The sequence below is a fragment of the Vigna umbellata genome, chromosome 4 (genome assembly GCF_029865625.1).
Source record: "Vigna umbellata cultivar VRB3 chromosome 4, Vumbellata_1.0, whole genome shotgun sequence".
Lineage (NCBI taxonomy): Eukaryota > Viridiplantae > Streptophyta > Magnoliopsida > Fabales > Fabaceae > Vigna > Vigna umbellata.
Genome location: NC_142168.1, coordinates 20,932,488 through 21,004,576, shown reverse-complemented (window position 1 = coordinate 21,004,576; position 72,089 = coordinate 20,932,488). Strand labels below are relative to the sequence as shown.

The 72,089-nt window shown below is 36.7% G+C and overlaps 3 protein-coding genes and 1 pseudogene across 5 annotated transcripts; 2 read left to right on the top strand and 2 right to left on the bottom strand.

Moving 5' to 3' along the window:
* Window positions 1-1,531: 1,531 nt before the first annotated feature.
* On the top strand, window positions 1,532-5,356 carry LOC124820036 (S-type anion channel SLAH2-like). 2 transcript variants are annotated; one of them, XM_088113577.1, is made up of 6 exons: window positions 1,532-1,696; window positions 2,586-2,727; window positions 2,813-3,286; window positions 3,457-4,227; window positions 4,529-4,560; window positions 4,656-5,356. In XM_088113577.1, the coding sequence occupies exons 2-6, from the start codon at window positions 2,593-2,595 to the stop codon at window positions 5,035-5,037; spliced, it is 1,794 nt and encodes a 597-aa protein (XP_087969703.1). In that variant the 5' UTR covers window positions 1,532-1,696; window positions 2,586-2,592; the 3' UTR covers window positions 5,038-5,356. The 2 variants fall into 2 exon arrangements, with proteins under 2 accessions (XP_087969703.1, XP_087969702.1); XM_088113576.1 differs by having other exon boundaries at window positions 1,561-1,702.
* A 6,757-nt stretch (window positions 5,357-12,113) lies between these two features.
* LOC148199517 (peroxisomal and mitochondrial division factor 2-like) lies at window positions 12,114-14,373 on the top strand. Of its 2 annotated transcripts, XM_088113578.1 has the most exons (5): window positions 12,117-12,347; window positions 12,557-12,958; window positions 13,204-13,342; window positions 13,510-13,871; window positions 14,023-14,373. In XM_088113578.1, exon 2 carries the CDS (start codon window positions 12,593-12,595, stop codon window positions 12,956-12,958), a length of 366 nt encoding a protein of 121 aa, XP_087969704.1. In that variant the 5' UTR covers window positions 12,117-12,347; window positions 12,557-12,592; the 3' UTR covers window positions 13,204-13,342; window positions 13,510-13,871; window positions 14,023-14,373. The 2 variants fall into 2 exon arrangements, with proteins under 2 accessions (XP_087969705.1, XP_087969704.1); XM_088113579.1 differs by lacking the exon at window positions 13,204-13,342 and having other exon boundaries at window positions 12,114-12,958.
* A 24,692-nt stretch (window positions 14,374-39,065) lies between these two features.
* Window positions 39,066-41,478, bottom strand: LOC148199516 (uncharacterized; annotated as a pseudogene).
* A 13,706-nt stretch (window positions 41,479-55,184) lies between these two features.
* LOC148199515 (uncharacterized) lies at window positions 55,185-62,025 on the bottom strand. The gene is made up of 4 exons (XM_088112684.1): window positions 61,969-62,025; window positions 61,056-61,896; window positions 58,884-60,879; window positions 55,185-58,629 (listed from the first exon to the last, which is right to left on the bottom strand). Exons 1-4 carry the CDS (start codon window positions 62,023-62,025, stop codon window positions 55,185-55,187), a joined length of 6,339 nt encoding a protein of 2,112 aa, XP_087968810.1.
* Window positions 62,026-72,089: the final 10,064 nt, after the last annotated feature.

Genomic DNA, 72,089 nt, shown 5'->3' with positions numbered 1-72,089 from the left:
TAAATTTAAAAAGAGATTAAAATTTTATACTTTTGTAAGAGTAATTAAATTAATAAAACAACTTTGATTTGATCGATATTTGATATTAGAATCTTTATATTGTTTTTTGATATATGTCGAGAAATATTTTATTTAAACTAAAAGTCGATTGTAATTATTTCATTGTCGATATAAGGTCAAAGTTGTTTATTTAAGCATTGTTACTTATAATTATTTTTGTTAATATTAATGATGTTTTCTTTTATTGATATCAAACACTTTTTCTTTTAATCCACGTTAAGTGAATTTATCTTCATCTGATAACAGTTACGATTTTCTTTTTCCTAACCATATATTAGATTTTTTATTTTAGGAAAATTGAAGGTTGATATTATTTCTCAATGAACTTTAGCTAAACTTTTTCTTTTATTTGACATTTTTCATGGTTATATTTTTGTGGCTGTCGACAATGTTTTTTTTTTTAATTGACACTAATATTATTCTTTGTTAATAGTTTGTTAGGTTTTGTTGATTGGAAAACACTCATAGAATTGTTATTTAGTGTTTCTAATAATATCAACACTTATACAAGATAACTATCCCCTTCAAAAATTTCATTTAAACCGTATAACTCCAAGTAAATAGAACACTTATAAAGTTTTAAGATGAACTAAAAACAAATATGGATCTAACTTCTATTTATAAACTTTCACTTTCTATTCATTTTAAAATCTATTATTAAAATATTTCCAAGTCCTACACAAATCTAATGTCAAAATATAAGCTAAATTCGTTACATTTATACATATATACATGACTCAAACCTGAGATTACTAATTAAAGAAGAACAACTTAGTCTTTTTTAGACACAATATCTTTACGATAAACTAACTAAAATTTATTGAAAACACATGAAATGGTGTAAGGTTCTCTCATGTTTATGAGTAACAAGTATAATTTTGGGAAAATGATACTTGAACAACCATTTTTGACAACATTTAGACACGCGCACACGTGTCTAAATTTGAGTGGTCCAGTTGGAAAAATTAAATGAAAATGGACCACTCAAATTTAGACACATGTGCGCGTGTCTAAATGTTGTCAAAAATAGTTATTCAAGCGTCATTTTCCATAATTTTGTTGGTTCAAGTAAGTTTACAGAGACACATTATAGAAATTGTATTACACTGTTTGGGACAATCTCTTTTCATAATTTCATCATCGTTCATCTTCCAGGAAAGCACCAATGTATTCAATTGTAGACCAACTACGTACGTACTCAATAGTTCCTTTTTTTCTTTTTATATATCTTGTCAAACACAGTTGTTCATCACTTCATCCACAAAAAAGTTGGTATTTCAAAGTTTGTACCTTCTAACCTGTCCTACAATATTTTATGATGTTTTGTCCTCTTCCTCGGAAGCGTCTTTTTCAAACAAATAAGCAGCTGTGATTATAAAAAATGAGGACCTTTCAAGATTACGGATGCAAATTACACTTGGCCTACCCTGGCCTTGGACCATATATAATCATCTTTTCTAATTCTATGACTTCTTGCCACATCTTTTTCCATCGCCATTTTTTTAAGCTTATGGTGCATTTTCTCTTGTGAATTCCAATTTTGTTCATATTCAAAATCTATCTTTTTCATCATCAACTCACTAGAACTTTTTCCAAGCTTTCTAAACATCAGTCCTGTGGCAGAGAAGAGAAAAGGGTAAAGGTTATGATTCGTATTCCTTTTACTTTTGATCTTGTTTCCTTCCCTTGAATGAACTTCTCCATTATTCTGCTATGTATTATGTGAATATAGTTTCACTGGTTCAAATTTCAAGTCTGCCTTGTGTTTGAGGTTGCATTAGCCGTTGATTTCTTTTCTACATAGATTTATCTGATTTTGATGTCACCATTATATGGGATATGGATCCATGGCCAATAGGGATTGAATTAATAGTTAAGGATTGCTGCATTTATGGCTTCACCAAACAAAATCAATGTAAACAGTGTATTGGAGAAGACTGAAGGGACTGAGATTTGACACTCTGCAGTCATTATCCAATAATGCTTATTGATCTTCATTCACTCACTTTGTTTTGTCTATTTTTTGTGGGGAGGGAAAAAGGACCTTTCCCTGTTGTATTAATTTAGCAGACAAGAACCACTCAAAAGAGGGAAGAGTTTCAAATTAGAAAAAAAGATGCATATTCACTGATTTTGAATGCATAAATGCTTAGAAATTCCCTTTGGATCTGAAGTGGCTGGCAGGAACGTAGTTTCTACGAAAAGAATAAGTAATCTATGATCTAGGTGGATGAATGTGATCATCTTATTGAATGTAGAGGATTGTCTTTGTCTCAGTAATTAGAGCAAGATATAAGTGATGATAAATTCCTAGTTCTTTGTTAACCAATACCATCTACTCGTTTTGCTCATCTAATTCAGATCTGAATTTGACCTGCTCCACTTGTTTCATTATGTATGGTTCTGTGCTCACCAATGAGATTCTATTAATTGGTGGCAAAGCTTTATGTGAAATTTTATTGAATCTTTTCTGCTGTAACTTTTCTGAATTAGTGCAAAGGGAGTCTAACACATATTTTTCTCAGGTCTAGTATGGAAAACAACATAAACATTGAAATTGTAGAACAAGGCTCTCCAGAAGTTCCATCACTTATCAAGTATATATCATCAAGTGAAGTTGCTGGCTTTGATACTTCTGACTTTCAGTTTCCCAGCCCATCATCCAAAGTAAGACTCTTTTTGAATATTTCACCAGCAAAATTGAATATTATAAACCCAATTTCTCAAATTTGTGTTTCCACGTTTGCATCAGGGAAGTGAAGCAACCTCACAAGGAATACAACATGATGCACCTGTAGTCATCAATCATCAAAGGAAGTATTCTGTCAGCATGCCACTTTCTTCTGAAGAAGTGGAGCTTCCACCACTGGATGCAAAAACAGATGGTATTCACATTTCCTCTTCTCAATCAGCAACTGCTACCTCTAACCATCCCCAGCAATCAAAATGTTACTCTCAACCAATGCCAAAAGGCCATGTGCTCCAAGAAGCAGCCAATGGAGCCAAGGTAAACAACAATCCTGGCATCAAAGCATTCAAGGACAAGAGGTTTGACTCTTTCAAAACATGGTCTGGAACACTTGAGAGACAATTATCAATTCTACGAGGAAAGTCACCCAAAGCAACTGCACAAGATGGTAACAACACCCCCAGGAACATTGAAAGGCCTTTACCTGTCGATCGGTATTTCGATGCCTTGGAAGGTCCAGAGTTAGAAACTCTCAGGGTATGTGATTACTTTCTTCCATCAATCTCATGTTGAATGGTATGAGATGTTCAATGAAGTACTTAATTGAGTGACTTTATTATCCTCCTAAACAATTTCTTACATGGTTGCTTTTGCTTATTAGTTCTTGAAGATTATAACATATTTTGTTTTCCTACTTCAACAAACAGGCTTCAGAAGAGACAGTGCTACCTCAGGATAAGAAATGGCCATTTCTTCTTCGGTTTCCTATTTCATGCTTTGGTGTCTGCCTTGGAGTTAGCAGCCAAGCAATTCTTTGGAAAGCACTTGCCACATCTCCATCCACTCAATTTCTTCACATAAGCCTCAAAGTCAACTTAGTCTTATGGATCATATCCATTGTTCTTGTTACCATAATTTTCACCACCTATCTTCTCAAAATAATTCTCTACTTTGAAGCGGTTCGTCGTGAGTACTACCATCCAATCCGTGTTAACTTCTTCTTTGCACCATGGATAGCCCTCTTGTTCTTAGCTCTTGGGGTTCCCCCATCAGTGACCAAAAACTTGCACCATGCCCTTTGGTACATTCTAATGATACCAATATTCTGTCTTGAAATTAAGATCTATGGACAGTGGATGTCAGGGGGTCAAAGGAGGCTCTCAAAGGTGGCCAATCCTTCAAATCATTTATCAATTGTTGGAAACTTTGTAGGGGCTTTGCTAGGAGCATCTATGGGTCTTAAAGAAGGGCCTATTTTCTTTTTTGCTATTGGACTAGCTCACTACATTGTCCTGTTTGTAACTCTCTATCAGAGACTTCCAACAAATGAGACCCTCCCAAAAGAGCTGCATCCTGTGTTCTTTCTGTTTGTTGCAGCACCAAGTGTAGCTTCCATGGCATGGGCCAACATTCAGGGTTCTTTTGACTATGGATCACGGATTGCCTATTTCATTGCCCTCTTCCTTTATTTCTCTCTGGTAAGCCTTTTTCCCTTTCAAAGTAAGCATTAATTATACTTACTCCCTTTCTTATTTTAATTATAAAAACTCTACATGCATAAACTAGTTTCTCATTTCTAAACAAGCAGGATTTAAGCATAATTTTCTCAAATTTCAAGAAAACTGAATGTAATTAGCCCTTTTGAAATAAGCACACTCAATGTTGGGTAGTTTTCATATGTATTCCTAAACAGGGCATTCTATAATTTTCATGTACAACACTTACAGATTGTTTATATCAAAGTTACTTAGTACTAAGTAGTTTCATATGCTTTTGCAGGCTGTCAGGATCAATTTCTTCAGAGGATTCGTGTATGTTACATATCTTGTTGCTCTTATTTGTTTACTTTATAAAGTTACACTACTGAATTTTCATATAAACTCTTTTGGGTGTTATTATTCTGCAGATTTTCGCTTGCATGGTGGGCCTACACTTTTCCAATGACAGGTGCAGCAATTGCAACAATCAGATACTCAAACAAGGTCACAAATGGGGTTACAAAGACAATGTGTGTGGTACTGAGTCTCATCTCCACACTGATAGTAGTAGCACTGCTTGTATCAACTATATTGCATGCCTTTGTCTTCAAAAACCTCTTTCCCAATGACCTTGCCATTGCCATCAGTGACAGAAAGAGAAAGCCACAAAGGAAGTGGCTAGGTCTCAGATACAGAAGCCATGAGTCCAAAGAGATTGAAAATTACTTGAAGTTTGTGAACCCTGATACCATTGATTTAGAAGCTTCTACCACACTACCAAATGGCACAGAGGAGTCACCTTCTATCTGAGGATATTTGTTTTGTTACATAGTAATGTGTGTCTTTAAAAAAGAAAAAATATCATCTTACGAGTTTATTGCTTTATAATCTTCATTAGCCAAACATGTGAGGAACAGAAGTAGGAGTTTTGACTGTTCCAGTGACCATGTATAGCTGAATATGAAGATCTGTGTTAGGAAGAGCAGTTTACTGTAAAATCATTTCCCACCTTTAAGTGAGTTGTTTTACTGTATGAGTAGATAGTCAATATCATTACCACAAAAGAAATTAATAGTGGTGTTTTTGTGTGATGTTTGGATGTCATTACGAAACAATTTTACATTCTAAATAAAAACATATATATTACGTACAAATTTTTTACATCCATTTAATTTTTTTTACTCTTTTTTTTCAAAAAATATAAAACGTATAATTATTTTATTTTTATAATATGTATTAAATAAATCTAAATGTATCTCATCCTACTATTACTTCTTTTTATATTAACATTTTGAAATTTATTTGAATATTCTAAATGCATTTTCTTCGTATTTGATATGAACAAAAATTAATTTTAATATAGTTGTTTAGATTTAAAAATAATGTTTTTTTTCATTCATAATTTTTTTTTCACTTTTTTATATAGATTTCATTACACGTATTTTCTTTATTTACATTTATAAATCTCCTTACATTTATTTAGTTCACAGAGTCCATTTCCTTTATTCATATTTATTTTTTCATTCACACATATATTTCTTTCATTTACATTTTTTTCAAATTTTTTTCATCTACATTTTTTTCCTTAATTCTTCCTCACTTTCATTTTATTCATATTTTCTTCTTTTTTCTATTCATATCCTTAGTCTAAATTATTTATTTATTCTTTTATTTATATTACTTGAACATGTATTTTTTAAGTCACATAAATGACAAAAATATTTGTGTCTATAAATATTTGTCGATAAAATTTATAATGAGTAGTTTGTATTTGTGGATATTTATTATCCGTGGATAATATGTATTTTAATACATTGCATCTATCATATTATACCACAAATATCCATTACTTGTAAAATATTAAAATTAAAATTTAATTTATATTTTATTAATTTAAATTTAATTAAAATTTATTTTATATTTAAATTAATTTCTATTCTGTTTATATTTTTTAATTTTATTTTAAAAATTTACAAACTATTTTGTTAGATATTTGCGGATATATTTGAATATCTACATATTTTGAAAAATTCATAAATATTTTTTAAATGAATATATGATATAAATAATATATTTGATTTTTTTTACTGGTTGAACAGTAGATAAACGCTATCTGTATTAATCTATTATAATTCCTTATTATCATTAATGTATAGCTAATTTAAATTGAATTAATATTAAAAAAAAAATTTATTTTTTTCTAAACCAATACTAAATTTGTTTCGGTGGGGTTTGTGAGACCGAGACACTAACCTTCGATTTGTGTGCTCCGCTTGTACGTTTTCAGTTTAGATCGATCGGTTGAATTGGTCCAAGGGTCGGTCATTCTTCCTTACTCTGCTCTCTTTTGATCTTCAATCCTCTCCGAGAATGCAATCCACTTTGATGAGTTGTTGACCTGCAGAAGACACTCCGACGCTTAAGTCAGATATGTTTCATCAAGAAGTCTATATTTTATTAGGATAGAAAAGAAGCTCTTTACCTGGGCCTTAACCCTATATTTATAGGGCTTATGGCAATCAAGCTCATTAATTCATATTTGATATTACAATAAATCCAATAATACTTGCTAATATACCTACTAATTGTCTATTAATACCATATTCTTGTGCAATACGACCTGTCAATCACTCATAAATAACGTATATTCGCATTTAATATGGCCATTAAACGTATTAATTGGTCACTAATGATATTTACCTTTCCTGATTAGTTTGTCTGACAGCCAGTCGGTTGCCAGGTATTGTACATTAAGCCCCCCAAGCCCTGAGCAGTTGTTTGCAGGTGCGAAGGGGTTTAAATTCGCCGGACGAATTTAAAGAGGTAGGAAAGAGTGATTACCCTTTTGAATCATCGGGCGATGTGCTGTGGTTTGAGACCGAATGGCCGAATACTTGTGACTGCTCGGTTTAGGACCAGGAGCTCTCGGAGAATGTTCCTTGGGTTTTGTGGACGAGAGTGAGAGTTCACGAGCACTCTTCACCGCTCGGTTGAGAGGGATTTTCCTCTCAGTCTTTGACTTCAGCTTTGACGAGAGGGATTTACCTCTTGGCCAAGAGGGATTTATCTCTTGGTCTTTAATTTCAACGAGAAGAGTTTACCTCTCGGCCGAGTGGGATTTACCACTCGGTCTTTGTCTTCAATCTTGACGAGAGGGATTTACCTCACGGCCAAGAGGGATTTAGCTCTTGGTCTTTAATTTCAACGAGAGGAGTTTACCTCTCAGCCGAGTGGGATTTACCGCTTGGTCTTTGTCTTCAATCTTGACGAGAGGGATTTACCTCTCGGCCAAGAGAGATTAACCTCTTGGTCTTTAATTTCAACGAGAGGAGTTTACCTCTCAACCGAGTATGATTTACTGCTAGGTCTTTGTCTTCAATCTTGACGAGAGGGATTTACCTCTAGGCCAAGAGGGATTTACCTCTTGGTCTTTAATTTCAACAAGAGGAGTTTTCCTCTCGGTCGAGTGGGATTTACCGCTCGGTCTTTGTCTTCAAACTCTTCCTGAAAGACTTCGTCGTTGAATATGAACTTTAACAAAGTTAGCAACCAGTGACTGAACATGAATTGCTAGGCTTAATTTATTCCATAATGAAAGCATAAGACAAGAACAAGAATCTAATTCAAATGAAATTGAATTTAAACATGACATTAATAAAGTTTTGGATGTTGTTCCTCAGTTTATAAATCCACGGACTGATCGTTCACGAGGATGACTTGGACTGCGGCTATAGCTCCGCCTCCGATCGTCCTTACGACACGTCCGCTCGGGACTTCTTCGCAAATATCCTTCCCTGGGGAGGCTTCTTGTTTCATTTATATACCTACGGAGGTGCCCCACCCGAACGAGACTCTCTATTTCATTTTTTAGTGTGATGCATTCTTCTGTAGTATGTGCATGATTCTGATGGTATCGGCAACTATTCCTTTTATCTGCGTTTTTTGGTGATGATTTCCTTCGAGGTGTGAGAAGTTCCGCATTTAGGGCTTCTTCGAGAACCTTTGCCCTAGGTGCATTGAGGGCTGTATAATGGTGAAACTTAAACGTCCGGGGAAGCTCCCCACTTTTATCATTACTGTCGAACGGTCGCTTGTCGTCCCTTCTACCCCCGCCTACATCTGCCTCTTATTGCTGCTTCCTTTGTGACAATCACATTTCCTCCATGCGGATGAACTCAGCTGCTCTCTCTTGGAGCTCTTCCATAGTTTTTGGTGGTCGTGCATACAATTTTTAAGCAAAGTATCCTGGCCTTAAGCATGAAGGCAAATTGTTAATGATAAAAGAGTGATTGACCTCTTTAACTCGTCGGGCGGTTTCGGTATACCTTTTCATAAAGTCCTTCAAAGTTTCCCCTTTCTCCTGTTTAGTATTTACCAATTCTGTCGGTGTTATTTCCTGTTTCCGATTAGAGGCGTATTGCCTTCTAAAGAGGGTTTCCACAATGGCGAAGCAATCCACTGTGCTGAGAGGAAGAGTGTTGTACCATTCCAATGCCTCTTCCTTGAGTGATAATGAGAACGCTCTGCATATGATCGGGTCGTTGTTTGTATAGAATGTCATTGCATTAGCGAACGTCCTTAGGTGATCGTCTGGATCAGCTGAACCATCATACTTATCCAATGCGGGCGAAGTTTTTTTCTAGCATTGGAGTTTGCATGATGGTCTCCGTAAAGGGAAGTAATGATAAACTGCTAGGCCGAACGGTCTGTAGGGGTGTTGGTTCCCTTCTACCTCGACCGTTCGGGTTGGCGTGATTATGGCTTGCTTCGTCGTCATTCTCCCGATTTGAGGCAGACCGCTCGGGAGGAACCCGTTCGGCCCTTAGTGTCGCCATCTCCTCTGCATGCCTCCGCTACATCTCTTGCTGTGCATGCACCTGCGCTTGTATGGTATGCGCCTGTGCCTCAATCTGGGCTTGTAATTCTTTGATTAAATCTCTGGTGCTCTGCTCTTCCATATTTCTTGTGGTCACCATTGGGTGTCTTCAGCTTGCTCTCTGCCCCACGATAGGCGCAAAAATGTTTCGGTGGGGTTTGTGAGACCGAGACACTAACCTTCGATTTGTGTGCTTTGCTTGTACGTTTCCAGTTTAGATTGATCGGTTGAATTGGTCCGAGGGTCGGTCGTTCTTCCTTACTCTGCTCTCTTTTGATCTTCAATCCTCTCCGAGAATGCAATCCACTTTGATGAGTTGTTGACCTGTAGAAGACACTCCGACGCTCAAGTCAGATATGTTTCATTAAGAGGTCTATATTTTATTAGGATAGAAAAGAAGCTTTTTACCTGGGCCTTAACCCTATATTTATAGCGCTTATGACAATCAAGCTCATTAATTCATTATTGCTATTGCAATAAATCCAATAATACTTGCTAATATACCTGTTAATTGTCTATTAATATCATATTCTTGTGCAATATAACATGTCAATCACTCATAAATAACGTATATTCGCATTTAATATGACCATTAAACGTATTAATTGGCTACTAATGATATTTACCTTTCCTGATTAAACTATTTAATTGACTGTCGGTCGATTGCCATAGTACAAAATTAAACAAATTTTAAAATAAAAAGTATCGAATAAGTATATTGTAGACTGCTTTAATTAAAATATTACCTTATGTTAGTTAGGTTGATCCTTTAAAAATTAATACTAATGTCATGATTTTAACTTCACATTCACATGCAAAATCAACATAAATAATTATTTAACACTGACTTTTTCTCTATACTAAATTTATTTTCTAATAATGATTGAAGAGAATTTTTTTTTTAATTTTCTAGTTGAAAAAAATTTATAATTTTAATAAAAAGTTTTTAAAACATTTATATCTTGAATACATTTCTATCCAAAAAAAACAGTTATTGTTCATTTAGTAACTTCTGTAGAAAACTTAACCTTATCATTATGTCTTGCAAAAATGTTTATTACCTTTTTAGGTGCCAATTGAGCTCCTAACACATTGTGTCTTTAAAGGACACATGCATGAAGACATCTTAACTATAAGTTGATAATTTATGAAAATTATATTAGATGATTTTTGATTTTTTTATAAAACACGTCATTTAATATTAATAAATAGTAAAACATAAAATTAAATATAATAAATAATAAAAAAATTACTAATATATTTTTTATTTTCTTTTTTTTGCTGTTTATCTTTATTTTTCAGGTTATTTTTAATTTCTGAAAAAGGTATATACAAATTTATTATTTTTGTTGTCATTTTTCACACGTTTTGTTATATTATGAAGAAAAAACGGTAATTCATTAATACTTGATATTAAAATATTAGTTTTATAAATTTTTTATTTCATAAATGTTTTCGTATAACAATCTTTTATGAATATAAAAGAAAAAATTAACTATTATATGTTTCTTTATAATCCATTTTCAATATAGATTTTCTTTTTAATAATTACATCTCTTAATATTTAATTAGATTTTAATAATTTATTTTTTAGTGTTTAAATTTTTTCAAATTAGTTATAGTTATGAAGAATAAATAAATAAATAAATATTTTTAAAATGATAAAAGAGAAGGTACTTATAAATATGAAAGCACAACAAATTTAATTTTTTAGCTATTCTGAATCATAATGCTAATGATTCATATATTTTTTTTGTTGTATTAATAATAATGACTAAACATATAAATTTTAATTAGTCAATATATGCCATTAACACTAAAAAACAAAGATTTCTTCTACACCACCCACTTCATAAAAAGACAAAATTACAGCTGCACACTGTATTAATCATGAGCTGAGAAAGAAAAGAAAAAGAAAACGAAAAAGAAGCAATGAGCAGATAAGAGGAAGAAGAAATTAAAAAAACACATCTACAAACGAAGGAATTAAAAATCACAACAAAAAAGGTTATGAATTCACCAATCTAAAAGGTATTTCCAAATTGTGTAATCCTGAAGGTATTTTTAAATCTAAAATAACCTTCAAAATTACATAATGTGAAATGTATTAAAATTGTCGAAATATATAATTCTGAAAGTATTTTCCAATCTAGAAATATCTTACGAAATATGTATTTTAAATGTCGTTTTTTTTTTAAATAATTTCTTAAACATGCAGTCCAAAAGATATTTTCGGACTTGAAAATATCTTTAAGATGATATGATTCATAATGTATTTTTTTAATATATTTCACATTACACAATTTAAAATGCATTAAAAGTTGGAAGTGTGGAGATACTTTTTATTCTTTTATTATAATTTTTAATGAGGTATATTTTGGAGTTCATGAATTTATATGGGTGCAGAAAGAACATGGAGATGCAGAAAGAAACAGTCCAAGATCCATGAAGACTATCTCTCAATGAAGCCAATCCAATAAGCCATTTACCGATGAGAGTTGTTCCCTCACCACTGTTCCCTACATCTTCACACCAAAAATACTCTAGGCTAATTTAATTTTATTTACCTTTTTAAAAATCTTAAATCTCCCTACACTCTTTCATCTGCCACGTTAGCTTTCCTTTCTATATAGAAACCCTAATTCCATCACCATCAACCTGTTGTCACCAATCTTCACTAGTGGAAAAATAATATTTTATAACAAGACATATTATAACGTAGTTATGAAATCAGTCATAATATGGAATGCGGTGACAAATTTGTAAATAATTTCAAAACATATTATAACGGAGTTATGAAAATTAATTATAATATAAAACACGGTGACAAACTTGTAAATAATTTCAAAACTTATTATAACAAAATTATAAATATCAAGTCATAATATAAAACACGATGGTAAATTTGTAAATAAATTAAAAATATATTATAACGAAGTTATAAACCTATGTTATAATATATGAGTTTGGTAATATATTATGCCTGATGTTCAAAAATTGTTCATAATATCTCTTCATTTCACCTATGAAAACCTAATGACTTATTCCTTCTTTCTCGACGCCAATCCTCATCAACCTAACACCACACTTTAGTAGGGTCTTGACTCCATCCACGGGCCGATCTTCACATCTTCATTCAGCATTTCTTCTCTCGCGAGAAACACTCTCATTTCCATAGATTCACTCATTTCACCCTGGCGAGCATCAGAAGCTTCTCACTCTCTCTCTCGAGAGTTCTTAAGCCGTAAGTCTCCATTTCTCTTCACAGATCTGCATTTTCGCTTCACTCATCATCCAACCACATCTACTGCTAGGGTTTCTCACATACCTTCATCTTTTTCGCCTTTACCTTTGATTCCACCAATTGAAACATCATTTTCCACATTTTCTACCGATTATAATCACATTCTACCGATTATAATCCCTTTCCACCGATTAAACGTTGATTTGAAGGATGTTGTTGCGGCCGAGGTTATCGCGGGGAGGGCAATGGACCTGAAGACGGACTTGGCGAGGTTACGGCACGATTTGATATTGGAGATGACTACGTTAGAGGAGGCGAGGGCGGATGCTTCTGAATTGAGGAAGGATTTAGGGGTGAAGGAGTCGTTGGTTGAGTCTCTGGATAAGGAACTGACAGCTTTGAAGAAGGTGAAGGCAGAGGGTGAGGTTATGGTTAGGGATTTGGAGAGAAAGATTGGAGTTCTGGAAACCAAGGAAATTGAGGAAAGGAACAAGAGGATTAGGTTCGAGGAGGAGATGAGAGATAAGGTTGATGAAAAGGAGAAGGAGATCAATGGTTTCAAACAGAAGTTGGTGGAATTGGAGAAGGTTACTGCTAAGATATACGTCTAGGTAAATAGCTTACTCATTTTATCCTCACGCTGCTCTTTTGATTTCATCTCTAATTGGGATTTTGGTGTGTTGTATACTATCCGCATGCTAAAAATTGGGGATGCAGGGAACTTTGGTCTTGCTAAAATGTTGACATATGATGATCTTGCTTCCTCAATGAGTGATATTGCCAAACTATTTTTTTGTTCACTGTTTCAACATTTTTTGTCTAAATTAATTTCTGTTTGTTCTTGCTCTAAACTTAGGTCATTAGGACTCCAAGTTATATGTGCCCAGAATCACACCTGGGAGACTTTGGACTGGAAAAATCACTCGTTGAGAATCCAGAATCTAATGCATAGTCTAATTCTTGCTTTGCTGGATCTTATGGATACATAGCCCTAGGTAATAGTTGATTACACCAGACTTTTGTTATTCATCTCATTCTTTTGTTATGCAAACTTTTAATACCCAGATGAAATTTTAGTTTAATCTAATCAGAATTTTGTTCCAGAAACCTCTAAGTATCTTGTCCAAGTGTTAACCATGGATTGACATTTCTATGTTTTTAGAGTATGCATACTCACTAAAGGGCACAGAGAAAACTGATGTGTACAGCATAGGAATGGTGTTTATGGAATTTGTTACTATTAAAATGCCAACAGATGCAGCTCGAGATAGCCATACACTATATACAATGCTAGGAAGTTTCCTTGCAATCGTTACACTCGCTGCATGACATCCTCCACTAGCATTGATCTTAATCTTGCAAGGAAGGAAATGGTCATCCTTGGGACACAGTATGCATGGGAAATGAAGAAGGGTCTCTTTAGTGTCATGCACTATCTCATGCCTAAGCGCCAAATCCTATCCCTGCACTCTGGCTGCAACATGGGAAAAGCTGGGGATGTTGCTCTCTTTTTTGGACTCTCAGGTATAACTCTGTTGGATCATCAAATAAGTGTTAGAACCAGAAATTTACCAGTCTTGTTACACAGAACTTTCTTATACCAGAAATGGATTTTATCCTCTTCCATTTTGCAGCACTAATTAATGGACCTTTTTTCTGCAATTGTTCATATTAGGTACTGGAAAGACCGCTCTGTCCACGGATCATAATAGGTATTTAATTGAAGATGACGAACACTGTTGGAGTGAGAGTGGTGTCTCAAACATTGAAGGGGGTGCTACGCCAAATGCATTAATCTCTCTCAGGAGAATGACATCTGGAACGCCATCAAATTTGGCACAGGTGTTACCTTTGATTAATCATAGGCTACTTTAACATCTCTTCGTCTTTGACTTCACGAATTTTGACACATTTTTATTATTCACTTGGTTGTGAGTTCTGGAGAATGTTCTCTTTATTGTAAATGTTTTATTAATAACTCGCCTTTTTAGCTCTTTTTACGCATTAATAAAATTATATTGGCAGAGCTTGAAAGTTTTTGTATATATAACGTATAAATAAACTTTATATTCATATATATATATATATATATATATATATATCACTTACCATTATTTTCATTATGGTTAATAAAAATATTTTTAGCAATATAGTGTTAAAAATTGAGCATCATTATTTGCCTTTTACTAATAATTAGTGTTTTGTCTACTCTAGTTGTATTTAGTATTGGTTAAAAGTCTATATTAAGGTAGAAGCTAATTAACTAATACTATTATATTTTCATAGCATGTGCATTTGATTTTAAAAATATGAATACTAATTATTTACCGACTTTAAGGATGAAACTTAAAAAATCCAACCTCAATTTGCAAAACTCCTGATGCAGATAGTTCATTTGATTTGCACTATATTTGGAGCATAAACAATAAAGTGGACTAAATTACAGGAAAAATTGGAGCATAAAAACATGATAAGTAGTTAGTTATAAATCAATTTTTATTGTAATAACAAATTATTATAATAAAAAAAATTGTAATAATCAAATTTTTTTTTTAAAAAAAAAACATATATTATAACGTACTAAGTCATGTACGTCATAATACGTTAGTGTTGAAAACACCATATTATAAAGTATCAACAAATCTACGTTATAATATATTTCGCGCATATTATAACCGATTTCAGAAACTACGTTATAATATGTTTAAGCTATTATGACGTAAATTTTTGTTACGTTATAAAATACGCAGACTTATTATATCGTCCAGAACTATGTCTCTTGTAACTACGTTATAATAGGTCATTTTTGTACGTTATAAAATATCATTTTTCAACTAGTGCTTGTCGGAGAAAGAGGTGAGAGTTACTCCCTCCACTAGTGTCAGAGAAAACTTTAGTGGTCACTCCTTTTTCTCCGGCGACCCTCTTAGTTTCAGTGACTTTCTGGCGCCGGGACACTCCTCAACGGCGAAAACAACGTCCCGACCCCGGCCTTCCTCTCATCAATCCTGACCGTCACGAGAGCGATTGGGTTTTGGGTTTGCTCTGGTTTCTTCTTGCAGGTCTCGCGAGTCGCAACGGCGACATTGGGTTTTTAGGGTTTTGTTTTGGGTTCTTGGGCTGGTTTTTTTGAGTGCAGGGTTGAAAATGAAAACCCGAGGGAGGAGATGATGAAGAAGAAGACGCTCGCGCAGCGGAGCGATTTAGGTTGGTGAAGGTTTCACAATGGAGGTTTCTGGTGAAGAAGATGATCTCGCTGCTATAGATGGTGCGACAACGACGCAAAGTGGTTCTCGTGGTGTGGCCTGGTGCGAGTAGCTCATGGAGAGGCGCTGGTGCGTTAATGGCGGAGGCGGCTCGCTGAGGACTGGTGGTGAGGATGGTGGCGATGCTAGGGTTTGGCGGCGTTAATGGAGGATTCGCGGTGATGGTTGAAGATGACGGCGATTTGCGGTTCTGATGGTGGTGGCCATGCAGGCTTGCGGCTGATGGCGAGGTTGATGGTGGTGGAGATAGGGTTTGGTGGCGGGAAAGTTGCTGGCAGCGACTGCAAGGTTGGTGGTGATGGAATTAGGGTTTCTGTGTAGAAAGGAAAGCTGACATGACAGGTGAGGGGGTGTAGGGAGATTTAGGAGTTTATAAAAGATAAATAAAGTTAAATTAACGTAAGGTATTTTTGAAATAAAAAAAATAGTGTAGAGGTGTAGAAAGCATTTGAGGTGGTAGAGGAAGCAACTCTCTTTATCAGTTACTAGAAATTGAGCGTTACTCCCTCCACCACCACAAAGTGCTTCATGCATCTCCGATTCCTCTTTTGCCCTTTTTATTTAATGTGGTGGTTAAAAGTTTTTAACTTTCTCCAACTTTCAATCACTTCATTAATGGTTCCCACCAATATATGAATGCACCCCCACACTCCACCATTCCATATAAATCAATTTTCTCTTCTTTTCCTTTTTCCATGTAATTGTTCTTCTTTAAAAATAAAACAATTCAAAACAAAATCAATTAACTTTAATTAAATTAATAATAATTAATTCATTAAATAAAACAAAATTAATTTAATTAAAAATACATAATTTACTTAAAATATAATTATAATTAAAATATAATTAATTAACTTTAAAAGTATCTAAAAATTAATTTATAAATCAATAAATTAATAAATTAATAAACTAAAAAGTAAAAAAAATAAAAGAATCCGTTTAGCTTTTCATGCTTTTTTTACAAACACTTCACTTATAAATAAATAATACTACAAAAAATATTAAATTAAAATAAGTGTAAAAAAATTAACAACATAAATAAAATTAAATTAATAACCTAAAAAAAAAATTCATAACCTTAAGGCCTCAACGGATATGGGAGATCCGTTGGACCTTCAACGGAGGAAAACACCCAAAACGTTGAAAGACTTCAATGGATATGGGACATCCGTTGAGCCTTTAAAGGATCTCGAGATCCGTCCACGGATATTGAGATCCGTCCATGGATATTGAGATCTGTCCACGGATATTGAGATTCGATGAAGCTCAACGCATGTCCCATATCCGTTGCAGCTTTTGGCGTTTCTCTTCTTCTTCGTTTAACACAACCGCATATAGAATCATTAACCTGGATGAGAGACAACAACAAAGGAAGCACCAAACTCCACAACACCATGAACCCACCATGAATCAAGCAACAACACGAACCCACCACCAACCAAGCACCAACACAAACCAAGCAAAGGAGAAGAGAACCTTGATAGAAATGGTAAATTGGGGAAAGAGGAAGATGGAAAATTGAGGAAAGAGAAAGAGGAGAATAAGAGGTGAAGAGAGAAAGTAAGAGTGTGGAGGTGGGGGTGTGGTGTGCGGAGTGAATAAGAGAGTAAAAATTGAGATTTTAAGAAAAAGTTAAAAAAAGGGTAAAAGTAAATAAGAATATTTTTGGAATTAAAAAAAATTGAGGAGATGTAGGGAATATTTGTGGGGGCCTCACTTGGAGCTTCTATGAGTCTATAGAAGGGCTCACTTTCTTCTATGTTGTTAGGCTGGTCCACTGTTGTAACATCCCAAATTCTCATACTTGATATTGTTACCAATAAGGAGTATTGGTAAATCTTGAAGAAATTTGTTTTGATGATGCTACAAGAAGTTTTAGTTGAAGAAGATATTAGAATTAGTTAAAAGCAAGTTGTAGAAATTAAATGTAGTAGGAAATTCTTGTAAACCTTGTAAAACTTGCATTTTTAACCTGCAATAATCGATTATGATTAAGCAATAATCGATTATCACAAGTCATACTTGAATAATCGATTATCACTTCATATAATCGATTATTACATCTTTGAAAACCTGTAACGGACTTGAATAATCGATTATCACTTACAATAATCGATTATTCATGGCAGTTGGGAGCTGTCCTTTGGCATTCAGTGTACTTGGCTATATATTTTGATTTGGAGAAATAAGAAGGTAACGTTGTTGAACAGAAGCTCTTGCAGAATACTGTTTGTCAGAGGAAGTTCTCAGAAGCTATAGTTCAAGTTCCCTTGCTTGGTCTCGTGAACAGGAGAGGCTCGCGTGTCGTGTGTCGATAGTCGGAGCAAGCTCTCTTCGAGTTAGCAAGGTGCTCTGCCTGGTCTCGTGAATAGGAGAAGCTCGTGTTTCGTTTGTCGATAGTCGGAGCGGTTCTCTTCGAGTTGGCAGAGTGTTCTTCTTCCGGTTAGTTCGTCGAAGGAAGGTTTATTTATCTGCTTTATTCACTATTTCTTGTAATCTGTTAAATAACTTTTTAGTGAAAAAGGTTAATCACTATTTATAGTGATTAACGACTGGACGTAGATTCTTTTGAATCGAACCAGGATAAAAATTGCTTGTGTGATTTTCTATTCCCTACACTCTTTATCTTTTACGCATATCAACTGTTTGATAAATTTTCTCTAAGAAAATTGTTTTTCTAAAACGGACCATTAAACTTGATTTGTGACCGTAACACGCTTTCCGAATATTTTATTCCGCTGCGCGACTCTATAACGGTACCGATTGTTCCAACAATTGGTATCAGAGCTTGCTTTGATAGTTTTTCAAAATTTGTGAAAATGGCTGGTCACAATCAAAACCATGTATATGCTGAGGGTGCTTCCATTAACAGACCTCCATTGTTTACTGGTGATAACTATGCTTTTTGGAAAGTCAGAATGGAAATTTTTATGGGGTCTGTTGACAGAGGCATCTGGGAAGCTGTACTAAATGGTCCCTATATTCCAAAAAGAACTATTGATGGTGTAGAAGTAGAAAAACCATACTTTAACTGGACTGTTGAGGAAAATAGAAGAGCCCAATTTGATATTAAGGCTCGGAATATAATTTTTTCTGCACTAACCATTGATGATTTTTTCAAAGTTTCTGTTTATGAAAGTGCTCAGGAAATGTGGGAATTTTTAAAAGTCACTCATGATGAAGTATCGAATGTGGCTAAGTTGACTTGTTCGAATTCATGCTCTACATCAAACTCCTCAAGCTCAAGCGATTCTAATGAGCAAGAAAATCTATGCTTGATGGCCAATGATAAATTATCTGAAAGCAAAATCTTGAAGGAAAAGAAGGACTATCAAGGTTCCTCTTCAAGTTTCAAATGTTATGGATGTGGTGAAAGAGGCCATGTGAAAGCTTATTGTTCAAGCAACAAAAGAAGTAAAGAAAGAAAAGAAAAGAAAATTCACAAGAAGAAAAAGGTTCACATTGCGTCGGAGGATAATGCATCAACCACCTCTAGTTCAAGTGATTCAGTTGAAGAAGTAAACTTATGTTTGACAGCTAATGTTGATGACACTGCAAGCCAAGTAAGTTGTTCTAATTCTGAATCTAGTGAATTTGATTTGCAAAAAGCTTTTCTTGAATTGCTTGATGAATATGAAAAATTGAATGTTGCTCATAAAAATTTGAAAAAGGAATTTAAAGAATTGCGAATTAAATATGAGAAGGCATTAGATGAGGAAGTAAGTTTGAGAAATAAAATTTGCAACTTGGAAATGAAAGAGTCTTCAAATGTTGAACATCCTGTTGAATGTCTTTCATGTAAGAATCATATGCTTGATATTGATATTCTTGAAAATCTTCTTGAAGTTGCAACTGGAAATAATAATGTTGAAATGCCTATAACTGTTAGAAAGGTTTATAAAAACAAAAGTGTTTTTAAAAGTAAGAACCAAATTAAAAGAATCCATAGGGTATGGGTTGAAAAAGGAACTGTGTCTTATAGAAATCCAAATGTTGTCACATGCTTTTATTGTATGAAAAAGGGACACACTTCTAACAAATGTAGAATTAAACATTTTGATGTTCCAAATGGAAAATATGCTTGGATTCCTGTTATAAAGTAAATTGTCTCTAACCTCAAAGGACCCAAATGAGATTATGGGGACCAAAACTCTATTGTTTTGCTTTGCAGGTTAATTTTTCAAAACGAAAAGAAGACTCTATGGTATCCTGGTATTTTTTAAGAGCTTTGAAATAATTTGTGAATGTTAGATGTGTCTTAAGTTGAAAATTTGGCCCAAATTTGTGTTTTTCAGAAATTAACGTAAATAATCGATTATCAAGGGTAATAATCGATTATCTCGTCCTCAAAAATTTGGATTTTGACAATTTGGCTGGCACATAATCGATTATTTAAAGTAATAATCGATTATCTTAAGTCACAGCGTAAAAAAAAAAAAACTTTTTTTATATTTTTTTTATTTTTTTTGGAGTCTGTTTCTAAAAGGGGATTATTACATTCAGGGGAAGATATATGAGGTATTATGCTCTTTCATGTTATGAAATTTCAATTTTATTTATGTTTTGAAATGCATCTTTTGATTAATTGAGGGGGAGATCATATTTAGGGGGAGCCTTTAACATCCGATCTTTTTGCTTCTGATCAAAAAGGGGGAGAAGAATAATACAAGGGGAGAAATATAAATTATTAGAGGTATTGCTAACCTTATTGTTGTTTGTTAGCTTGTATGTTTCGCAGGTAAGCCAAACTTGCTTTTAAAATTTGAATTTTTGATCATCATCAAAAAGGGGGAGATTGTTACCAATAAGGAGTATTGGTAAATCTTGAAGAAATTTGTTTTGATGATGCTACAAGAAGTTTTAGTTGAAGAAGATATTAGAATTAGTTAAAAGCAAGTTGTAGAAATTAAATGTAGTAGGAAATTCTTGTAAACCTTGTAAAACTTGCATTTTTAACCTGCAATAATCGATTATGATTAAGCAATAATCGATTATCACAAGTCATACTTGAATAATCGATTATCACTTCATATAATCGATTATCACATCTTTGAAAACCTGTAACGGACTTGAATAATCGATTATCACTTACAATAATCGATTATTCATGGCAGTTGGGAGCTGTCCTTTGGCATTCAGGGTACTTGGCTATATATTTTGATTTGGAGAAATCAGAAGGTAACGTTGTTGAACAGAAGCTCTTGCAGAATACTGTTTGTCAGAGGAAGTTCTCAGAAGCTATAGTTCAAGTTCCCTTGCTTGGTCTCGTGAACAGGAGAGGCTCGCGTGTCGTGTGTCGATAGTCGGAGCAAGCTCTCTTCGAGTTAGCAAGGTGCTCTGCCTGGTCTCGTGAATAGGAGAAGCTCGTGTTTCGTTTGTCGATAGTCGGAGCGGTTCTCTTCGAGTTGGCAGAGTGTTCTTCTTCCGGTTCGTTCGTCGAAGGAAGGTTTATTTATCTGCTTTATTCACTATTTCTTGTAATCTGTTAAATAACTTTTTAGTGAAAAAGGTTAACCACTATTTATAGTGATTAACGACTGGACGTAGATTCTTTTGAATCGAACCAGGATAAAAATTGCTTGTGTGATTTTCTATTCCCTACACTCTTTATCTTTTACGCATATCAACTGTTTGATAAATTTTCTCTAAGAAAATTGTTTTTCTAAAACGGACCATTAAACTTGATTTGTGACCGTAACACGCTTTCCGAATATTTTATTTCGCTGCGCGACTCTATAACGGTACCGATTGTTCCAACAGATATTACATAAATAATATGAAAACTGTAACATTTCTACAGTCATTCATTTGAAAATATAAAATATCTCACATTAATTACATGAATTTAAACTCAGATTTCAACTTAAAGATAACCCGAGTTTTTCTTTACTATCCTTCCTCCTCCATCTTCACTTGTACTGGATTAGACGACGCTCCTTCATCTGCTCCCGTATAACAAATACGTTATACGATCATCGCAAAAATATGATTTTTCCGGTACATGCACAAATAAGTAAGGGTGAGCTACCATGCAACCAATTATTAAAATGAGGCATGATACTACTACTACGCCTAACTCATATTTATGAAAATGATTTTTGCTAGACTCAATTATCCGGATCTAACGTTGATGGAAGTCTCGGATGGTCGTGCACTTGTGATGACCTCCACTCCTCATACTAAAAATCATGGCCAGATACAACTTGTCAACCACAAGGTTAGTCCGTTAACACTATGTCCAAAATTGGGACATAGACAAGGACCTCCTGCCCCTCTCACCACATAACTCATCCTTCTCTACTTGAGATTGGAGAGTTATTAGAGTATCCAGGATGACCTTCCATACAGAACCCTCAACATCAACGTGTACACAATACCATGCTACTACAAAATCTCTCTGCGAGACTCATATCATGTTCATATTTATCAACTCATACCATACCATTACAAAATCTTCTCATATTACTCATATCATGTTCAGATGCATAATTTCATATCAACATCATAAAATACATTCATCACAGAAATCATACAAGATAAATATATTACAAACAAATTAACAATAATAAAATATTACTATAAATGGTCACCGGAGAAGAATCAAATGTTTGAAGATCATTAAAATAATCTTAATAAAATTTCTTGGGGAAACAAGAAGTTGAATCTGGCAGAGCCGGTTAGACAACTTCTCATCCTTTCAGGAAGATGCAATAAAAATTAAATAGAACAATAAAAGTTCTGGGGAAACAAGAAGTTGAATCTGGCAGAGCCGGTTAGACAACTTCTCATCCTTCCAAGAATACAATGTAATTAAATAATAAGAATAATAACAGGTCTGGGGAAATAAGAAGTTGAATCTGGCAGAGCCGGTTAGACAACTTCTAATCCTTCCAAAAATAAAAACGAATAAGGAAAACAATATAAAGTATGGGGAAACAAGAAGTTGAATCTGGCAGAGCCGGTTAGACAACTTCTAATCCATCCAAAAATAAAAACGAATAAGGAAAACAATATAAAGTATGGGGAAATAAGAAGTTGAATCTGGCAGAGCCGGTTAGACAACTTCTAATCCATCCAAAAATACAAAAATAAACAATTAATAGCATACATATGGCGTAACATAATCAACATCACATTTTACAACTATCACACTTGGATCTAAACACAGAAGCATGTTCTCATCCAAAATTCAAAATCATACAGAAACAAAATACTTCACATTCAAGATTTCAGATAAACCAAAAGCAACATATACAAGACTCAAAATAATATCAAACAAAATGTAACTCCCCTTACCTCTATTCCAGACTTAGTTTCCTCTTCTCAAACCGTTCTCCGGAAACTTCCAGAATTTCCCTTCTTCAACTAGAATTTCCTCCAACTCTCTTCTCTCACAATTTCTCTAGAATTTTGGTGCAAATCTTCAGCCTCCCCCCTTGGCTATTTATAGCCAAAAAATTTTACTATTCATTTTTACTATTCATTTTTACTATTCACTTTTACTATTCATTTTTTACTATTCAAAAATTATTTTTTATTCACCATTCTTATCTCTGAATGATTAATTCTACGTAGAGTGTTCTCTTCCACAATTTATTTTAATATTTTTTTTTAACTATTCACTATTCACTATTCACTATTTACTATTTACTATTTACTATTCACTATTCACTTTTCTTAAAAAAAAGTCCTAAATAAGTTATCAAAAATTTGAAGCTCTCCCTCTAGAATTACTATAATTTTATATCCAAAAATTCAAATTTTTCTATCCATTAAAATTATTATTACTAATAAAATGCTAAAATTTACTATTATAAATATTTTTCATGGGTCTTACAACTGTCATATTTGTAATTCTCTTTTAGGACGAATGACACCCTTCCAAGGCAAGTGGTTCCTACACCTTGTATTTTATCCCTACAACCCATACATATAGTGAAATACATTTTTATCCTCATTGTAAAAATAAACAAAATCACACTTTTCCTTCTTCTCTTCCATTCCAGCTGCACCAATAATTGTACTAGCCCTCCTATCTATTATGGTTGTTTTTCAATGAAAGAGTGAAGGGTGTTACTCCCTCCACCACCACATTTTCTCCCTCCACCTCCCCAATTTTATTATATATTTTTTGAATTACAAAACTAACCTTTTATAATTACAAAAATAACCTTTTTACTTTTTAATCCTAATTATTTACTTTAACCCTAAAATCTATCTTTCTACCCCTTCTCACCCACCTCCCAACCCTTTCAGATTCTCACCCAAACTCCATCACATCCGTTTCTCATCTTCCATCTTTCCTCGATATCCATTATTCAAAAATAATATATCAAAAAATATAAATTATATTATTTAAATATCTTCAAAATTAATATAAAAAAACTGTAAAATATAAACCGTATAATCTTTAAACGGATGTGAGCATCCGTCAGCGGATGTCAACATCCATTTAAAGATTATACGGTTTATATTTTAGGGTTTTATTACGCACCTTCACACCTCTGAACCTCTCACGCCTCTGAACCAACACCTTGAAGCACCACCACACTCACGGCTGAAGATGAATTGCTTTCCCCACTTTCAATCTTACTAAACACAAAGTCCACCACACTCTCACGTCACAATTCTGTAAAAGAGAAGAAGTGGAACATGAGAGACAATCCAAGGGTAGTGAAACGTAAGAGACAACCTGGGAAAAATAATAAAGAGAAAGAGGGAAGAATGATAAAGAGAATGAATGTCCACGTGAGATTTTAAATAATATTAACCATAAAATTTTAATAAGGGTAAAATAAGAATGAAAAAAATAAAGAAAAGGATAAAAGGGGAATGGGGTGGTGGAGGAAGCAAGTTGTGGTGGTGGAGGGAGTAACACCCAAGAGTGAAAGTGAACATTTTAAAATGTACTTGGATAAAAAATACATTCTAAAATATATAATTCAAAATGTAAATTTTAAATAAATTCAAGATTATTTTAGATCTGGAATTACATTTCAAATTGTGTATTCTAAATCATATTCAGAGAACCAAATCTAGAAAATAACCATAAAAAAGTCAAAAGCAAAAACTTTTTAAAACCCTACATCTCCAAGCAATGTAACGAGGGCAACAAAACTCTAAGATTGAGAGGAAAAGAAGGAAAAGTAAGATTTTGTTTGTTTTTAATTAGACTAATTGGGTGCAGGAAACAAAATATTGGGGTGCAGGAAGCAACGGCCCCCTTCCAAAAGAGCTTTATGCATCCTTTGTGTTCTTTCTGTTGTTGGAGCACAAAGTGTTGCTTCCATGACATGGGCCAAAATTCCGGGTTCTTTTTGAATATGGGTCAGTTGTTGCCTATTTCATTGCTTTTTTCCGTTATTTCTCATTGGTATGTGTTTTTTTTTCTTTCTCTTTTTTTTTTCCTTCTATAGTTGATATACAAATGATGTAACTATAAACTTAGCATTAATTATACTTACACGTAAACCTTTGTTGCCATAGGTATTGTTTATTTACTTAAACCTAGGTATTGTTTACATGTGGATGATAGTATATAGAAACCCTGTACACTTTCAATCAATGAATTATTTGCTTAAATAGGAATTAGGAATAATTTGCACTAGTTTTCGTAATTAGTCCTTTAAAACAAAAAAAAAAAAAACACACACACAAATTTTTGATGAGATTTTTGTGCTTAAATGATTGACTTAAAATAAGATTTGTGATGATTGACTTTATCGGATTTAAGAATTAAAGATACTTAAAATGTGATTTTAGTTGCATAAATTATTTTGGATAGTCTAATGTTTATTGATGCAGCTGAAATTAAAGTTTGAATTGAAAGTCTGAAAAGAAGGAAAAGGCTAAAGTGCAATTAGAGGAAATTTCTGGACTTCTGTGCAATTTTCAATAAAATAAAAAGGGTTAAAAATTAATTTTGGGCAAGTTTATTTTAAAAGATAATTTGGAGAAAATATATCTTAAGATATTTTATTTGATATTGTTAAATAATTGCCTTATTTAACTATATCAATAAAAATTAAAAGATAATATTTGCCAAGCAGGTTATTCAAACACGAGAACAACAAAAGTGGTTCCACAAATTATTGGGATATGCTTTTACCATTGAATATAAACGAGGGAAAGACAATATTGCTGCAGATTCTCTTTCCAGATCTTATTTCATGGCCTAGTCATAACCTACCTTAACCATTTTGGTTGCATTAAGGGACGCTATTTCTCAAGATACTCACCTCAAGGCTGTTCTATATTTATGTTTACTTAATAAGCCTCCAAATCCTAATTATTCAGTGCATGATAACTTGCTTTTCTGGAAGGGTAGATTAATAATTCCTAAATCTCATCCTATGATTTAGCAGATTTCACAGGAATTCCATAGCTCTTTGATCGGGGGACATACTGGCTTTACCCGAACTTTAGCTAGAATTTCAGCACAGTTTTATTGGAAAGGCATGAACAAAGATATTAAGCAGTTTGTTCAAACTTGCTTGGTTTGTCAACAAGCAAAAATGGCCCACACCCTACCGGCAGACTTATTACAACCTCTACCCATTCCAGAGAAAATTTGGGATGACATTCCTATGAATTTCATCACAGGTCTTCCTTCTTCCAATGGCTTTACAGTCATACTAGTGGTCATTGATAGATTATCAAAATATGCCCATTTTTCCCTATTAAAGGCTAATTACTCTTGTAAGTCAGTAGCATAAGTTTTTGTTAAAACTGTGGTCAAATTGCATGGTATTCCTAAAACTATTGTGTCTGATAGGGACAAGGTGTTTCTTAGCCACTTTTGGCAGCAACTATTTAAGCTAAGTGGTACTTCACTGCACATGTCCACTGCCTACCACCCACAGTTCGATGGCCAACCAAACCTTTGAACAAATGCTTGGAAATGTATTTGAGATATTTCACTTATGACACTCCTAAAGATTGGGCCAGGTTATTGCCTTGGGCAAATTATTGGTATAACACTTCCTATCATGATAGTTGTGGCATGACTCCCTTTAAGATTGTCTATGGCAGAGATCCGCCTACCTTGGTAAAATACACCCTTAATCCACATGACCCTCCTTCAATTCAGGAACAACTACTGCATCGCGATCTAACACTCAATAAATTGAAATTGAACCTCCATAAAGCTCAACAATACATGAAGAAACACGCTGACAAAAAAAGGAAGTTCATTGAATTGTAAATTGGTGACTTGGTTTTTGTCAAATTGCAGCCCTATAAACAACATTTTGTTGCTCTCCGCAAAAACCAGAACTGAGTATGAGGTTTTTTGGTCCTTTTCCTGTTATCCAATGCATAGGACAAGTTGCTTACAAATTGTTGCTACCACCAACCACTAAAATCCATCCAGTATTCCACTGTTCACAATTGAAACTTTGTAAAGGAGATCCTTCTCAATCTTATGTGCCACTACCTATCACTCATACTAACTTACAACCAATTATTCAGCTTGTTGAGATTTTTCAATCCAAGGTCATATTAAGAGGATTACACCAACTTCCACAACATTTGGTTCAATGGGAAGGCCGAGATAGTGATCATGCCACTTGGGAGGATCAATTCACCCTACAACAAGCTTTTCCTGAGTTCAACCTTGAGGGCAAGGTTAGTCTTAATGGGGGTGGAATTGTAACACATGCAGCATAACCAAACGGTAATGAGGTGGGTGAATCGATTGCACATAGTGGTCATGTGTCTAATGTTGCACCGAACGACAGAGTGTCAAGCCGACAAGAAGGAAGGGGAATTCTGAACCGAACAACAGAGGACCGTTGCACCAAACAGCAGAGGACCTTTGAACTGAACGGTAAAGTGTCAAGCGGAGAAGAAGAAAAGGGAATGCGTAGAGGAACACGTGAGAGGAGAGAGAATATTAAATTGGGTGATTTCATTATAGAATAATGTATGGAATTTCGTTGGCTCTTTTACATTTCTTTCTGTGCATTCTCTGTTTGTTTCTTTTGGACATGTATTCTGATCTGACTGAAAAAGGGGAATTTATCCCTAAAAATTCCCTTTTCTTCCTTCTAGAAGCTTAATAATACTTCTATTCAGAGCATTACTACGTTACCCTAATTTGTTTTGTCGAGTGAAGGTTTTTATAATTTCTATTCCAACAACTTCAGTACTGTTGGTACCAATACTGTTACACTGAATGGCTAAATACTTGTGAGGCTGAGTGGCCGAATACCTGTGAGGCCGAATGACCGAATACCTGTGAGGCCGAATGGCCTAGATCATGTGAGGCCGAATGGCCGAATACCTATGCCGTCGAATGGCCGAATATCTATGAGGCTGAGTGACTTAATACCTGTGAGGCCGAGTAGCCAAATACCTGTGAGGCCGAATGACCTAATACTTGTGAGGCTGAGTGGTTTGTAGAGGTGTTAGGTTATGTGTCATCTCGCTATTTGCTTCCCTTCTTCCCCGGCCGTTCGGGTTGGTGTGATGGGGTGGTTGTTGATTATTACTTGCCTCCTGACCGTTATCACGGTTGCGATCCCACGCCGAACATTGAACGGACTGTTCGACATGAGCGCGTTTCGCCCTCAATGTCGCAATCTCCTCTTCGTGCTTCCGTTGCATCTCTAAAAACCATGCTTGCACTTGCGCTTGCATCTCTTTGATCAACTTTCGGGTGCTTTGTTACTCCTTCATGTTTCTCGTGGTCACCATTGGGTTTCTTCTACTTCTCTCGGCCCTATGGTGGGCGCCAAAATGTTTAGGTGGGGATTTGTGTAGGAACAAGAGACGTACCTTTCTGACGTGACTTTCCTGCTTTCCGATGTTTGAGTCGCCTGCACTGCTCGGTGGAACTCTTGACCGGGGGGGAGGTACCTGCAAAAGGTACTCCGACGCTCAACTTAGGAGCGATTTAGTGAATTTGTTTATCACAATTGAGTATTTTTGATCTAGTAGAACCTACCTGGCTTTGAGCCTTGTCACTATATTTATAAGTGTTTTATATATCAAATAAAAACAAACTTACCTTTTCTCCAGTCAGTTGCTCATAAACAGCTTATCAATATCTTTAATCAGATATCGTTAAATAATATCCTTTAATCATTCTAGTATTATTTTACTACCTACTGGATTTGGCCCAATAACTTAAGCATTTGTGCTACTGAGGCCCAATGACCATGAAATATGTGTCGACCCAACATTTGATTTGTTTTGACCGTTGATAAAAGTAATAGACCGAACGGTTGTGGATGTTGACCGTTCGATCTATACTATATACCAGACATATAGTTTTGATGTTTAACTTATTTGTTTACCAAATTATGCGGATTGACACTTAATTTTAATTACTATCTTTGTCATAATGTTTGATGAAAATAAAAGAGTACTTTTATTGTATTGGTATAAGAATATGAGTTGAATTAATGCACTTTGATTGTACTGTGATAATAAATTTGTAAAATAAATTGAAAGAACAAAACATCCTTAATTAAGCCAACTTATGTAACTCATCAACTCGTGATGGACTAAGCTGAGATACAAAATTTTGACTTATCAAAAAGTGAGTAAGTTGAGCTAACTCATTTTAACTTAATCTATGTTGAGTTAGCTCGTGTGAGCTTAGTTGACTCACTTTGACACCTACTTAATTAAACTTGTTTGTGTTTCAAAGAATATTCAATCTTAGCTAAGAGTTGTTACATTCGAAAAAATACCAAAGCTCAAACAAGAGTTACCCTTTAAAGAATGCCTGGTCTTAGTTACGAGTGGTTACGTTTAAACAAATATTTGGTTTTAGCAAAGAGTAGAGATGTTCCAAAAAATATTCAATTTTAATTAGGAGTTATCGTGTTCCAAATAACATTTTGTGTTTAGCCAAAAGTAAATATATCTAAATAATACTTGTTTTGAAACTTGAAATATTACCTGTCTTAGTGGAATGTTTACCATGTTAATAAAACATTAGACATAATTTGAATGATAAAACGAACTAATATAAAAATAACGTGCCTAAATCTCTCTAATATCTTATGTGATGGAAGCATGCCTAGGCTTGGAACTCACAGGTAGCAACTCCAAACAACAAGCATTGATGGTGTAGCAGAATGAATGAAGATGAGTGGTGTTTTGGTGTGTTCTTAATGGAAGGAGTGTGTGTAGAGACCTCTCAGCTCAGAAGGTCTTCCTATTATGGAAGGAAGCTAGAGGAAAGGGTAGAGAAAGTGAAGAGAAAGAGTGACTCAAGAGTATTTAGGGCTGGAAATAAATTCTGCAGCATTTCTCTAAAGCTCAAAAGTGAAAATTACAAAGGAGAGGCCCTATTATTTATAGGTGAAGAGGGGCCTCACGTCTGGCCTAATTTCCTTCCAAAAATCAAATACAAGTTGAGCTTGGGCGCCAAGTTAGCTAGGACACGCTTCCCACTCCAAGCACACAAGGAAAGCATTTGAAATTCGAAAATTTGATACGCAGTGGCTGGGCTAGGTAGATTTTTGGCTTGGCCATTTCAGAATGCAGAAGGCAATTTTCTTCATGTTTCCAATCCGGAAGCCAAGCTGCTAAATTTGAAATTCACCTCATTTTCTCCCCTTTTTAGCTCCTTTGCTTTCCTTGGCTTCTCATGCTTCTTGGGTGAATAAACCATGGTCTCCAAGCTTTATTTAGACCCTACAAAATACCATATGAACATATTTAAAAATAATCCTTCTAAGTCTTAGAGAAAGAAAATCAAGAAAGCCTTTAAAAGTCCTTCTTCAACTTCCCTTTCTTAGCCTTAGCTTGAGTTGCTACTTCTTTGAATGACTTCCCTAGTTAGGTTTCCATCATTATGTTTCTATATTGCGTGAGTTTTTGAAAATAAAAGAACTGATTTTGATGGTGCATCTATGAAACTTGAAATTGTGTTTGACATTCTCCATGAGACATTATTAAAAAAATCGTTTAATAACTCATCTATAAATTATAAACTTTGTTCGCGTTACATTAGACAAATCTTGATCATAAGAAAATCGCTTGACAATGTGTTATCCATTTTTTATAATACCACAATTATAATATGAAGAGTATATTAGGAAACTTTGGTTTTTCTTTATCTTTTTGTTTAGAGACAACCTAATTGCCTTTCTATTAATTAATTTTTCTGTACAAATAATATATATATATATATATATATATATATATATATATATATATATATATATATATATATTTATATATATAACGTGCGGTCGTCTCACATGGTCGTACGGTCCTTCCACATGACTGTCCTCCTGTACAATCCTCCCATGGCCGTCCTTTCAGGCTGACTTCCCAAGTCGTCCACCGTCCTCCCATGACCGTCTATCTAGGCCATGCCAATTGGTAATGACTCATTAAGCCCCTAATGCAGATTAAGGTGTGATTGGGTCGTCATTAAGCTAGCGAAAGGTAAAGGCCCATCACTAACTAGTATAAATAAAGGTCTTATGTATGACTTTAGGATCGCGATGCACATTATATGCACAACTTGCTTAGCTAATCGATCGATAATATTACTAACTTGAGCGTCAGAGTGCCTTTGATAGGTACCTGCCCGCACGACTTTGACGAGAAGAAGGGAGAACGAACACAACTTGGAGGATAGAGGACCACTGAGAAGCTCGTCTCTTCTTCAAGACGACTTGTGGGGCCGAGCTAGTATCCCCATTGTAACCATAAGGAACCAGTGAGTGGTGCTTTAAAGGACGTCATCCAGCCTCACAAGTACTTAGCCAAATTTGGCATCAATCATCCGACCTCAACTACTCGGCCATCCGACCTCACAGGTACTTAGCCAAATTTGCATCAATCATCCGCCCTCAACTACTCGGCCATTCGGCCTCATAGGTACTTAGCCAAATTTAGCATCAAGCATCTGGCCATCCGGCCTCACAAGTACTTAGCCAAATTTGGCATCAATCATCCGACCTCAACTACTCGGTCATCCGACCTCACAGATACCTAGCCAAATTTGGCATCAACCATCTGGCCTCAACTACTCGGCCATCCGGCCTCACAAGTACTTAGCCAAATTTGGAATCAATCATTTGGCCTCTATTACTCGGCCATTCGACCTCAACTACTCGGTTATCCGACCTCTCAAATACTTAGAAAAATTTAGCATCAAGCATCCGACTATCCGGCATCAACTACTCGGCCATTCGATCTCACAGATACTTAGCCAAATTCGGCATCAAGCATCTGGCCATCCGGCCTTAACTGCTCGGCCATCCGACCTCACAAGTACTTAACCAATTTTGGCATCAATCATCCGGCCTCAACTGCTCAGCCATCTGGCCTCATAGATACTTAGCCAAATTTGGCACAAATCATCCGACCTCAACTACTCGGCAATCCAGCCTCACAGATACTTAACCAAATTTGGCATCAAGCATTCGGTCTCAACTGCTCGATCATTCGTTCTCACAGGTACTTAGCAAAATTTGGCATCAACCATCCAGCCTCAACTGCTCGCCCATCCAATCTCACAGGTACTTAGCCAAATTTGGCCTCCACCATCCTGCCTTCCGGCTTCGCCCATCCGGCCTCACACGTACTTAGAAAAATTTGACCTCAACCATCCGGCCTTCCGGCCTCGACCAGCCGGCCTCAACTGCTCGGCCATTCGGCCTCACAAGTACTTAGCCAAATTTGGCCTAAACTATCCGGCCTTCCGACCTTGCCCATCCGTCCTCACACGTACTTAGAAAAAATTGGCATCAAGCATTCGACCCTCCATCCACAACTGGTCGGCCATCCGACCTCACAAGTTGAAGCAGGATGGTCGGCAATCCGGTCCCACAGGTACTTAGCCAAATTTGGCATCAATCATCCGGCCTCAACTACTTGCCCATCCGGCCTCACAAATACTTAGCCAAATTTGGCATCAATCATCCGACCTCAACTACTCGGTCATTCGCCCTCACAGGTACTTAGCCAAATTTTGCATCAAGCATTCGATCATCCGGCCTCAACAGTTCGGCCATCCGACCTCATAGGTACTTAGCCAAATTTGGCATCAATCATCCGGCCTCCACTGCTTGGTCATCCGACCTCACAGATAATTAGACAAATTTGACATCAATCATCCAACCTCAAGTACTAGGCCATCCGGCCTCACAAATACTTAGCCAAATTTGGCATCAAGCATCCGACCTCACAAGTACTTAGCCAAATTTGATATCAACCATTCGGCCTCGACAACTCGGTTATTCGGTTTCATAAGTACTTAGCCAAATTTGGGCTCAACCATTTGGCCTTCCGGCCTCATAGGTACTTAGCCAAATTTGGCCTCAACCTTCCGGTCTTCCGGCCTCGGCCATCCGGCCTTAACTGCTCAGCCATCCAGCCTCACAGGTACTTAGCCAAATTTGGCCTTAACCATACGGTCTTCCGAGCTCGGCCATCCGACCTCACAAGTACTTAGCCAAATTTTCCTTAAACCATTCGGTCTTCTGACCTCGGCCATCTGGCCTCACAGGGACTTAGCCTAATTTAGCCTCAACAATCCGACCTTCTGGCCTTGGCCATCCGTCCTTAAAGGGACTTAGCCAAATTTGGCCTCAACCATCTGGTCTTTCAGCCTCAACTGCTCGGCTATCTTGCCCCACACGTAATTAGCCAAATTTGGCCTCAAGTGTTCGGTCACAACTGTTTGACCTAAACCGTTTGGCTATGCCTTGGCCCCAAAGGAATCCCGACCGACCTCACCGAAGGTCGGCGACCATGGATCTTCACCAATGGAATCCCGGCTAGCCTCACCGAAGGTCGGTGACCGTAGATCTTTACCAAAGGAATCTCGGCTAGAATCACCGAAGGTTGGCGACAGTGAATCTTCACCAAAGGAATCCCGGACGGCCTCACCGAAGGTCGGCGACCGTGGATCTTCACCAAAGGAATCCCAGCCGGCCTCATCGAAGGATCAGTAGCGTATCTAGCTCAGCCGACAAAGGTAAGACCCGTTTTTCCAACCACCCATCTTGATCAACGAACAGGGAGGACAAAAACAAAAACCAACCGGAGAACCCGTCCCTATCAGAACCCTTTCGCAGAATAATTTCATGCTTGGTCTTGGGGGGCTTGTGTACCGTACGGTCCTCCCACATGGTCGTCTTGCCGTATAGTCCTCCCATGGCCGTCCTCCCAGGTCGTCCATTGTCCTCCTAGGATGTCCTCCCATGGCCGTCTACTTAGGCTATGCCAACTAGTAATGACTCATTAAGCCCCTAATGTACATTAAGGTGTGATTGGGTCGTCATTAGGCTAGCGAAAGATAAAGGTCCATCACCAACTAGTATAAATTAAGGTCTCATGTATGACTTTAGGATCGGGATGCACATTATATAGATGACTTGTATAACTAACCGATTAGTTATATTACTAACTTGAGCGTCATAGTGCCTTTAATAAGTACCCGCCCACACAACTTTGACGAGAAGGAGGGAGAGCGAACACAACTTGGAGGATAGAGAACCACTAAGAAGCCTGTCCGATCTTCATGAAGACTTGTATTGCTTTGAATAAGGAACTTGCAACCTATACCTAAAACAATATATATATATATATATATATATATATATATATATATATATATATATATATATATATATATATATTATTTTATGATATGTTCTATGTGAGAACAAACAGTTTAACCAAAATATCAAAATTCATAATAGTTCCTAACATGATTTCGTTAAAAAAAGCTAAAGATACTAGCTTGAACCCTAATAGTAGGAGGACTATTTCCGTAAGAATCTTCAACTCTCGTTCGGAACGGCCTAATTCGAAGCTTCAATCCGTCAAAATGCTTCTTTTTCGGTATCAACGTTGCTTCATGGTGTGACTTTAGCTTCGTGGTCGGGTATGTGTGTTGTTTTAGATTTTAAGTGCATCATAGAGTCATATATGCTTGATTGATGTTAAGGATTTTTTCAGTTGAGATTTTTATTTTTTGACTTTTGTTGAAATACATTAGATATTTTGAGTATTTGGATTTGAAAGCAGCTTGAGATAACACAAGGCTCAACAATAAAACTACTGCAAATATTCATTCACATTTATTTTTTGAAACGTAATTATATATTATAGCTATTGCTATATCAACATGCACACAAGGTATACAAATTAAAAGCTTTTAGAATATTCACAAAGTATTTTGTCGGCTTAGCTGGCCCATAATTCTTAAGACTATTTTCTTCAAAGTTATTTAGTCAACTTTTATCAGTAAACACAAGAGTTATACTAAATTAGACCATAAAACCAGTTATTCTTTGAATCTTTTAATTAAGTTTAAAAGATTGTTCTGTATTTCTGAAAAGAAAATCTCCAACATCGTAAAGGCTATAGTCTAGTTTCCAGTCTGTCCAACGACGCAATAATTAATTTAAAAGCTGAAGAATATCATTGAAACGAACACACACTCATGGTGGTTGTCTTCATCAACCTTTAACAATGTTTGTTGTACGAGGATTATATTGGATAATCTTAAAATACCAGATCGTGGAATAATGAAGAAACGATTAGGATAGAATGAATTCTGTTTCCCCAATGCGAGGAGGCCTAAGATTTAGACACGTAAAAATGATAAACCCTAGCATTAATGTCGTCACATACTTGTCAAGCTTCATGAAATTGAAGATTCATCGCCAAAACTGGAATCAGAGGAGAAGGGTCCATAATTGTACGATCAATGTTCCACCAGAAAGAAAGAAGCATCATTGTCATGTTAGGTCCATATCAGTGGAAAAGTTAATGTTCACGTTAACGTGTCAACAGTTTTATCTCATGGAAATAAAAATGGTACATCATAGTGATGAAACCCGATCTTGATATTTAAAGTCACGTGTCTGAATTTTTTATTGACCTAAAAATCCTAGGTTGCTTTATAGTTTCAACGTTTTCTTCTTGATCCTGTCGAACATCTCACTCATGTTAGCTAAAAGGACTAAGAAATGGCAACCACAAGCAAAAAAGAAAGGCTTCCAAATCAAAAAACGACTATGTTCACCAAAAGGGTGGCAAGTTGATTCCTAGTTCATGCACACCTTCCAAGCAATAAGGACTAGGGTTAAGGACTTTTGTTGTCCATTTCAATTCCAATTTCTTCAAAAATTATGACTATAGGTACACATTGTTCAAATGAAAAAATGGTGGTTGGTGATTTCCCTATACCTGAAGTTCTCTGAGATGTTCAGCCAAAACTGTAAAAATGTGTTTCACTCACGTGTCATGGTTTTGCAGCATATTGAAGTGCTTTTTTGGATGTGGGAGTTCTATAGAAGCTTGCTATCTTTTTGTAATTTCATTTTGTGTATGCATGTCTTAATACAGTAAACATCCTGATTAATAGATTCTTGAAATTTATATTAGTTTTAACTCAGTGTCATAAAATTGATTGACAAGATGAGAATGTTCCACAATTATATTAGCTACTTTATCAATAAGTTCAAGATCCAATAATAATAAAAAGAAAGACTTCAATATCTTTTTAAATTTTTAATTACAACTTTTCCATATCAGAAAATCAAATTATATGATATTTTTTTTTAATTTTATTATTTTAGGAAATATATATATCTAACTATGAACACAAAAACTTACGTATTAACGTAGGTTAATAAACCCTAAAATAATCGCTGGCATTATGAAAATCACATTTACCAAGAATTTTACAATTTTGGGTAATTCTTGTTACTAAAAAAATTACTAAAAAAATGACCGATTTTAATGATTAAAAGTAGTTAATTATTTAGGGAATATTTTAGATACTAATTTATAAATTAAAAATTATTAATAATTAAAATAATTTTTATTATAAATAAAAAAATATAATTAATTTTTAAATTAGTAATTAAAATAATTTTTATTATGAATTGGTTACTAATATTAGTTATCAACATTTTGATTATAAAAAAAATTGTCTTTAAATTTGATCACTAAAAGTGGTCATTACTTAAAAATCTTATTGGGAATTACTTAGAAATATTATTAGGAGTTTCAAAATTTAGTAAATTATATATTTTAAGATTTTCAATTTAGATTAATGAAAATGAGAAATAAATGACTTAGCTATCTGTAGTATAATAGAACTATCTTTTGTGATAGACCAACAAAAAATGGCTTTAGTTTTTTGTTATTCCTTCCACTTTCTTTTTTTAATATATATATATATATATATATATATATATATATATATATATATATATATATATATATATATATAGAACTGCATCAAAGATAAATATTAAGGTGATAATCTAGTTAGTTTTTTATTTGGTATATTAGCAATATAAGTTTTTAAATAAGAAAACTATGTTTTCAAACAAGAAATTTTTTAAATAAAATTGATGATAACAATGTTTGAAGTAGACCTTAAAAATTAAAGTAAAGAAAAAAATAAATAAAATGAATTACATATAAAGTGGTTTAGAGATAAACTGAACAACATAAAAGTAGGGAAAAAGAAACTCAAGATTTGAAACTAGCTAGGTGGCCTAGTTTGGCGTGACTTGAGAAGAAAACGACAACTACGACTATGAAGGATTGGAACGATGCCACGGAAATTGGCAATAACAACAGTGTGACAAACAAAGAAAATAATGCACATGACAAATAGATCGAACCATCGAACGATGACATTAGAAATAGAAGAACGATGAGGTGTCTGATAGAGGGAACTACAACGAGTAGTAGAGATAAAGAGAAAACCCTAATCTGCAAGTATTAGAGGAGCATAAGGAATCCTATAGTAATTTTTATTTATTTTCGCACATCAAATGACAGTCAATGGTGGTGTTTCATTTTAAGAAAATACTACTTTGAACTCAACAACTCAATTATCAACATAAAATATTAATCGAGCTTACTTATTTTAATAATGAGTTTGCTTCCAAATCAATTGGAAGTGTAGAAATGCAAACTCAAACGACGTTACGAGTTAACACTCAAGAGTTATAAGCATGAGTCTCACAATAAATGCACAAAAACTTAACTATAAAAAAAAATTGACAATAACCAATTATACAGCAATAATTTTTCTTAGGCTTAATACCCTATTTTGTCCCCAGTTTCGCTCGAAAATGTCAAATTAGTCTATCCTTTAAAAAATGCGTCAATTACGTCCTCACTTAATAAAATTTGCATCAATGAAATCCCTTCCGTTAAATTCGTACAAACGGCGTTAATTATTTTTCTCTTTCTTCTGCTTCCTCAACTAACGCCATTTGTACGAATTTAACGGAAGGGATTTCATTGATGCAAATTTTATTAAGTGAGGACGTAATTGACGCATTTTTTAAAGGATAGACTAATTTGACATTTTCGAGCGAAACTGGGGACAAAATAAGATATTAAGCTTTTTTCTTATTGTTCCGATCCTAAGTTAGCCCAGACATCGTTAGGGATAATCTCACTATAGGTATTGTTTGATTTGGAAACCAATATTCAGTTACAATTTTATTCTTAAAATGAGTCTCAAAGGGTTGAAGAACGAAAAATTATTTAAATTACCTTTGACATCAAATCCTAAGTAATGTGAGACTATTTAACATACCAGAACATAAACACCCAGTCAAGGTTTAAGGAGAATGAGGTTCATCCTCAATGTAGAGCCTAAGAGAACCAACGATTCATCTTTAGAACCTTGTTTTCGATTTACGGTGGATGCTAATATTCTGATTAGAGTCAATCACTTGTCCTCTTTAAAGAGCGAAACTTCGCCACGATTTTGTTTTTAAAAGATGTCTTGAAGGGTTGAGGAAGGAATGAGTATTTGCATTGCCTTAGGCCTCGACACGTGAAACTATTGAGCGTGGTAGGAACATAAGTCTCTTAGTCAAGGTTTAAGGAGAATGACTATTCATCCTCAATGAAGGGCTTAAGAGACCAATGATTCATCTTAGAACCTGATTATCGATTCTACGGTCACTACTACAAAAACGGTTTTTTATACCTCTTAAAAAAGACTTTTTATACCTATTTTTCAGTAAGTATAGAAACAAGGGGTATAAAAAGTTTACGATCTTTTATACCTATTTTTGAATCGGTGTAGAAAGTTTTACTTTTTATACCTGTGTTATTCATAATAGGTATAAAAGTCTTATATTTACACCTAATACTATGGGAGCAGGTATAAAAGTCCTCCTCGTTGTTAGAGAGAAAATTTTCTGTTTATACCTACTGGTGCTATAATAAGTGTAAAAAGTGACATTTTTTTAAAAAATATTTTATTTGTATGTACTACTATCCATATTCAGACCTGCATAAGATTCAATCCCAAAATACAGTTTAAATAATCAAATAACAAGTAAAATAATCAATATTGTTTTCATCAACACATCAAAATGTAATATCTACCTAACAAAGTTCCTAACTATATTTACCTAACATAGTTACTTAACATATTACACATAAAATAGTTCCTAAACTCAAAATGTAATATTGAAACATCCAATCATTTACAAATGGTTAAAAGAAATGCAGCCCATTGCTCCCGAACATTCTTTATGACATGTTGTTCCATTGGAGACGTGTCATCAAATATCTACACAATGAATAGTTTGAGTAAAGTTATAATATTAATGGCTTAAAATCTTGGTTATAAAATGTTCACATTACCAATTTCCATGAGTCAACGACATTTGCGGATATAATTTTCTGCATCTGCCTCATGACATAATATCCGCACTCAAAGCTTCCCGGTTGACGTAAGCACTACAAGTTAAATTTATAAAGTATTATAAAATTTATAATTGTATTTATAGTTTGAAAGATTAACTACTTACCGTTGGTGTAATGAACTGCAACTTCTTTCTAGAGACGATATGTGTTCCCTACAACCTTGAATATGCCTCAACCACTCTATAAAGTTAAATGTACATTGAAATGAGAACTTAGTAAAATCAAATATGTCTACACTACAAATAAATTATTAAAAACTTACAATATTAGTGTATTTTTAATTGCCAAAGTGTGAGGTTTTTTGTGCAATGAACATAAGAGAACTACAAGAAACTGTTGAGGAAGAATTAGTAACAATTGCCAGTGACCCCTGTAGATTCAAACAATAATAGTGTTAAATAACATTTACATAAATAAAATTTTATTAATAAAAATTATATACTTACTGTTGCAAATAAGGTGCTAAGTACACTTGCTTTTTTTCGTTTACAAAAGCCTCTAAGAGGTAGTTTTGGACCTCTTCACCTTTATTCCCAACTCCTTGAATGGCAACAGGGTCAATTAAACCATAAATGTGATCATTCTTCTTTTCAATGGTCAACCTACAAAGTTTGGTACCTAGTATGAACTGATCTTATTCCTACGCACCAGTCAAGAAGGCTTTCTCCAATGTAGGGCAGTGGATTTGGGGAGGATGAAATTTACAGTCTTAAACTCTGGTTAGCCTCATGTTTTAAATTAGTTACAAAATAACAACATTCCACAATCAGTTCAAAATTAAAAGAATCATGTTTCCTTAACTAATATCTCTTACCTTTATTATAATCACCAAAACTATGGTTGCCAAAACCTCTAGAGATGCACATGAAGAAAATACATATTTCACTAACAAAATGGGCATCCTAATGACTTCCAAAACCACAAAAGAGGAGTTGTTTCCAGGAGTTGAACCCATGGCTTCCAAGTCCATAAGCAGCAAATTTACTGCTGTATCAAGGCTAAAACAAAATTAAATCCAAATTTCATGAAGCCAAGCAATCATTCAATCGTGTTTCTTTATCTCACATTTGACCATCTAAAATCTAACATCAACGTGCACAATATAAAACTGCTCAATCAATATAAGTTTTTTTAAGGAATATAACTTAAAAGATTGTATCTGAATACTCTCTCGACTCACAAGAAACACTTCTTATATAACTAAATGTTTTTAATTATCATTAAACCTTCATTTATTATTTGTTATGTTTAATTATTTTAATTTTAGATTAATTAATCATGTTTTTAACTGTAATTATAATATTGGTGTACTTTAGATCAAACTTTGGAACAAAGTATAAGAAACTTTATAAGATGTAAACTAAGACATCAAATTTGATACGAAGTAATGATAGAAATATACCTTGATTTCATGGATATCTATTATATCACATCATATATCTTATAAATTTATAAATTATATTCTCTCTATACGTACATTAAGTGTTATGAATCTTATTGGTCTACATGAACATTATTTATACTTTTGTGATATTACAAAAGATTGTTTTGTAACAACAGTTACTTTAAGTCCATAACTGTCAATGCCTTTGTTAGGGAACTAATTGTATATAGTAGAAGGAGAAACGTTACCCAGCCTAACTGCCAAGGCAGTTAGGAAAGTCAGTATAAAAGGGGTGGGTTGGTTGGTGAGAGGATAGTTTTTGGGTATTATTGGTTGGCGGGAACTCTTGTAGTTCTTTGGAGAGAGGTTAAGCTCTCGGGTTATGTTGTAACACCATTCTTGTTGATTCTTTTCAATAAAAGGAGGCTGTATAATTCAGAGAATTTGTCTTTGTGTGTTCTCAAGTGCTTTTTCCATAGGTTCTTGATCACAAGAACCTATCATTTGGTCCGACCTGCCAGATCAAGAAGGCGGCAAGATCAGCGATGAATAGCCAAAAGGAGGGAAGATTAGATAATCTTGAGATTACGGTGGAAGGAATTAAGGAGGAGACGGCTGCGATCAGGCGTGACCTACAACAAATGATGAGGTTGATGGGTGGAGGTCAAAATAATCAGGCGGTGGCACGGAAGGGAGTAGCAACTCGGTGAATAATAATCCCGAAAGACAAGACTATGGAGGAATACCACAGAACTGGCGGAAAAGGGTGGAGTTGCCTTCGTTTGAAGGGGTAGAGCCGCATAGTTGGATTAACAGAGCGGAAAGGTTCTTTGACATCCAGAGGGTGGCTGAGGAGGATAAGGTTGAACTCGCCTACATTAGCATGGAGGGGAAAAAACCAAGAATCATTCGTGGTTAGGATTGAAAGCGGGGCTGATCAACCGCTTCGGAGGTGGGTTCCGGGGCACTGTTTACGAACAGATGGCAACGTTGAGGCAAGATGGTACGGTGGAGGATTACGTAAGGAGCTTTGAGACACTGTTGGGTCAGACCCAAGGGCTATCGGAGGAGCTGATATTGGGATTCTTCCTAGCGGGGTTACGAGAAGAGATCAAAGGCCAAGTACGAATCCAAGATCCTCCAGATTTGATGATTGCGATAAGGGTAGCGAGGGATGTTGAAGACGCTCTGAATCGAGCGCGCGGTGGAGTCTGGAACGGGGTGAAAGTGAATTCCATGAGCACGCGAGCCGCTTCGACGATCGTTAGAAGCGACGGTGATCGTAATTTCACGACGCGGACAGGTGGGGCAGAGGGAGTTGGTACGACCCGAAGGGAGGGGTCATCAACGGCGAGTAACGCCCATGCGATAGGTAATACCACATCGGGAGGCGATAACAGGGAAAGAATGATCAGAAACTTACCTTATCCAGAATTTCTGAAGAGGCGGGAAGAAGGAAGGTGTTTCCGATGCGGCGGACCATTCGCTCCGGGTCATCGATGTGCGGAGAAGAGCTTAAGGGTCCTGTTACTAGCGGAGGACGAGGAGGAGGAATGGTTGGAAAACTTTAACCTGGAAGCAAAAACCCTGGAGCTGTCGGCATGTTCGGCAGAGGGGCTGATGCTTTCCAAGACCCTGAAGTTGACCGGGTTGATAGGGGAGAGAAGAGTGGTAGTCCTGATCGATAGTGGGGCCAGCCACAATTTCATTAGCCGGAAGGTGGTGGAGGAACTGAGGCTTCCGATAACAGAAACGGCCACATACGTGGTGAGTTTGGGTGACGGGTGTAAGAAGTGGACTCGGGGGCGATGTGAAAAGGTGGGATTGAAGCTGGGTAATGTGAAGGTAGAGGAGGACATGCATGTGTTTGATCTCGGTGGAGTGGATTTAATATTGGGTATTGCATGGTTGGCAAAACTGGGTGAGGTGGTTATTAACTGGAAAGAAATGTCTATGCAGTATGTGGTGGATGGAGAGAAGAAAAAAATCTGCAGTGACCCAGCCTTGGCAGGATAGCTGGGTGACACAGACGCATTTACAAAAATAATGGACGCTGAGTCATGGTTTCAGTTGTGGGAAATGTGCGTAGTGGAGTAGGGGACAGGCGGTGACGTGTTGGGCGAAGTGACTGAAGCTCCCTGCACGGGTACAGCAGGTGGGGAAAGTAGATTTTCATTTACAATTACCCGAGACAGCAAGAATACACCCAATATTTCACGTTCCCTAACTAAAGAAGGCTGTGGGTGAAAAGAGGGTTGAGAAGGAACTTCCAGCTGAATTACAAGCCTACCGACCCATGTTTTGGCCGGTAAGGATTTTTGACAGAAGGACAAGGCAGCTGGAGTAAGAAGAAATACCTCAGGTGTTGTTAGATTGGCAAGAAGGGGACAAGAGGGCGGCCACCGTGGGAAGACAGGACGACTAAAAAAGAGCAGTGTCCGGTATTCAACCTTGGGGACAAGGTTGTTGGGGGAAGGGGAGTAATGTTAGGGAACTAATTGTATATAGTAGAAGGAGAAACGTTACCCAGCCTAACTGCCAAGGCAGTTAGGAAAGTCAGTATAAAAGGGGTGGGTTGGTTGGTGAGAGGATAGTTTTTGAGTATTATTGGTTGGCGGGAACTCTTGTAGTTCTTTGGAGAGAGGTTAAGCTCTCGGGTTATGTTGTAACACCATTCTTGTTGATTCTTTTCAATAAAAGGAGGCTGTATAATTCAGAGAATTTGTCTTTGTGTGTTCTCAAGTGCTTTTTCCATAGGTTCTTGATCACAAGAACCTATCAGCCTTGTTGGATAAAAATGATAAGGTATGTGAATAAAAATTAAATGTAAACCATTAACAGTGCCTAATGATGATTACCATTTTGAGATTCCAATCATATATTCATTACAAGCCAAAATGAATGGCTCCTTAAATAAGCAAGCACTAATTTTGTTTGCTTTTCAAATTTCATAGAAATACGTCACATATATAGTGGGATGGGTATGAAGTTGTGACTTTTGAGTGTCTATCCAGAAACCAGAAAAACTGAGGAAGCAAAAAAGGCCAAAGTGAAGGAAATTTCCCAACAACAGATTAAATAAGGCTGTGATTAAATAAGGCGATCTCAACAACATATTAGAATTTAGAATCTTGTTTCCCAACGATTTTTCCTAGAGAAATAAATCAATTCCCATGGCAGGTGGTTGAAATTTGCAAAGACAGTAAGGTCAAGTATGAGTTGGACAAGAAAAGTGGACTTATAAAGGTGTGGTTTCGATTTTCATACTTTCATTCCCCTTCTTCCATTCCATATGCTTTGATGTGTTTGAAAACGATGAAAGACTTTCTTCTAATGGGGTAGCATTATCATCTATCATTGTTGTCTGTCTATACTAAAGCATAAATAACACACTAACAAAAGAGCTGAACAACTTAGGTTGATCGGGTTCTTTACTCATCTGTTGTCTACCCGCACAACTATGGCGTAATATCAAAATTTCCTATGTGTTCGTTGTTTTATGAGTAGAAGTTGTTATTAAACACATTTTCAAACCTGATTGATATTCCCATAATTGCTTGATTTTAGAGGGAACAAGCAAGATCTCTCCCACTATGGTCAAAAGATCAACATCATACTTAGCAAACTTAGGAAGCAAATCATGTTTTGTAGACAATAGATTGGTTGGTAACTTAACTGGATATAACCTTTTATCTTTTATGGCAAGCAAACTTGACAAACTGAATTTTTGCATTTAAAACTAAAAGTGAACAGTAGAAAAGACTTAAAGTGGTTGCTAACATGTTAAGTACATTTTTTTTCTTTTCTATTTCAAAGGAGGCAGAGTATCATCACAGGCTCAGGAAATTGCTTCATATACCTTAAGACCCGTGACATCACTCAAAATTTCCAACCAGCCATTTTCACTTCGAAAATAGTATTCTCAACTATATTTCCCACGAACCATTTATAATATAAAGAAAATTGAAAATGAAGTTGGCAAGAGAATGAAAAATAAAGATATAAAAATAAGGAAAGAGAGTTACCAAGTAAACTAATGGTGCAAATTTCTTAATTCAGTAGCATGCAATTCCTTTCCACAAGTCCTGAAAACAAGTAAAAAGGATGCCTAAGAATGAATTTCAGTCAAGCTAAACAATTTTAAATCATTCAGTTATAGCATATTTTTCCAGTCCATTCCTTTAGCTCAATACCACGTCCAAGTCATGGGAATTTATATAATCAGTAGGAGATTAGTTCTTACTGTTTCATGCTGGTTAAATGTCTCTTTAAGACTGCTTCAACTTCTTCCTTAACCTGTAAAGAGACCACATATTTGATTCTGACATCAACTATCAGTAAAAGTGGAACTAACATTTATAAGATCAAAATCTAAGCACCCTACCGGAGATGAGAGAGAAAGAGAATTAACATAGGATATCTCTTAAAAAAACACATACAATTGTTTAATAATGAACTAGAAAGAGAATTCTGTTTTGCTGCATTACTGGACTTCACACTCATTGCAAAATATGAACAATACTTCATCTTGTTGATTCATTTATCTCAAAAATATCACAGCATGAGTGCAACACAAGGTATCTGCAGCCTGCAAAGCATGGTGTTACTCACAAACAATACTTTAATTGTCTGATTAAATTAATTCAATTATTCCAAGAAGCATAATCATGTCCAACTATCAAGAAACGCGCAAGAATATTAGACAGATCATATCTTCATGAAACAACATAAACAGAAAAGAACATTAAAAATTAGAAACATAAATAAATGCAAGTATAATATAATCCATAATGTTATGAAAGGTAAAATTTATGTCAATCTTCTTCACCAACTGTTGTAACCATTCCGATCCTCCAGATCCCGCAACATTTTTGCCACCGCTTTATTTTTACACCGGTTATAAGTTTAATAGGTATAGACATATCTTTTTATTCTTGTTTTTGAAGATAACCGGTGTAAAAGTTTTTGTCATTTATTACAATTTTGCCACCTTATTATTTTTAATACCTATTTTATGTATAATCGATATAAAATAACTTATATTATTTACGATAATGCCATCGCATCACTTTTTACACCTGATAGATTACAGCAGGTATAAAATATCGCTATAAAAAGTGTATTTTGTACTAGTGGGTGGAAACCAATGTTTAGATTCCAAGTTAATTGAGTGACATCATTAGGGTCAATCACCTCTCATGCGAGGTATTATCTGCTTTGGAGCTTGTGCTTTGTCATAGTTTTCTTATTAAAAAATGCCTCAGAGGGTGGAAGGAGGAAGTAGTATATAAACTTCTTTAGGCCTCGACTCCTTAGCAATGTGGAACTATTAGGCGTTGTAGGAAGATAACCCCCCTAAGTCGAGGTTTAAGGGGAATGATTGTTCATTCCATTGGAGGGTTTAAAAGACCGATGGTTCATCTTAAATCCTTGTTATCGACCCCACGGTGGGCGTCAAAGTTCCGATTCCAAGTCTGTTAAGACATCTTTACGATTAATAACCGAATTACTGAAGTATTGTTTGCTTTGGAGTCTGGATCCATCACGATTTTATCCTGAAAAGGTGACTTAGAGGGTGAAAGCAGGAAAAAGCGTTTATACTGTCTTAGGCTTCAACCCTTGAGCGATGTGGGCCTATTGGACATGGTAGGAACATAAGCTCCCCAATCGAGGTCTAAGGAGAATAATTATTCATCCCTAATGGAGGGCTTAAGGGACCGATGGTTCGTCTCAAAACCTCGTTGTCGACTCCATGGTGGGTGCTATTGTTCTGATCAAAGTTGTCAAGTGAAATCATTAGGGTCAATCATTGCTCATCTGAGATATTGTCTGCTTTAGAGCTTGTGCTCCGTCATGATTTTGTCCTTAAAAGGTGCCTTAGAGGTTTGAAGGAGGAAAGAGCATTAAAATTGCCTCAAGACTCAACTCTTAAGCGATGTTCGACTATTGGGCGTGGAAGGAACATAAAACCCCATCAAAGTCTAAGGGAATGATTGTTCATCTTGAATGGAGGGCTTAAAGAATCGATAGTTCAACCTCTTTGTCTAACAGACATTTCTCAATGAAAGCTGTAATAGACAAACGCATGAAGAGAAGATAAAAAAGAAGAATATCATAGAGAAATTTTGAATGCTCATTCAAGCTTATTGTTACTATGTTCATACATCGTCTAAAGCAAAATTTTCTGAGAGAAAGAACTTTGCAAAATCTCATATTTAATTGTATTGATTTTATAGTGTTTAAATCAGTTGAGTTAAACAGTCTAGACAATTGTTTAGGGTTGATACCAAGAGAGGTTAAACTCAGACAAGTCGTGTTGACTAGGTGAACCAAGAGTGATGCAAATACTCGTTGCAAACTTGGAGAGGTAAAAATTGTGTTAAAATAGAATAACTCAATTTCTTATACCAAGAGGGGGGGGGGTGAATTGGTCAAATATAAAAATAAAATCTTTTAAAATATTTTTCACAAAAAATGATGCCTTGATACTTTTCTTGAATCACAAGGTAAAAGATTTTCAATGTAGCAGAAATTTAATCGAATGAATGCAGAACATAATCGATTGAATAAAGAGAGTAGGGATGAGAAAATTCAAACACTATGTTTTTATACTGGTTCGGCCAAGCCTACATCCAGTGTCCTTCCAACCAAAGGAAGCATATGCACTATAATGATCAAGGTTTTTACAACAAGGCTTTTATAGCGACCACACGTCAAAAATATAAAACACATCTCTAACCCTTTAATCAAAATATAGGCAATACACAACAAGGCCAACAACAAGAATCCCCTCTTCTGCTATCTAAACCCTTTGAGACACTTTCAAAGTTAAGAACGCCGCACACTCTTCTTCTTGTAATCACAATAGGGAACTTCAAACCAACCTTCAAAAGATTGTAGAATCTGATCTCTCAATGACACCCAAATGTGCAAGTTGATCAGCCTTTGAAAAACACAATAATCTTGCTCTTTAAGAAATTACAAGTAGTTGATCACCACGGTCACTCTTGTTTCTTGGAGCTTTTCTTTACTTTCTGTAAGATCACACCTTTCTGCAAAAGATATGAAAATGTTAGAATCACAAAAGTCCTTACAAAAATCAAATCTGCGTCAATTTAGAGAATAACTCATCTTAGACGCATTGTAATCAACTTAGCTACTAATATAATCGAATACAACAATTTTGTTATACCAGTTAGCAGAAATCACGACAATTAATTGAATGAACAATTAATGCAATCGACTAACATTTAATGCTTGGTCAGCACAATAAAAAATATGACCGTTAGATAGTTGTGTTAAGCATTAACACTATTTCAAAATAATAACTAACTTAATCGAATACAACATGCATGCAATCGATTATGCAACAGTGTTAAGCATAGTTTTGAAAAACATTCTCTTTGAAAACTCTCACAGCACACTTGAAAAAAGTTTGTGCAGAGACATGAGTTTTAATCGATTCACCTCATAATGAAGTCGACTTAAAACTGTTGTTTTGTCACACATTTCAAGTTTAACATAAGTGCTTTTGGTTTTCCTTTTTAGCATCATATGTCATGCATTCACATATAAAAACACATGTGTAACACAATGATATGCAATGAACAACACAAACATGCTCTCATATATGCTTGAACAGATTTAACGCGGTGATCAAAAGCATATAACATGTAAATATGGAACGTGTAACAAAAAATATACACGTGTTATTAATTATGTGTTGTCATCACCAAAAACTCAGATATTACTGAGATTGTGAGTTAAGCTAAACCTTTGCTTCCCCTATCAACAATCTCAACAATCTCCCCCTTTTTTGATGATGCACAACCATGATTAATAAAAAACCATGTTACTCAAATCAATACAGATTATCAACCAATTACCAATCATCATAATTCTCCCCCTTTGGGCTTTAGAAAAAAAAGGTAAGCAAACCGTGATTGATACACAGATAATCAGTAACATAGAGATGCATCAGATATATCAAAACCAAATTATGATGCTCCCCCTAACAATATTATTCACATGTGTCGCAACCGGAATCGCGACGGGACGACGATCCAAAAAGAAACGGTTTCAGAAAAGAGATTTGGAGTCGCCACCATAGTTTATTTTGGAAAACTACGGAAAAACCATAAAATGATAAGACACAGTCCGCGAAAACCAGATTCTGGGTTCGGGAGTCGGTTACGTGTAGGGAAGGTATTAGCACCCTACAACGCCTGCCCCTAAGGCAGTACCTTTAACTAAATACGCGAATTTGATGTGGTTTTCAAAATGTTTAACTATCCCTAAAATAAAATTATAAATAAACAAAATATATATTTTTTAGTTTTTTGGGCCCGACAAGGATTGACCTTGCTCCTACGTATTCTCATTCAAAATGAGAAATCAGGGTTACGTAGTTCTAGCTGAAAGATTACTTGTAGCTGGGAATATTTTAGTATTTTTAATAAAGAAGGAAAAGGTTTTCTAGCACAAGGCCTACGCGAGCGGTCGCACGTGTGCTTAAACCTTTTCAAATATTTTTATTTGATTTTGAACTTTTGTAAAAGGAAAAGGTTTTTTAGCACAAGGCCTACGCGAGCGGTCGCACGTGTGCTTAAAACCTTTTCAAAATATTTTTATTTGATTTTTAACTTTTGTAAAAGGAAAAGGTTTTTTAGCATAAGGCCTACGCGAGCGGTCGCACGTGTGCTTAAAACCTTTTCAAAATATATTTATTTGATTTTTAACTTTTGTAAAAGAAAAGGAAAAGATTTTCAGCACAAGGCCTACGCGAGCGGTCGCACGTGTGCTTAAACCTTTTCAAAATATTTTTATTTAATTTTTTAACTTTTGTAAAAGAAAAGGAAAAGATTTTCAGCATAAGGCCTACGCGAGCGGTCGCACGTGTGCTTAAACCTTTTCAAAATATTTTTATTTAATTTTTTAACTTTTGTAAAAGAAAAGGAAAAGATTTTCAGCACAAGGCCTACGCGAGCGGTCGCACGTGTGCTTAAACCTTTTCAAAATATTTTTATTTAATTTTTTAACTTTTGTAAAAGAAAAGGAAAAGATTTTCAGCACAAGGCCTACGCGAGCGGTCGCACGTGTGCTTAAACCTTTTCAAAATATTTTTATTTAATTTTTTTAACTTTTGTAAAAGAAAAGGAAAAGATTTTCAGCACAAGGCCTACGCGAGCGGTCGCACGTGTGCTTAAACCTTTTCAAAATATTTTTATTTAATTTTTTAACTTTTGTAAAAGAAAAGGAAAAGATTTTCAGCACAAGGCCTACGCGAGCGGTCGCACGTGTGCTTAAACCTTTTCAAAATATTTTTATTTAATTTTTTAACTTTTGTAAAAGAAAAGGAAAAGATTTTCAGCACAAGGCCTACGCGAGCGGTCGCACGTGTGCTTAAACCTTTTCAAAATATTTTTATTTAATTTTTTTAACTTTTGTAAAAGAAAAGGAAAAGATTTTCAGCACAAGGCCTACGCGAGCGGTCGCACGTGTGCTTTAACCTTTAAAACTTTTCTTGTAAATTTATTTATTTATGTATTTGAAATAAATGGATATTTAAAAGAAATAAATAAAATAAGGTAACGAACGCTCTTGAGATAACGAGCGCTCGTTCGTTCGGAAACGAACGCTCGTTCGTTCAGATAACGAGCGTTCTTCATGGAGAGGGCTGAACGAACGGTCAAGAAGGCTTGGTTAACGAGCGTTCGCTCGTTTGGATAACGAACGTTCGCTCGTTTGGATAACGAGCGTTCGCTCGTTTGGATAACGAGCGTTCGCTGGTGAGAAGGTTCAAAGATAACGAGCGTTCGCTCGTTTGTATAACGAGCGTTCGCTTGTTTGGATAAGGAGCGCTCGTTTCGAGCGCTCGTTCATTTGGGGGTTCGGACGAACGGTCAAAAAAGCATAATATTGACGAGCGTTCACTCGTTTGGATAAGAGCGCTCATTTCGAGCGCTCGTTCATTTGGGGTAACCAACGCTCGTTCGTTCACTCTTGGGCTTGGCCCATATGGCAGTTTCTAACCTAGAATTTTCCTAGGGGTTCAGCCTTCCCATTCTCATTCACTCATTCACGCTGTTCTTCTCAGATGAGACCAACGCCTCCTTCTCTCTGATCAAAAGGGTTCACTCTATCACTCAACGGCCACGTCTTCTTCCAATTGACCACCACGGACCAGATTAGCCACTGCAACGAAAATGGCCACTGTATCATTGCCTTCAGCTACCACGCCATCATCTTTCTCGATCTAGCCACTGCACCACGCCACACCACACCGCGCCACTGCTTCCTTGCTCTTATCTGTTCTCTCCGACACCGGCAACCCAGGGAAGGGTTCGTCTCCACCAGTTCAAACACACGGGCTGCCGCTTCTTCGTCGAGCTCTCCGCTTTTCACTACCGAGACCGTTCTCCGTTTTCCGATTGTGTAATGGATTTTGGATTTTGGTTTGTTGAGATTGGCCGTGAGCGAGGGCGTTGTGAGAGTTAGGACAAAGAGAGGAAACGTGGGGAAGCAAAGAATAAATGGAAGGGGAGGTTGGTGATAAGGGAACCCAGGATATTCAGAGGGAAAACATTCATGATGGAAAAGAATAGCAGAAGCAGTTATGCAGTGAGCATTCACGATGGGTTTGGGTGCACAGATGAACCAGAAACTTACCTGCTGCTATGGCTGCCGCTATCGTCCGCTACGTAGCCGGTGACCTCTTCTTGCCCTTCTCCTTCTCTGCTGGTGCTGGTGTCAATGATAGCTCCGGATGATGATTCCCTGCGTACTCTTTCTCCCTTTTTTTCTCTCTCTCTCCCCTCCCAATCAAATCCTCTGCCCCCCCAAAATCTTTGGAAAATATTCTTTTCTAACAACCCCGGTTCCCCTCCTTCAGACACGTCTCCCCTAGCATTTTTCACGTTTTTTTTCCTTTTTTCTATTTTTTTTACTTTTCCAATTTTATTTTATTTATTATTTTTATTTTTAATTTTAATTTTACTTTTCAATTTTTTTTAACTATTTTGATTAATTAACTTTATTAAAACAAATTGAAAATAAGAAATAAAATAGAAATTGAATTAAAAGCAAATATCTAGATACATAAAAAAAAAAAAAATAAAATAAAATAAAATAAAATAAAATAAAAAAGGTAAAATAAAAACACATTTTTTCAACCCGGACAAAATTGGGTGTTGACAGCTGCCCCTCTTTACTTAGATATTACTAAATAATATGAAAATTTAAACTTTTCGTATTATTTAAGTAAAGCTAAGTAAAGATAAAGACACTAATTTTGTCCGGGTTTCAATCCTGAAAGAAAAACGAACAAAACAATTCAAGTCACGGTGCCAAATGACCAATGTCAAGTAATAACAAAAACTAAAACCTGGATTTGACCATTGCCTCGCAGAGGGCCAAACTCACAGAACAGAAATTTAAATCCGACCATTGCCATGCAGAGGGTCGATAACAGAAAATTAAAACCTGGATTTGACCATTGCCTCGCAGAGGGCCAAACTCACAGAACAGAAATTTAAATCCGACCATTGCCATGCAGAGGGTCGATAACAGAAAATTAAAACCTGGATTTGACCATTGCCTCGCAGAGGGCCAAACTCACAGAACAGAAATTTAAATCCGACCATTGCCATGCAGAGGGTCGATAACAGAAAATTAAAACCTGGATTTGACCATTGCCTCGCAGAGGGCCAAACTCGCAGAACAGAAATTTAAATCCGACCATTGCCATGCAGAGGGTCGATAACAGAAAATTAAAACCTGGATTTGACCATTGCCTCGCAGAGGGCCAAACTCACAGAACAGAAATTTAAATCCGACCATTGCCATGCAGAGGGTCGATAACAGAAAATTAAAACCTGGATTTGACCATTGCGTCGCAGAGGGCCAAACTCGCAGAACAGAAATTTAAATCCGACCATTGCCATGCAGAGGGTCGATAACAGAAAATTAAAACCTGGATTTGACCATTGCCTCGCAGAGGGCCAAACTCACAGAACAGAAATTTAAATCCGACCATTGCCATGCAGAGGGTCGATAACAGAAAATTAAAACCTGGATTTGACCATTGCCTCGCAGAGGGCCAAACTCACAGAACAGGAATTTAAATCCGACCATTGCCATGCAGAGGGTCGATAACAGAAAATTAAAACCTGGATTTGACCATTGCCTCGCAGAGGGCCAAACTCACAGAACAGAAATTTAAATCCGACCATTGCCATGCAGAGGGTCGATAACAGAAAATTAAAACCTGGATTTGACCATTGCCTCGCAGAGGGCCAAACTCACAGAACAGAAATTTAAATCTGACCATTGCCATGCAGAGGGTCGATAACAGAAAATTAAAACCTGGATTTGACCATTGCCTCGCAGAGGGCCAAACTCGCAGAACAGAAATTTAAATCCGACCATTGCCATGCAGAGGGTCGATAACAGAAAATTAAAACCTGGATTTGACCATTGCCTCGCAGAGGGCCAAACTCACAGAACAGAAATTTAAATCCGACCATTGCCATGCAGAGGGTCGATAACAGAAAATTAAAACCTGGATTTGACCATTGCCTCGCAGAGGGCCAAACTCACAGAACAGAAATTTAAATCTGACCATTGCCATGCAGAGGGTCGATAACAGAAAATTAAAACCTGGATTTATAACTTTGAAAAGTTGATAAATGTCGAGTAAAACATGAAGATTTTGCAAACAATTCTCCTCGCTTCCTCTAAGATGATGTTATGTCATGATGATGCATGGATGCATGAACACATGAGACTTTCATTTTGTTCTTTTCTTTTGTTCTCGCTTTTCATCATTTTTTTTTTTTTTTTTTTTTTTTTTTTTTTTTTTTTTTTTTTTTTTTTTTTTTTTTTTTTGAAAATTCCATGCCTGGAATCCATTGTTAATATTGCCATCAAACACAATGTACGTTCAAAACGCATTCCTAAAAACAACGTTGATAGGTATAGGACCCTTTGATGAGCAGGAAGAAAGTGTAACCCTGAGTTAAAATTCTTTTTATCGCTTTTTGCAATCCAAATTAACCTGAACCCTGTAGAATGTGGACGAATGGTTATGAAAAGCAAATGAATAATGATTAACGTTTGTGTGTCCCTCCTTTGGGGAAAAGTGCTATTAACATGTTGTGCTCCCATACTGCCCCAATTTTGCACAATGGAAAAGTGAAAAGATTTGGGTATGAAGGATTCCCCCAAATTGGATGATCTTCGATTGACAGGGAGTTTTTTTTTCTTTTTTTTTTTTTTTTTTTTTTTTTTTTTTTTTTTTTTTTTTTTTTTTTTTTTTTTTTTTTTGAAAATAACATTGAATTGTGTCGTTCACCACATCATTTTGTTTCAAAGTCAAATTCATGAGAAAGATTAGGACCAACAGTCCTCAGTCAGTGTGGACTTTTATTGGCTTGTACCGTGGCTAAAGGTCAAAGGGTTTTGAAAGAAAGGATAATAAAGGCCCAAATAATTGTTTGACGGTTAAAGTCTTTAGACAAGAATCATTTGCAAGGTGTCCCGTCAACTGTCCTTAGGGATTTGAACTTCAAGCATGTTTATCGTCTTTCTTTTTTTCTTTTGGATCATTCTTATCGTTGCCCCTGTTGTGATCCTTTATGATACTTTCCTTTTCATTCATTTTTTTTTCTTTTTCTTTAGATGCTTATGATGTACCCTTTTGAATTGACGTCGACATGCTAATGATTCTTGTATAGGGTGATGAAAACAATTACGAATTTTGGCTCAAAAGGGGTGCAATTGAATGAACTGCTTTTGACGATTGGATAATGAAAAATGGCCACACGTCACTCCGAATCTTGTTTGTCTGACTTTCTCTTGAATTTAAACCTGAAACGAAACTATGTAGTGCTTGGCACATCAACTTCATTTTTCCCCTTTTCTTCTTTTTTTTTTTTTTTTTTTTTTTTTTTTTTATATATATATATCTCCCTAATCAACGGATTATCGATGATATGTAACATGATGAAAACTGCCCCAATATTAGGCATATGGCGAAATCTTTCGTCTTATGGGAAACGAAAAAATTAGGGTTCAAGTAATGTGAATGCAAATGCTTTATCAAGAAAAGAACACCGGTTACACCCAAAACCTTGAATCAGGAAAGGGCTCACCAACGGTATTTTTTCAAAACCCTCTTTTCGAAAATACTATGTCCTTGACAACTTTATTAGCAACAAACTCAACATGTGACCTTCTTTTTCGTTTTCCTTTTTCGACATCCTCCAGGACCGAGCTCACCAACTTGATATACCTGTGATGCTTTTATCAACAAGCGCTTATTTATTTTCATTTTCATTTTCCTTTGACTACTTAACAGCTCAGCGTGACATGCAATATTTCAGATGGAATGCAAACAACCAAAAAATGAATGAATTCGCGTGAACTTCATTTATTAAAAAAACACAGAGTACAATAATCTTTAACGATAATATCAACATCCCCTTAATGGCAACCACTATCACGGAATCATCATGCGTAAAACTTTTTTACTGCATCAGAATTAACTGGCAATGGTAACTCCTCTCCGTCCATTCTTGTGAGAATTAGTGCCCCACCAGAAAATGCTTTCTTCACTACAAATGGCCCTTCATAATTTGGAGTCCATTTGCCTCTATGATCCTTTTGTATGGGTAGGATCTTCTTCAACACCAGCTCACCTTCATGAAATTCTCTTGGATGTACCTTTTTGTCAAATGCCTTCTTCATTCTTCTTTGGTACAATTGTCCATGGCATACCGCTGTTAATCTTTTTTCATCGATGAGATTGAGCTGGTCGAAACGAGCTTGAACCCACTCAGCCTCTTCTAATTGGGTTTCCATTAAAACTCGTAAGGACGGAATTTCCACTTCAAACGGAAGTACTGCTTCCATTCCATATACCAGCGAGAAAGGCGTTGCCCCAGTCGATGTTCGTACCGAAGTGCGATAACCATGTAAAGCAAAAGGAAGCATTTCATGCCAATCCTTATATGTGACCACCATCTTCTGCACAATCTTCTTGATATTTTTGTTAGCAGCCTCTACTGCCCCATTCATCTTTGGACGATAAGGAGAAGAATTAAGATGATGAATTTTGAAATCCTCACATAACTCTGTCATCATCTGGTTATTCAAGTTAGTGGCATTATCGGTGATGATCCTGTCAGGGAGCCCGTATCTGCAAATCAACTCCCTTTTTATGAACTTGGTCACCACCTTTCTAGTCACATTAGCATAAGAAGCAGCCTCAACCCATTTGGTGAAGTAGTCGATTGCGACTAATATGAAACGATGTCCATTTGACGCCTTTGGCTCTATAGCTCCGATGACATCTATTCCCCACATCGAAAAGGGCCATGGCGCAGACAACACGTTCAAGGTCGATGGTGGCATATTGATACTATTTGCGTACATCTGGCATTTCTCACACTTTCTCACATGTGTACAACAATCATTTTCCATAGTCAACCAAAAATATCCCGCTCTCAGTATCTTCCTGGCCATTGAGTGTCCATTCATGTGCGTGCCAAATGTACCCTCGTGCACTTCTTTTAGTATCAGCTCGGCTTCTTTTGCATCTACGCATCTAAGGAGAACCATGTCATGATTCCTCTTATATAAAATATCCCCACTCAAAATGAAGCTGCCAGCCAACCTCCTTAACGCCCTTTTATCGTTTTCGGATGCCTTCTCTGGATATTCTCGAGTCTTAAGATAATGCTTGATATCAAAGTACCAAGGTTTACCATCTACTTCCTCTTCAATGAAATGACAATATGCTGGCTCAGTATGACTCTTCATTTCAATCATTGGCAATTCTGCATCTTGATCAACTTCAAACATCGACGACAAGGTAGCCAACGCGTCTGCTAATTGATTATCTTCTCGCGGTATATGATTAAACGTGATGGAATCGAAATATTCAATTAATCCCCTGATGTAAGCTTGGTATGGAATTAATTTAGTATCCCTAGTCTCCCATTCTCCCTTCAATTGATGGATAACCAAAGCTGAATCTCCGTATACATCCAGAATTTTTGCTTTAGACTCTATTGCTGCTCGAATACCCATAGCACAGGCTTCATATTCTGTGATATTATTTGTGCAATTAAAACACAACCTTGCCGTCATTGGAATGTATTGATTCTCAGGAGAGATGAGCACTGCCCCTATTCCATGCCCCATTACATTTGATGCTCCATCGAATAATACTGTCCAGGCTTTTTCATTTTCATCCTCTCTGTTCTCAGCAAATAAAGCCATGATATCTTCATCAGGAAACTCAGGTTGCATTGGCTGATAGTCATTAATGGGTTGATGGGCTAAAAATTCTGCTAAAGCGCTACCCTTGATAGATTTCTGAGTAACATATACAATGTCGTACTCCGATAGTAGCATCTGCCATCGGGCTATTCTTCCAGTGAGAGCGGGCTTTTCGAAAATATACTTGATAGGATCCATTTTAGATATCAACCAAGTGGAGTGACTCAACATGTATTGCCTTAAACGATGAGCAGCCCACGCCAGTGCACAACAAGTTCGCTCCAACGACGAATATCGTTGTTCGCAATCTGTGAATCTCTTGCTCAAGTAATATATGGCATGCTCTCTTTTCCCGTCTTCATCATGCTGACCCAATACACAACCCATTGAATTATCCAATACGGTCAAATACAAAATGAGCGGTCTTCCTGGCATAGGTGGACGTAATACTGGAGGGTCCTGCAGGTATTGTTTAATCTTTTCGAAAGCAACTTGACAATCTTCATTCCAGACTACAGCCTGATTTTTCCGTAGCAACTTGAACATTGGTTCACAAGTAGCAGTTAATTGAGAGATGAACCTAGCAATGTAGTTCAATCTTCCCAGAAAACCTCGAACTTCCTTTTCTGTTCTGGGCGCAGACATTTCCGTTATCGCTCTTACTTTGTCAGGATCGACTTCTATCCCTCTTTGACTGACAATAAAGCCCAACAATTTTCCAGACTTTACTCCAAACGTGCATTTGGCAGGATTCAACCTGAGTTTGTACTTTCTCAGTCTCTCAAATAATTTCCTTAGATTGAAAATATGCTCTTCTTCTGATTCCGACTTTGCAATCATGTCATCCACATAGACTTCAATTTCCTTATGCATCATATCATGAAAGAGCGTCACCATTGCCCTTTGGTACGTTGCCCCAGCATTCTTGAGTCCGAAAGACATCACCTTATAACAGAATGTTCCCCATAACGTGATAAAGGTCGTTTTTTCCATATCTTCTGGTGCCATTTTAATTTGATTATATCCCGAGAATCCGTCCATGAACGAAAACAACGAAAATTTGGCCGTATTATCAACTAGAGTATCGATGTGTGGTAATGGGAAGTTATCTTTCGGACTTGCACGATTCAAATCACGATAGTCAACACACATTCGAACTTTCCCATCCTTCTTAGGCACTGGTACAACATTCGCTACCCATTGTGGGTATCTTGCTACAGCCAAAAATCCTGCGTCAAATTGCTTTTGGACCTCTTCTTTAATTTTTAGGGACATTTCCGGCTTCATTCTTCTCAGTTTTTGTTTGACTGGAGGGCATTCCGGCTTGAGGGGGAGCGTATGCTGCACAATATCGGTATCTAGACCCGGCATGTCATTGTAAGACCACGCGAACACATCTTTAAATTCCTTCAACAGGACACGCAATCTTTCCCTCACTTCCGTTTTCATACTAGTACCGATTTTCACCTCCCTTATCTCATCCTTCTCTCCCAAGTTGAGTATTTCAATCTCCTCCTGATGGGGTTTTATCTCCTTAGATTCTTGTTCCACTAATCTCAACAATTCTGGAGAGGGTTCCACATCATCTTCGAAATCATCTTCCGTATTATTGATAGGGTGCTCAAAATTAGGAACATTGATATCGTTATTTTCACAACAATCATTGTCACATCTGCATCATTTAAATTTATGAAAAAGTATAAATAAATAAGATAAACAAAGAAAAATGCCAAATGATGATGAAATGCAACTTTATTGTCACGCTGAGTGAAAAGTAAAAAGAATCAATCCACAAAACTTTAGTTCTAAGGCCCCAATCGAGACTATAAGCTTAATTAAAACTATTACATTTTGTTCACATTAAGCATCACAGGTAAATCCAGTGTTTCCCAATTGTTGAGTTGAGTATCAGGGGAGCAAGCCCACACAAAGTTCAAACTTTGAGGCCTTTCTTCATCTTCCACAGCTGCTATCTGGTCAGTGTTGATCCACCCAGCACTGCGGAAGCTTTCTTTGATGTCAACAATGTGAATTTTGCTCTCTCTGGGCCCTCGTCCTTCTGCACGGGCCAAACTGCGCTCTTTTCTTTCTTCAATCATCCTTTTCCTATCCTCCTTGGTAGGTTTATACCCCAAGCCATATCTGTTCTTGTTTTCAACGATCTCTAGAGGGAATGCACGCCCTTGTCGATATTTGCCCAAACCTTCCCCATATACATAGCCCTCTTTTAGCATAATCTTAGCCATCATAATAGAAGCACATGATAGACGAGGATTTATTGGAAACGGTTCCACACAAGTATTTCCCACGATTTCCAACGATTGGAAGGCTGTCTCGAGAGCTTCTTCAGCCGCCTCGATGTAGCGTGTGGATGAGGGCCCACTCACAAGAAGATCTTCTTCTCCTGATACTATCACCAGCTTATCTCCCATCACATACTTCAGCTTCTGGTGTAGTGTAGAAGGTACAACTCCAGCCGAATGGATCCATGGGCGCCCCAGCAGACAACTATAAGCTGGCAGAATATCCATAACTTGAAAGGTTATTTGAAAGACACTCGGGCCAACTTGTATTGGTAATTCCACCTCTCCCATCACTTCTCGTTTACTACCATCAAACGCCCTCACAATCATTGAACTAGGCCTCATATGCATTCCTTCGCAAGGTAGCTTTTCTAGAGTTGCTTTCGGCATGACATTCAAGGAGGACCCATTGTCCACTAAAACACGCGCAATAACATGATCTAGGCATTTCACAGAGACGTGAAGAGCCTTGTTATGCCCTCTTCCCTCAGCTGGTATCTCTTCATCCGTAAAAGTGAGATAATTATTAGCAACAATATTGCCAACAATACCTTCGAATTTATTCAACGAAATACCTTGCTCCACGTGAGCCTCACTGAGTATCTTCATTAGCAACTTTCTGTGTGATGCCGAATGCATGAGCAGGTCCAACAAGGATATACGAGCAGGCATACGGTTTAACTGCTCCACCACCTTATACTCACTTTGTTGTATGAATTTTAAAAATTCACAAGCCTCCTCTTCAGAAACTTCTCTCCTCTCTTCCTTGTCGGGGATCTCCTCTGTCTGTGCACCCTTCCCCTTTAAGAATTCTTTTGCTTTCACGGCCATCGTTGTTTCTTTATCATTAACTCTTTCTCGTGCCAACTCTGGGGATGTGAAAATTCGACCACTCCTAGTCATTCCACCTATCCCCGATATGTTTTTGACAGCCGGGTCAACGCTTTGTTCTTCGCTTGACGTATGCGTCCCATATCTCCATGGGACGGCTTTTTCGTTCCTGTAAGGAAAAGGAGCTGGTACACGGATAACAACGGGCGACCTTCCTTGAGTTGGTGGGATAGAAGTAGTCTTAGTGAAACGAATCACTAATGGCTCTGGTAAAATCATACCGGATTCATCACCAGTCTGTGCAAATACCTCTCCCTCCTCATTCTTGTAACATACCTGCATCAGACCACGATCTAGCAGGTCTTGCAAAATTTCTTCAAACTCCACACACTCCTCAATAGAGTGCTCCGTATCTGGGTGGAATGCGCATGCCCTACCCTCATCATAATCACCCTTCAGGATACCCACTTTCAGCAATGCTTCCAAAATAAACCTCCTAGAGCTCTTGACTTCTTTCACATTTCTCACCAGCTCATGTTCTTTCACTTCGACAGCATTCGTCGAAGCACTTCCATGCCCCGTTAAAGGATTGGCCTCGATACTAGGCTTATCCTCTTGGAATTTTAACCACCCAGAATCAATTAGAGTCTGCACTTTATGCTTGAAAGCAAGACACCTCTCAGTGGAATGACCAGCGGCCCCTCCATGATAGCTACACTTTGCCTCTGCATCATAGCCTCTTGGGTACGGAGGCTGCAAAGGTCTCAGGGGACAAACAACAACCAGACCTTGCTTGATAAGATGAGGCAATAATTCCGTATAAGTTGTAGGAATTGGGGTAAAGTTAACATAATTTCTCTCTTGGTTCCTTCTTGGATAAGTATTTGGACCCGCATTTACATTGGAACCTACATTTGCCCCTCCCCTCCAATCATTCGTCGGGTTGTGTGGTGGTTGATAGTACCCTGGTTGTTGTTGAGGCCTAATTGGTGACCAAATGACACGTTAGCTGCATGTGGATGTTGACCCCAGTATGGTCGATAATTATGAGTGGGAGCCTGACCTCTCCACACCGGGGTTGCAGATGTTGCATGCACATCTCCTTCTTTTCTTTTTCCTGAGTTGAAATTGGGTTTTTTAGAATTTGCAACCGCCGACGAGCCATATGCAATCTTCCCATTTTTCAACCCGATCTCTATCCGCTCGCCTATCACAATGATATCGGCAAAATTTGAAGATACATTTCCCACCATGTGTTCATAAAATGGTGGTTGGAGCGTATTTACAAACATTGCCACCATTTCTCTATCATACAAAGGTGGCTCGACTTGTGCAGCCAATTCCCTCCACCGCTGAGCATACTCCTTAAAACTTTCGTTGTCTTTCTTCGACATGTTTTGCAGCTGTAAACGATCTGGCGCCACATGTGTATTGTATATATACTGCTTCACAAAAGCATCAGCCAAGTCCGCCCAACAACGAATTCGAGTCGGCTCCAAATGGGTATACCAATTTAACGCCACTCCAGCCAAACTATCTTGAAAAACATGGATGAGCAGCTGCTCATCATAAGCATATGCAGCCATCTTTCTGCAAAACATGGTCAGATGGCTCTTTGGGCATGTATTTCCCTTATACTTTTCAAAATCTGGCGCTTTGAACTTATGTGGTATTTTGACGCCAGGAACCAAGCTCAATCTAGAAATATCCCCAAATCCATAATTTTCATACCCCTCAACAGCCCTCAACCTTGCCTCTAGGCTCTCCAGTTTATCCTTTGCCCCATCAACATTACTAGTTACCCCCTGAAAAGAAGTATATGGCGCAGCCCTTGTAGAAAAGCCCTCTCCGGTAATCACAGGTGGCACCGGGGTTACTCGTATTCCATCAGTCATGCTTGCATACACCCCTTCATTTGCCATAGGTGCAGACATTACAACAGGCCCCTGAGTACTGATGGGCGGTAGGTTAGCAGTGGTAGGGAAAGAGAATGAAGTCTGCTCCCCTTCTGTGTATTCTCCCACAGGTGGGGTGTAACCTGGAGGCAGTCCATACATTGGGAATGAAACGGATTGGCTCCCAGCATTAAACATCGGAGGGTAATATTGAGCACTTCCCTCAACTTGCGCAGACGTCGCCCCTCCCGTAGTCTTCAGGGCCTCGAGAGCCGCCAAAATCTGGGCCATTTGATCCTTCAACTGGCTGACATCGGCCTTAATAGATTCGTGTGACTGCTCCCAATTCTCCATGACCTTCGAATTAGCTCTGGTCCTGTACGGATGTCTTGGAAAACTTGCCGTTGTTCTCTCACTTGTACTGCTTATTTTTTATTAAATTAAATTAGATAAGGATGAAAAATGCAAAAAGAAAACATGATGCATGCTAATGATAAGTGGAAATCACAGGATAACGATGACAATACGGATGGAAAATTAACACAAGCCGATACCAAACAAACATCCCCTATCTTTCATTTCAAGAAAATTTGATCCATTACATCGTCTAAGGAACAAAATACATAATTCCGATGTACATCAATCCCGCGCCCGGGCAATGAAAGATTTCATCTCTCCCACCAACCATTTACAATGATTAATAAACAATTCTATTTCCGCTGGTGAGTTACAAAAATGAGTGCTTGCTTCAGCATTCGACACCATCCTGGGGATGTCTTCAATTGCCCCGTTTGCCAAAGCAGCCAACTGAGAGAATCTTTCCTTCCAGTGTTTTACAGCCATTTCTTGCTCTGCGATGTGCTCTTCCATTTGCTTTATCAAGGCCTGATGTCTTTCTTCAAATTCTATCGACCTCCATCGCTCCTCCTGTTCTTCGATATATTCCTCCATTTGTCTTATCAGAGTTCGATGCTCTTTTTCTGCTTCTGTTAGCTTCCAACGCTCCCGATTCACATCCGCCTCAAACGACATGGCCATCTCTTTCATTTCATGCCCCGCTTTTTCTATCTGAATCTGCGCTTCTCTTAATCTCTTCAGGGCTTCTCGCTTATCTCTTTTGGCTTCTTCGTAAAGGTGCTTCCACTCCTTTCCCTCTTCTAAAGCCACCTTCTTCTCATTTACCCTCATGGATAATTCCTTACTCGCAGCCGCTAGATCCTGTTTCACTCGAAATGTGTAATCCCTCTCAGCTTTCTGGCTTTTGACAATGTTTTCATAAGCCCGCGACTTTTCTTCATTATCATTTTTCATATCCACAAGATCATTACGCGCCCTTTGTAGTTCGTTTTCCAACCTAGCATTTTTCAACTTCAATTTCTCCATCTCAGCTTTTAATTGTAGTACCTCTTCACTTTCTGGAGCTTGGGATGGTCCTTCACTAGCTGATTGATCCTTGATTGGCTTGAAAGGCAGCTTGACTACTTTCACTCTCTCCAGAATCCATGTATGGTAACTAATCCTGCTATCCACTACTCCATCCCTCAAGTCTTTCTCTGCTCGAACAACATTTTCCCAGGCATTTTTAACCTTTCTTAGCAATTCGATGAAATGCCCGTCTTCGTAATAAATGAATAGGGTAGCAAGGTAATCTGATGAAGGTGCCCCTTTCATGGGATGTCCAAATTGTCTTTGCACCAAAAGGGGATTGTAATTTATACAGTACCGGGCACCTACGAGAGGCACATTAGGAAAACTACCACAATGCTGGATAGCCAGTTTATTTCCAAGCCAAGGAAGGCGCCATTTTATACTTCTTTCACTCAAGCCAGCAAGGAATCGGGCCCAATCATTTCCTCCTTTACCTTTAAGTCCTTGGTGTGACAAAGTCTCCGATAGACTCTTGACATTGACCATCTCCTTAAACACGCGAGTTGTCATCCATGTATACAACGCCGGTAAGCAACAAAGAATCTTCTTTCCCTTTCTCTCATGGCAAAAACTTAAAGTCCCATAAACATCCGCAAGAACTGCTGTTACAGGATTCTCTGATCTAGTTTTACTCGCCACGAAGACATCTATCGCGGAATCATCCACGAATTCTTCTATTTTGGGAAACAAGACGATGCCATATATGGTGAGGGCTAATACATCCATGAAAGTTTCCCAATCCTCTTTATCAGCCAGATGATGTAAATACTGCTCTAGATATCCCTGTGATAACCCATGCACTTGATTCCTCATCATCATCCTGTCCTCAAGCTCCTTGGGATGTAATTTCATGATGGCCGCAATAGTGGGTATGGAGGCATGATGCTCTAAATGTTGGTAGGGAGTGGCGCCCTCCAGTGGCAAACCCAAGATATGCTCGAACTCCTCTATGGTTGGTGCCAACTGAAAGTCTTGAAAGGTGAAACATCGAAGCGGAGAATCATAATATTGTGCCAAGGCTGTGATAGCGGATATTTGTACTTCAACCTCCATTAAATTCAACAAATTTCCATATCTTCTCTGAAAAGTTTCTCTTTTTATAGTCTTCAGCCTTTTGCCCAAATCTATCAGCCCAGTCAAGTTTCCAACGTGGGTCCTTAGACTATACTTTTTTCTTAAATCGGAAGAGTCGGGGTGCCGTGTAGCATCGGATCTTGTGTTAACATCCATCTCGTATGAAGTCAAATAGGTACCTGTGATTTCCTTTTAACATGTTACTAAATGATGTATGAATATGATGCATGATAATAAAACAACATGATGAAACAAAGCACATTCACGGTATGAAAAGTAATATCACAAAAAATGAACATCGTGAGGGTTACAGAAGTACATATTCCTCCCATTGTGCCCTATCAAAGGTTCACTGCTTGGAGTTCAAGGTCAAGTATATGCAATCTCACAAGGATGATTCCCTAAACCTAAAGGTCAAAGGTCACTAGAGCTATGGCCCCCTTCATAGCATCTCCACAACAGTCGAGTAATCAACTAGGTGTGGAAACACATATGAAGAGAACAGACTCTAGCTGGAGTTCTCACGATAGCCAAACAGGAAGTACATCCCAGAGTGACACCGCTACACAACTCCTCTAATTCTAAGCTACGCTCAGACCCGGGTATAGGGCCCCACTCATGATATGCTGAAAGTGTGTGTGTGAAGGGAGGAAATTATGCACACCCAAACCCTCACCTGCAAAACAACCAGAAAACCCCAGGCAGGTATAAACATATTGTCTACCCTAGGGTTCAATATCCAACAGTTATTGCAGTTATTCCAAATATCAAGCACAAATAGAGAAAAGGGAAAGAAAAACACATAAGCAAAACCACATCAAATTCGCGCATTTAATTAAATGGCTCGACTCTCTAACAGTCCCCAGTGGAGTCGCCATCTGTCGCAACCGGAATCGCGACGGGACGACGATCCAAAAAGAAACGGTTTCAGAAAAGAGATTTGGAGTCGCCACCATAGTTTATTTTGGAAAACTACGGAAAAACCATAAAATGATAAGACACAGTCCGCGAAAACCAGATTCTGGGTTCGGGAGTCGGTTACGTGTAGGGAAGGTATTAGCACCCTACAACGCCTGCCCCTAAGGCAGTACCTTTAACTAAATACGCGAATTTGATGTGGTTTTCAAAATGTTTAACTATCCCTAAAATAAAATTATAAATAAACAAAATATATATTTTTTAGTTTTTTGGGCCCGACAAGGATTGACCTTGCTCCTACGTATTCTCATTCAAAATGAGAAATCAGGGTTACGTAGTTCTAGCTGAAAGATTACTTGTAGCTGGGAATATTTTAGTATTTTTAATAAAGAAGGAAAAGGTTTTCTAGCACAAGGCCTACGCGAGCGGTCGCACGTGTGCTTAAACCTTTTCAAATATTTTTATTTGATTTTGAACTTTTGTAAAAGGAAAAGGTTTTTTAGCACAAGGCCTACGCGAGCGGTCGCACGTGTGCTTAAAACCTTTTCAAAATATTTTTATTTGATTTTTAACTTTTGTAAAAGGAAAAGGTTTTTTAGCATAAGGCCTACGCGAGCGGTCGCACGTGTGCTTAAAACCTTTTCAAAATATATTTATTTGATTTTTAACTTTTGTAAAAGAAAAGGAAAAGATTTTCAGCACAAGGCCTACGCGAGCGGTCGCACGTGTGCTTAAACCTTTTCAAAATATTTTTATTTAATTTTTTAACTTTTGTAAAAGAAAAGGAAAAGATTTTCAGCATAAGGCCTACGCGAGCGGTCGCACGTGTGCTTAAACCTTTTCAAAATATTTTTATTTAATTTTTTAACTTTTGTAAAAGAAAAGGAAAAGATTTTCAGCACAAGGCCTACGCGAGCGGTCGCACGTGTGCTTAAACCTTTTCAAAATATTTTTATTTAATTTTTTAACTTTTGTAAAAGAAAAGGAAAAGATTTTCAGCACAAGGCCTACGCGAGCGGTCGCACGTGTGCTTAAACCTTTTCAAAATATTTTTATTTAATTTTTTTAACTTTTGTAAAAGAAAAGGAAAAGATTTTCAGCACAAGGCCTACGCGAGCGGTCGCACGTGTGCTTAAACCTTTTCAAAATATTTTTATTTAATTTTTTAACTTTTGTAAAAGAAAAGGAAAAGATTTTCAGCACAAGGCCTACGCGAGCGGTCGCACGTGTGCTTAAACCTTTTCAAAATATTTTTATTTAATTTTTTAACTTTTGTAAAAGAAAAGGAAAAGATTTTCAGCACAAGGCCTACGCGAGCGGTCGCACGTGTGCTTAAACCTTTTCAAAATATTTTTATTTAATTTTTTTAACTTTTGTAAAAGAAAAGGAAAAGATTTTCAGCACAAGGCCTACGCGAGCGGTCGCACGTGTGCTTTAACCTTTAAAACTTTTCTTGTAAATTTATTTATTTATGTATTTGAAATAAATGGATATTTAAAAGAAATAAATAAAATAAGGTAACGAACGCTCTTGAGATAACGAGCGCTCGTTCGTTCGGAAACGAACGCTCGTTCGTTCAGATAACGAGCGTTCTTCATGGAGAGGGCTGAACGAACGGTCAAGAAGGCTTGGTTAACGAGCGTTCGCTCGTTTGGATAACGAACGTTCGCTCGTTTGGATAACGAGCGTTCGCTCGTTTGGATAACGAGCGTTCGCTGGTGAGAAGGTTCAAAGATAACGAGCGTTCGCTCGTTTGTATAACGAGCGTTCGCTTGTTTGGATAAGGAGCGCTCGTTTCGAGCGCTCGTTCATTTGGGGGTTCGGACGAACGGTCAAAAAAGCATAATATTGACGAGCGTTCACTCGTTTGGATAAGAGCGCTCATTTCGAGCGCTCGTTCATTTGGGGTAACCAACGCTCGTTCGTTCACTCTTGGGCTTGGCCCATATGGCAGTTTCTAACCTAGAATTTTCCTAGGGGTTCAGCCTTCCCATTCTCATTCACTCATTCACGCTGTTCTTCTCAGATGAGACCAACGCCTCCTTCTCTCTGATCAAAAGGGTTCACTCTATCACTCAACGGCCACGTCTTCTTCCAATTGACCACCACGGACCAGATTAGCCACTGCAACGAAAATGGCCACTGTATCATTGCCTTCAGCTACCACGCCATCATCTTTCTCGATCTAGCCACTGCACCACGCCACACCACACCGCGCCACTGCTTCCTTGCTCTTATCTGTTCTCTCCGACACCGGCAACCCAGGGAAGGGTTCGTCTCCACCAGTTCAAACACACGGGCTGCCGCTTCTTCGTCGAGCTCTCCGCTTTTCACTACCGAGACCGTTCTCCGTTTTCCGATTGTGTAATGGATTTTGGATTTTGGTTTGTTGAGATTGGCCGTGAGCGAGGGCGTTGTGAGAGTTAGGACAAAGAGAGGAAACGTGGGGAAGCAAAGAATAAATGGAAGGGGAGGTTGGTGATAAGGGAACCCAGGATATTCAGAGGGAAAACATTCATGATGGAAAAGAATAGCAGAAGCAGTTATGCAGTGAGCATTCACGATGGGTTTGGGTGCACAGATGAACCAGAAACTTACCTGCTGCTATGGCTGCCGCTATCGTCCGCTACGTAGCCGGTGACCTCTTCTTGCCCTTCTCCTTCTCTGCTGGTGCTGGTGTCAATGATAGCTCCGGATGATGATTCCCTGCGTACTCTTTCTCCCTTTTTTTCTCTCTCTCTCCCCTCCCAATCAAATCCTCTGCCCCCCCAAAATCTTTGGAAAATATTCTTTTCTAACAACCCCGGTTCCCCTCCTTCAGACACGTCTCCCCTAGCATTTTTCACGTTTTTTTTCCTTTTTTCTATTTTTTTTACTTTTCCAATTTTATTTTATTTATTATTTTTATTTTTAATTTTAATTTTAATTTTCAATTTTTTTTAACTATTTTGATTAATTAACTTTATTAAAACAAATTGAAAATAAGAAATAAAATAGAAATTGAATTAAAAGCAAATATCTAGATACATAAAAAAAAAAAAATAAAATAAAATAAAATAAAATAAAATAAAAAAGGTAAAATAAAAACACATTTTTTCAACCCGGACAAAATTGGGTGTTGACAACATGATTTAGGATTTTCTCCCCTTAAATGAATACATGTGAAATATATTTAACCCCTGTTGGTATTCAATCGATTCGATCTTAGTCGTAATCGACTTCTTGCTTTCTGCAAGTTGATTTTCCACATCATCTCTGTCAGCAATTGATGTTCCTGCAAAACCTTTCATGGTCTTTCTAGATCAAGCATTTTAGAATCAATATAGTACAAGAATTATCACAAATAGTATATGAGTATGCAAATGTATGAATGTAACAGTAAGCAATACTTCATTTGCATACAATCATTGTGTAATCGATTTAAGTACTATTTTATACTACTATCATTCAGAATTCCCAATTCATTTCGAGTAGTATAAAATCTTTCCTTATTCAGTGGTTTTGTGAAAATATTTGCCGATTGATGTAAGGTGTCTACATATTCGACCTTAATTTCTCCTTTGAGAATGTGATCTCGTATGAAGTGATGCCTTATCTCAATGTGCTTAGTTTTAGAGTGAAGAACAAGATTTTTAGTCAGATTTATTGCACTTGTATTATCACATTTTAAAGGAATATGATCCAATGATATGCCATAGTCCTCTAGTTGACTTTTGATCCAAAGAGACCGAGCACAACAACTTCCAACTGCTATATACTCTGCTTCTGTGGTGGACAATGCCACACAAGCTTTTTTCTTTGAATACCAAGAAACTAGTGAACATCCTAGTAGATGACATGTGCCACTAGTGCTCTTTCTATCTAGCTAGTAGCCACCAAAGTCAGAATCACTATAACCTTCAAGAAAATATTTGAACCACTGGGATACCACAGTCCAAGAGTCTTGATTCCTTTTAAATATTTCAAAATTCTTTTTACAGTAGTTAAATGTGATTCTTTTGGGGAGGACTGAAATCTAGCATAGAGACAGACACTATGCATGATGTCTGGTCTACTAGCTGTTAAGTACAATAGAGATCCAATCATACCTCTATACATTTTCTAATCAATTTCTTTGCCAGTTTCATCAAGGTCAATGTCAAGATAGCAGTTTTTTGCCATAGGAGTTGCAGCTTCTTTACAGTCCAACATTTTGTATTTGTTTAACAAATCAATGCAATACATGGATTGATGAATAAAGATGCCATTTTTGGCCTGCTTGACTTGGAGTCCTAGAAAATATGAGAGTTCTCCCATCATAGACATCTCGAACTCTTCCTGCATAGTCTTAGAAAAATCTTTGCACAATCCAAAGATGATATCATCCACATAAATTTGAACATATAATCTGTCTTTATTTGAGTTCTTAATGAAGAGAGTTGGATAAACTTTATCCCTTGAAAATCCCTTCTTTAACAGAAACTCACTTAAGCGTTCATACCACGACCTTGGTGCTGTTTTAACCCATACAGAGCCTTTTTGAGTTTGAAGACATAATCTGGATGCTCATAGTCTTGGAATCCTGGTGGTTGTTCCACACAGACTTCTTCCTTAATATAGCCATTCAAGAACACACTCTTGACATCCATTTGGTACAGTTTAAACTTCATTACAAAGGCAACAACAAGCAGTATTCTTATTGCTTCCAGTCTAGCTATTAGTGCATACGTTTCATCATAATCAATTCCTTCTTCTTGACTAAAGCTTTTAGCAACTCACCTTGTCTTGTTCTTTATGATTTCCCCTAAATCATCCATCTTGTTCCTAAAGACCCATTTTGTGCCTATAACTTGTAACTTTTCAGTTCTTGGAACCAACTCTCATACATTGTTCCTCTTAAACTGATTTAATTCCTCTTGCATGGCCATCATCCAATTTTCATTCGCAATAGCAACTTCAATATTTTTGGGCTCAATTTTAGAAACAAAAGCTACATTTATGCAGAATTGATTAAGTTGTCGCCTTGTGGAAACTCCTCTCGTGATATCACCAATGATGTTGCTTGTCGAGACATTTCTTGGTGTTTTCCACTCTTTAATCGATTTAGCTTTGGGGGATTCGATTGTCTTCTCAGAATTTTCCTCTCCTAGAACTCTTCTTTTTCTTTTTCTTCATCAACAGAATCATCTGCATCTATTAACTTTCTAGATTGAACAAGGTTAGTGATAATATCAATATGCTCATCAAATGCTACATGAACAGATTCTTCAACACACATTGTTCTTTTGTTATAAACACGATAAGCTTTACTTGTAAGAGAATAACCAATAAAGATAGCATCATCGACTTTGGAATCAAACTTACCAAGATTTTCCTTACCATTGTTTAGAACGAAACATTTGCATCCAAAGATTCGTAGATGTGAGATGTTAGGCTTTCTTCCCTTGAAGAATTCATAGGGAGTCAATTTCAGCATTGACCTTATCACTGTTCTATTTAGTACATAACATGTTGTGCTCACTGCATCTGCCCAGAAGTACTTCGGAAAGTCTCTCTCGTTTAACATGGTTCTTGCAAGTTCTTCTAGTGCTCTATTCTTCCTTTCTACAACTCCATTTTTCTTAGGTGTCCTTGGAGTAGAGAAGTTGTGAGTGATTCCCATCTCTGCACAGTATTCATCAAAATTTTCATTCTGGAACTCTTTCCCATGGTCACTTCTTATGCACTTGATTCAGAGCTCTTTTTCATTTTGAATGGATGCAACAAATTTCTTGAACACCCTGAAAGTTTCACTCTTGGCATAAATGAAGAAAGTCCAAGTAAATCGAGAATAGTCATCAACAATAACTAACCATACAAGTTTCCTCCAAGACTCCTAACCCTTGGGGGACCAAATAAGTCCATATGTAAGAGTTGCAAAGGTTTGGTGGTTGACATTTCTCTTTTATTCTTAAAAGATTGCCTTGTTTGTTTCCCTTTTTGACATGCATCACACAATCTTTAAGAAATATAGCGTATATTAGGAAGACCAATGACAAGATCTTTATACACTAGCTTGTTCAATTGACCCATGTTAATATAAGCTAGTCTCTTGTGCCATAACCATGCATCTTCTTCTTTGGACATTAGGAAAACAACAAATTTGAAGGAGGTTTGTCTGAAATCGATTATGTAAATGTTGTTGTACCTTTTCCCTATTAATAATAACTCATCGGTTAAACCATTGCTAATCAAACAGTATTTTGGTTCAAAAGTTATTTTTAGCCCTTTATCACACAACTGACTAATGCTGAGCAGATTATGTTTCAATCCTTCAATAAGCAGCACATTGTCAATTTCATATGTAGAAGGAGTTTGAATTTTACCAATACCAATGATTTTCCCTTTGTTGTTGTCATCGTAAGTGACGTGTCCAATAGTCTTATAGGAGATGCTTGTGGATTTTGTTGAATCTCCTGTCATGTGCCTTGAACATCCGCTGTCTAGATACAATAGGGAGCCTTTCATTTCTTGTTCTAAGACAGATTTTTCCTTCTCAAATTTAGCCATCATGATAAGATTGCTTCCTGACACGTTTTCTTTATTGTCATTTTGATGCCTATGAACTTTCTTCTCATTTATAAATCTCGTAAACTTTTCCGCCTGTAGATTTATCCTTTCGCCTGTTTCAAAAGATTCATAAAAGCCATTAGTAGTGGAGTTTG

Bases quoted from the DNA above. Each gene is read 5' to 3' on its own strand.
- LOC124820036 (XM_088113577.1), top strand. From the start codon at position 2,593: ATGGAAAACAACATAAACATTGAAATTGTAGAACAAGGCTCTCCAGAA. The intron at 4,228-4,528 runs GTAAGCCTTTTT...ATGCTTTTGCAG, and splicing joins TCTTCCTTTATTTCTCTCTG to GCTGTCAGGATCAATTTCTT. The intron at 4,561-4,655 runs GTATGTTACATA...ATTATTCTGCAG, and splicing joins AATTTCTTCAGAGGATTCGT to ATTTTCGCTTGCATGGTGGG.
- LOC148199517 (XM_088113579.1), top strand. From the start codon at position 12,593: ATGGACCTGAAGACGGACTTGGCGAGGTTACGGCACGATTTGATATTG.
- LOC148199515 (XM_088112684.1), bottom strand. From the start codon at position 62,025: ATGTCTGCACCTATGGCAAATGAAGGGGTGTATGCAAGCATGACTGAT. The intron at 61,897-61,968 runs GTAACCCCGGTG...ACTTCTTTTCAG, and splicing joins GCATGACTGATGGAATACGA to GGGGTAACTAGTAATGTTGA. The intron at 60,880-61,055 runs GTACTATCAACC...TTATCAAGCAAG, and splicing joins AGGCCTCAACAACAACCAGG to GTCTGGTTGTTGTTTGTCCC.